This window comes from Mauremys reevesii, linkage group 4, assembly GCF_016161935.1.
Source record: "Mauremys reevesii isolate NIE-2019 linkage group 4, ASM1616193v1, whole genome shotgun sequence".
In the NCBI taxonomy this organism is placed as follows: domain Eukaryota; kingdom Metazoa; phylum Chordata; order Testudines; family Geoemydidae; genus Mauremys; species Mauremys reevesii.
Window position 1 is genome coordinate 126,292,443 of NC_052626.1, and position 72,089 is coordinate 126,364,531.

Consider the following 72,089-nt stretch of genomic DNA (forward strand, 5'->3'; position numbering starts at 1 on the left):
TTCCACTGAGGACAATGTATTTCTGCCTTTCCAAAGTCCCCTGTGCTTACAATTGGAAATAGGATTCTTCTTCACTTCCTGTCCTAAACTGTTACTGTACTTGTAAGAGCTTTTTCCCTTATTTAAAATGGTTTGTGAGCTCCAATACCTCCAGGAGGAGTGTGGTGAAAGAGGTTCTTGATTTCATCAGAGCCACTTTGTCCTTTTGCTGAAGACTTGTCAGCAACATTGGAGATGGGCGAGCTGTGGTCCAAAAATTATCTGTGGCTGATTCTTATGGAAAAGGTAGAATTGAGGCCAGTTTTGGAAAAGGAAAATGGAGCAGGATTTGTAACTATTAGTCAGCTCCATTTCTAAGGTTTTGCAAAACCACCCTCCTTTTTTGATGGTCTCTATATAAAGGGCCAGAACCTCAGCTAGCGCAAATGGATGCAGATTGAAGTGAATGAGGCTATGCTGATTTACACCAGCCGAGGATCTGGCAGCAAATATTTTCCTGAATGATTAGGGCTCTTCACAGTCGCAGAATTAGCTACCCTTTTCTGTTTTGCAAGGTATTTACGTCCCAGATGCACTAAGGATTCAAATGTCCCTTCATGCTTCAACCACCATTCCAGGGGACATGCATCCATGCTGATGGCGAGTTCTGCTCAATAACAATCCAAAGCAGTGTGGACCGACACATGTTCATTTTCATTATCTGAGTCAGATGCCACCAGCAGAAGGTTGATTTTCTGTTTTGGTGGTTTGTGTTCTGTAGTTTCTGCATCGGAGTGTTGCTCTTTTAAGACTTCTGCAAGCATGCTGCACACCTTGACCCTATCGGATTTTGGAAGGCACTTCAGATTCTTAAACCTTGATTCAAGTGCTGTAGCTATCTTTAGAAATCTCACATTGGTACCTTCTTTGCGTTTTTGTCAAATCTGCAGTGAAAGTGTTCTTAAAATGAACATGTGCTGTGTCATCATCCAAAACTGCTATAACATGAAATATATGGCAGAATGCAGGTAAAACAAAGCAGGACACATACTGTTCTCCCCCAAGGAGTTCAGTCACAAATTTAATTAACACATTATTTTTTTAACGAGCATCATCAGCATGGAAGCCTGTCCTCTGGAATGGTGGCCGAAGCATGAATGGGCATATGAATTGTCAGTGTTCCTTCCCCACTCTGAACTCTGAGGTACAGATGTGGTGACCCGCATGAAAGACTCCCTAAGCTTATTTTTACCAGCTTAGGTTAAAATTTTCCCAAGACACAAGATCCACCTTGTTCTTGAACAGTATGTTGCTACCACCAAGTGATTTAGACAAAGAATCAGAGAAAGGACCACTTGAAGTCCTATTCCCCCCCAAATATTCCCCCAATCCATGCACCTCCTTTCCTGGGGAAGGCTTGAGAACAATATCCTCACCAATTGGTACAAAGTGAGCACAGATCAACGCCCCCCCTGGGTCTTTAGGACACTGAAAAACAATCAGGTTCTTAAAAGAAGTTTTATTTTATATATATATATATATAAAAGAATCGCCTCTATAAAATCAGGATGGAAGATAACTTTACAGGGTAACAAAAAGATTCCAAACACAGAGGATTTCCCCTCTAGGCAAAACTTTAAAGTTACAAAAACAGGGACAAACCTCCCTCTTAGCACAGGGAAAATTCACAAGCTAAAACAAAAGATAATCTAACGCGTTTCTTTGCTATTACAGTGGAACCCCGCTATGACACACCCCGCAATAACGCAAATTCGGTTATAACATGGGGCGAGTCTGGCCCCGGCAGCTGTTGCAGGCGCGGGGCAAGTCTGGCAAGCGCGGGGCGTTTGGTATCCATGCCCCGGCAGCTGCAGCAGGAGCAACTCTCCTTGCAGCCCCAGCACGCCCCCGGGGTTCTCACCTCTGTCCCCGCTGGGCCGGCTCCAGCCCGCAGCCCACGTCCTTCCCTCCCCGCTGACCGATGACTTTGAGTGCGCCACTGTAGGGGAGCGCCCTGCTGGGAGCGGGCTGTGTGCTCTGCCTGCCCCAGCCGGTGCCAGGTCTGCAGCATGCCCGGCAGCCCGCATCCTTCCCTCCCCGCCGACCTGCAGGCGGGAGCGGCGCGGAGCCCTCCAGGCAGGTGGCGCGATGGGAGGGACCGAGTGGTGAGCGCCCCGGCTGAAGGAAGCCATGGCCACTCCCCTTCTCTTCCCCTCCCTTTTCCCTCCTGCTAGCCGGGGCACACATTCTGCTGCCTGGGACATGTCTGCAGCGCAGGGAGTCCCGCTAGCCAGAGTGCAGCCGCCGCCTGCCCAGAGGCTCGTGAGGGCAGCCGGGGGAGGCAGCCGCGAGCCGCCAAGTAAGTGGCACCAAAAGTTTGTGCCCTGGTGTTTTTGGGTTTTTTTGCTTCGCCGCTCCAGCTGCCCTTCATTTTTTTTTCTCACCGTCCTGCTCCTCCTGCCTTGGACAAAACGTCTTTAATGGCTGTAAGTTGAAACTGGAAGCTGAACACAAGTACAGTGGAACCCTGCTATAACGTGACCCTGCATTTACCCCGATCGAATTTTTTGGACCCCAATTATCGCGTTATAGTGGGGTTCCACTGTACTTACTATTTCTGCAATACTAGATGCTCAATCCAGATATGGCTTAGGGGGATGTATTTACCCTGCCCTGGTTCCTTTGCTGACTCTGAGAGAACAAAACAAAGACACAAACAAGAACCTTCCCCCCACAGATTTTAAAGTATCTTCTCCCCTTATTGGTCCTTTGGTCAGGTGCCAACCAGGTTATCTGAGCTTCTTAACCCTTTACAGGTAAAAGAGGAATTAACCTTTACAGGGTAAAGAGGGATTTTATGCTGCCCTTAGCTGTATGTTTATAACACGAATGTTTAGCATATCTGGCACGTAAATACCTTGCAATGCCAGCTACAACAGTGCCATGCAAACGCCTGTTCTCACTTTCAGGTGATGCTGTAAACAAGAAACGGACAGCAGTATCTCCTGTAAATGTAAACAAACTTGTTTGTCTGAGCGATTGGCTGAACAAGAAGTAGGACTGAGTGGACTTGTAGGCTCTAAAGTTTTACATTATTTTGTTTTTGAGTGCAGTTATGTAACCCAAAAAATGACATTTGTAAGTTGTACTTTAACAACAAAGAGATTGCATGACAGAACTTGTATGAGGTGAATTGAAAAATGCTATTTCTTTTGTTTATCATTTTTACAGTGCAAATATTTGAAATAAAAAATAATATACCCTTTGTATTCTGTGTTGTAATTGAAATCAATATATATGGAAATGTAGAGAGACATCCAAAACTATTTAATAAATTTCAATTGGTACTCTGTTGTTTAACAGTGCAATTAAAACTGCGATTAATCACGATGAATTTTTTTAATTGCGATTAATTTTTTGAGTTAATTGTGATTAATTGACAGCCCAAATTAAAATATATGGAGCCAGTTCTTTGGACCAGATCAATCCACTTTGGGCTGTGCCTGTGGCACAAAGCGATCTTAAAATTACCTACCTAGGGCAACTGGGGATTCCCTTGTCATAGGGAAAGTTCTGAGTGCCCATCTCTCCCTCTTAAATGAAAAGATTTAAACCAAAGACACTGGGCTTAGACCCAAGAAACGTGGTTTTAATTCCTAGCTCTGCCACAGACTTCTTGTGTGATCTTGGGCAAGTCACTTAAATTAATATGTTCAAAAGGGGCCTAAGGGAGTTAGGTGCCCAGTTCCCATTGAAACTGAATGAGGTTTGGGTGCCCTAGCCCCTTAAGCAGCTATAAAAACTCCCAGGACACTTATGACTTGATTTTCCCAGAAGGACTGAACACAGATATACCCCCCAGGAAGCTAAAGGGGACTGAGGTGTGATCCTGCCCCTGTGCGGGCGCTGAGTGTCAGCGCAAAGCAAAGAGCTGAATAGGGAGTGCAGGGGACCTCAGTCCTGCATGAATGGATGCGGCTGCACAGCTGCCAAAGTACTCCAGCCTCAGCCAGAAATGCGGCCTGAGCGGGGGTGAGGAGCTGACCACCTTGTTAGCATCACAAGGGTCTCACTCAAGCCCCTGTCCCCTCAGCTATTCCCATTCCAGGCTCCCTTTTTATCTACTGTCCTTGCACATCAAGGAATGAGTGCACAAGGGATCTCCTGCCTGGGGGACAGGACTTAGGGATGCATCCTGCAAGGTGCTGCGCACTCTGGTCCCGATCCAACAAAGCACGTCGGCCCCGTACTTAACCTCAAGCCTGTGAGCAGCCCCAGGGAAGTCAATGGCCATTTTGCGGCTGACTCCCATGAAAGCAGAGTTAGGCTAACGCTGAGCACGTGTGAAAATCCCACCTGTAGGGACCAATTTCCCAGTGCTCAGTGCCCACGTCCGAGGTCAGGCTCACCACCCACCATGAGCCCAACGCGCTGGGCTCTGCTGAAACTGTAGCTGGCTACTCAGGTGCCTGAAGGGGAACCGAGCTCTTCCTAGTTGAAACAGGACTCATGGTATCAAAGCAGATAAGCTACGTTCACAGATTCTCCATCCCCTCCTCATTCCGGGCTCACATCCCTCCCCACCACATGCTTCTTGGAGTATGGTTGGCACGTGGGTTAGCCTAGCCCAGGCTAAGCAACCAGTGCAATGCCTGACCCATGTTACTGATGCTAAACACCCCCTTGCGTGTCGCTAGGTCTTTAGGGGGCACATCCCAGGGCTGCAGTAATCTGAGCTGCTCTTTCCCTGGGAATTTGTGGGAGAACTTTTCTGTCTGGGCCCATGCGGAGAATTGTGAGAGACACTGGAGGACTATCAGTGCTCGAGTGATTTATCCTGCAGTTTACCAGCTTCACTGAAAGCAGCACCTGGGCTTTAACCCACATCCTCAGCTGGGCCAGCAACCCTGGGTTGAAAGCGCCACTAAACTCAGGTCTGTAGGGTTTGAGTGTGGATGGGAGGGTGGGTAGGCACAACACCTGAGTTGAGTTAACTCTGCAGTGAAGACCTGATCCTGTGTTTGCTTAAAGCTGGGAGTTAGGTACCCACATCTCTTTTAAATTCAATGGGAATTGGTGCCTCATTCTCTTCGGCGCCTTTGACAATCTCAGCCTAAACCCCTTAGTCACACTCTGAGGGAAACTCCTGGAGGTGCTCCAGCTCTTGGCATGCATAGCACATGCTAAGGAAGAGCAAATTGGCCAGTTGGGTTTGCTCCTCAGTTTGGGCCAGTGAGTTAGTGAGCCAGCTGCAGCAGTTTGGGGTACTTGGGCCTCATTTAATTTTAGCAGCTGTGACAAAATATAAAGCACATGACATGGGTAGTGAGTCACCTTGAGAAAAAAATCGTCTGAGTACCCACCCTCAAACCAGAGCATTAAATGTGTCAGTGGAAGGAGCTTGTGCCTATAGCTATTTTGAATATTCTCGGTGCTAACGCTTGCGTTTCTGTTTAGAGAAGCAGGATGCCAAACTGCACCCAAATGTTGTTACTGATGCTCTGTCCTAGCCTCTAAATAATGAGGAAAACAGATGCAGAGAACTAATTGACCGAAACACTGTGACACCTCATGGGGGCCAGCCTGGCCTGTTGTTCATTTATGATCCTTAAAACTTTGATCTTCTACAGCACTTGCCATCTGAGGATCCCAAACCACTTTTGTGGGGTAAGTCAGAATGATTATCCCCATTTTACAGTTAGGAAAACTGAGGCACAGAGTGATTAAGTGACTTGCCCAAGGTTACCCAGTGGCAGAGCCAGGAAAGGAATCTAGGAGTTCTGAGTCTATCTGTCTGAGGTATTTATCTGGCCCCATCAGCATCATATCTGAGGTACCTTCCACTCTTTAATGCATTTACCCTCACAACCCTCTGTGAGGTAGGTGGGTGGTATTATGCCCAGTTTACAGATGGAAAACTGAGGCAAAGAGAGGCTAAGTAACTTGTCCAAGGTCTTATAGGAAGCCTGTGTTAAAGGAGAGAATTGAACCAAAGTTCCCCAGGTCCTAGACTCGTGCCCTAACCACTGAACCCTCCTTCCTCTCCCAGGCCTCTGTTCCCCTGTCTTTCCTGGCTGATCCATTGATTTGCTTCTCTTGCCCACTTGCCACCATAATCCATCTCAACGGCATCCTATCCTGTCATCATCAGCTTCTTATCTTCCTTTTGTTGAATTACAGCTAGAAATAAAGTTGGGCACAAGCCATGAAGTTCAAATCTGAATCTCCCCGGTGTTGGGTGGTGCCCAGATCTGGGGTTCCGGTTCTGATCCATCTCTAGTTCTCAGTGCCAGCAGAGGCTCTTTTCTCCTCGCCATGACACACCAATCCAGAGGTGACTGTACCACTTCCACTCTGGGGCCGTGGGAAAATAGCAATTGTTTTCTTTGCAAGATTAAATAAAATTAAATGCAGTCTCATGACATATTTTTCAATACTGATTTTCAAATTAACATGTTGTGGGGTTTTGTTTTGGGGGTTTTTTTGTTTTGGTTTTTTAAAACTTCATGTGTTCTGATGTGAGTCTTAATTTGCATCTGGACAAAAATGCTGAATGCCAAAGTTGGCACTCAACGGATTGGGATCCTTGCGCCATCCGTCTGTATTTTTCATCTGAAAAAATTCCTCAACCTCTTCCATGTTTCCAGTGAAACTGGAAGGAACTTTGCTCAGTCAAAATGAAATCAGAGAACTTCAGTTTTGGAGGGGTTTGAAATTCCTTGATTGGGAATATTTCATACCGTCCTGCGGTTCACTATAGAAAAGTTAATGGACCTGCTGCCTTTTAACTATCCCCTCCACTAGGCACTCTGTTAACAGTGTGGTGAGTGCATTATGAAAGCTTTACACTGATACTAACCAAGGAAATAAGACTTTTCCTATAGGGCTTATTAGATTGGATTTCTGTAGCCATTTTTTTCAAAAAGGACCCAAATTTCCAGAGCCCAAATGGAGACACCTTAAAGGGGCTTGGTTTTTCAGAGAGTGGGTGCTCAGTACTTTCTGAAAATATGGCCCTTTAAAATGTCTCAAGTTTGACATCTAAACGCTAAGGTGTCCAAATCACTGGTCACTTTTGAAAAGCTTGGCCCGTGTTTATAACCTAAAGCATCATGGGTGTTGTTAGCCAGTCAGAAGACTTTGGTATATGAATACTGTTGTGTTCCTGGGCTGTCACAGATTGCCGCCAGCTGTTAGCTTGAACTAACATGAACTTTTGATACTATGAGCTTGAGGACAATCTATGTGTTATTAACTTGGAGTGGAATATAAGGCACTGGCTTGAGTGTATGGTATAGTGACCACTGCCCTCTAGTGGAATATTGAGGCCTGTTCGTGTAAATCACTCGCTGATTTTTTTCTCTTAATCTCCACATACTGTACAGCTGGCTGGTTGGCTCGAGGAAGTGGGAGATATTTTCAGTTTTCTGTAGGCAGCCCATTCATCTGATTTTCAGCCAGACAGTCCTCTTTTCCTATGGTTTTGTCCCCTGTCTGGGACTGAGACAAAACTAGATGTGGTTTTGTGTGCATCATGGCCGGCAGACACCGTTTGGACCTCCACACTGCGTGTGAAGTCATCCAGTAGGGGCAGGGCCATGCTAGTGGGGGTGGGCCCACACCAGAAGTACTGGAATGTCTGGTATTCTGGAGGTGTGGCACTAGCCACCTTAACTCTGTTACCTTAACTCTGTCACTGTCCAGCTCAGGCAGCAGCGAAAGTCATTGTTTGAAGACGCTTTGGTAGCCATGGGAGTGGCCTGGCTGGATCAGCTTCAAGTTCCATCTACTCCAGTCTCCTGTCTTTGACAGCGGTCAGCTACTGAGGAAGGTTGTAAGACCCCGCAGTAAGCAGATGTGGGCTAATCTGTCCCCCACCCTGATCTCTTCCCAGTCCCCAACAGTTAGAGATTGGCTAAAGCCCTGATGCATGAGGCTTTACATCCTTTCCAGAAATTTTCTTGTACCCGGGTGAAACAGACTGGCGATCTCCCTCTCGTTCTTAGTGGGCAAGTATCTCAATGACCAAACCTCCATCCTGTGGTTGGCACTCTGGGTGCTGGTCCCAGCAGAGATGATACGGTTGCCTGATACTCAGAGCTGATGGACACTGTGGAGGATTCTTGTGCTGCAAATAGAGGCCTTCGATTGCCGAGGCTGGTCCAATTTACTAGCATTACATTCCTTCTTAAAAGCTCATTTGCAGGTCGTATTGACTCCCAATCCCGTGCTCTCCATCCATGCCTGGTGCTGAAGATGCCTATAAGACAATTCTTCACCCAGCAATGACATGCTTTTTCTAGCTCCCTTCTCAGGGAGGTTGCTCAGCACTTGACCCCGCCTCTTGCTGGCAGCTGAAGCTGTACGAAGGCTGGTGGTGGCTGGATGGTGTTGTCCATCTGACAGTGACACGAGGGCGAAGGGAGAGAGGTTGCAATGTTTTAGGCTCAACAGGGGCTTTGACAGAGCAGGAGTGTGTATCTGCCTCTTCCCTGGGAGCACCCTCCTTGGCAGCTCTGTGTCTGGCAGCAGACTTGCTGTCTTCTAGGGATTTTTCCCCAGCCTTCCTGGGGCCGTACCTTTAAATCTGGCAGAGCCAACCAACTGCAGCCCTAAAGCAACTTGTGTGCTACCTCTCCTCCTCTTCCAGCAGGTAACTACACTTCTCCCAGCTTCCCCTTTCTTGTTCTGAGGACAAAGCGCAGCCTCTCTTTTGGGTTGATCCAGCTCTAGTGAGATGAAAATCCCCCCCTTTTGTATTGGTGACTACGGTTTTGATGTTTGTGATCACTAGATCTGGTGGGGCTTTCTAAATGACAGTGATGACAGGACTTAGCCCCTGAGCATCTTTAGATCCAAACGTGTTTTACAAAGTGGAGAACATACCAATCTCCATTTTGGAGATGGGGAAACTGAGGCACAGAGAGGGGAAGTGAGTGACTTGCCCAAAGTGCTCTTATTATGAGACCTCCTGTCTCCTCGATAATGATACTTTGTTATATGGAGGTTTTTCTCTACAGAATGCTTTATTAAACACTTTAGAGATGGGTATTTGAATGCCAGTTTGTTACTCATGGGGAAGCAGAGGCAGATCCCTGCCTAACAGATCTGTGACAGGAACATGGGAGTTCCTGGCTCCACCCACTAATCCACATGCACCCTCTCCAACTTTTTTAAGCTATTGCAACTTTCTGATTTCCCTAAACACAAGTGCTAGGAAGCAATGCCAGGACTAGGATGAGCTCTTTACGGTATATGTAAGGATTAAATTGATCATAAGGTTTGGGAGGCAGGAAGAAATTCCCCATGATGTATTAGCAGGGTTTTTCTTCCCATTATTATTTGAATTATATTACAGTATTTACCATCAACCAAGATCAGGGGATAGGTGCTAGACTGACACCTAGTGAGGGAAGTTGTCCTGGAGAACTGACGCTTTACGAGGCAAGACGGACAGGGGAGATGATTATTACAGGGTCACAGCAGAGCCAGATTCGAACTGTGGTCTCGGAAGTCACAAGAAGCTGCCAAGTCACTGGACTGCCTTCTTTCCCAGTCAGGCAAAGGCATGATACCCTCGCATCTCTTCTTCACATCCCCGTGTGCATTGGGCAGGGGTCACCCATTCGGATCTGGTAGATACATCCTATGGGAGCCGTTTCCCTTCAGTTTCAGGAGGGGTGCCAGAGGTGGATCTGAGCCAGCACAAAAGGCATGTGTTGCACGGGACACTGCTTTCATCACTATCTTGTACTATATGGCTCATCTTCACATAAAGTGATTCTCCGGTCAACAAAGGCGGACGCACAGCGCTGAGATGGCGTGAAGTGCTGCAGGCTGTTGGACATCCCAGTGGAAGTGGTGTGTGCTTTTTCATTAAGCTGCCAATCGGGATAATTTGTGAAGCCAGGCTTGCTGAAAAGACATCCGCCTGTCAAGCTGCCATCATACGGATTATAGTTCCAGCCTGTGCGCGGAGAGGGCGTTCCTTGCAAGCGTGGGTCTCTTGTTAGTTTCAGCACACAGCAGATGGCCTGCATGTGAGCATCTCCTCTAATAGTGTTCTGTCAGTCACACAAACAAAGGGCACGAATAGCACAAACGGGATATTTTTAGACTGGAATATGGGTAACCATTCTGCTGTTGGCCTCTTGCTCCAAATGCTGAGCAGCTGTGGTCTGTAGATATGAACTGAAGATCAGGTCAGCAGCACATGGTCCATGTCAGACAGACTGGCAGGGAAAAAAAAATCCATGAATATTTGTTCATTGACCAGGATGGATTTGCTTTCTATGCGCACAGGAATTGCAAGACTGCATCATACCTGGGATCCATGTAGTCCAAGACCATATCTATGACAGTGGCCAGCACCAGATACCTTTAAAGGAGGGTGTGGAAACCCCTGCAGGAGGCAGTGGATGGGTTAACCAGGGTCCTCTTAAACCTCAATACTTAGAGATTGGCTCATGCTCTGAAATAAGGAAGAATTGTGGCCCAGATCCTCAAAGGAATTTAGGTGTTTGCCACTGAAATTTGAGGATCTGGTCCTGTAACCCTTCCAGTATTCTTGGTTTTAGTCCTTATTATTCTAATGCTGCCTATTCTTGTCATCTCTCTTGTCAGTGCAATCCTGCACTGTCTCACTAATATACTGTGTCAGAGAGTTCCACAGGCTATTTATGTGTTATGTAGAAAAAAATAGTTCCTTTTATCACTCTGAAATTTGCTTTCCCTAGACTCGTGTGCAAATTTGACTAATGCAAACATCTGGGAAAGATGAATTTGCACCTCAACGAGTCATCAGGAGAGAATTTCAAACTGTTCAGTATATTGAAGTGTAAAATTCTCTATGAATGCTGTGTTGATTAATTGCAGAAGTCCCATGGTGGTATTGGCTCCTCATTGGATGGCATCTGTAACTAATCAGAGGATGAGAACAGACTTCCATGACGTCTATATCTAGACAAGGCAGTGTGAATAACAAGTGTTTTCAACGAACTCTTTGCAACCAATGTGCTGGAAAAGAATGTCCTGCTACAGGAAATAAGGGCATAATTTGAACAACAAATAAGTAGATTAATTTTGAAATCTATTTCTGGATAACTCACCCATGGAAAAAGAAAGCAAAGCTCTGTAGAATAAATTACGCATTTGGAATCATTTATTCAGTTTTTCTTGATCCCAGTAACATTCAGCAGTACCCAACAAGCCGTATTGCCAAAACCATTCAGAAATCATGAGCCAGCTCCAGAAAGCAGGGAGAGAGAGGATAGAATTCACAATATTTTTGCAGCACAGTTTTCTCATTTTTTTTATTCAAAATTTTTAAATTTGAAATTTCACTAATATTTTGAAGAAAATTTAAGCTGCTAAATTTCTATGCCACTCTTGAAAATTTTATCCAGAGAGATTAAGTGAGTTGCTCAAGATCATAGAGAAAGTCTATGGCAAAGTTGGGAGTTAAACCTAGAGTTCCTGAGACTCATGCCAATGTCTTTGCCACACGATCAGCCTATCTCTTGATGCTTTTTTTTTTTTAAAGTGAGTTGGCTTTATGAGGCTGCACAAATTCAAGTCACTGACGGAATCTCCAAAAATTCTAAAGCGTACTTCGGACAGAGCAGGACCGGAAATTGCTTAGCATATGTCTTCACTGCAGAGTTGACCCAGACCTAGACTGCTGGGTATAGGAACCTGCGTTTGCCATGCCTAGGTGTGAGCGCCCACCCACACTGCTAACCCACACTGGAGTTATATAACTCTGTAGCTGCATTCACAGTAGCACTGCACTAACCTGTCCTAGGCACTAAAATTTCTGTGGGCAAATCCCATGGCTCTTAGCGCTGCATCAAGCTGTGTTACTCTGTGAACTGTTTTGCAATGTATTGTGGGAGAAATTGTCCATCTTTCCTGGCATGGAAGTGTTCTTAACCTCCAACTCAGTAAACCAAAGCACTTCCATCTCAGCCTGCTGCTCACTTCTGCCCACGACCTCTGTTCTGGACAGTCCCAAGGCGTGGGTCCTCTCAGCGCTAGGAGCTGTTCCAGCTGTTGGCATTAATGCACCACCCATTTGCACAATGGGAGGCAGTCAGAGGGTTTGCACCATGGGAAGATGGCAGCAGCATGCCTCGCTAAGGCGATAACAGAGCCTGCATGCAGACATGGAGCTGTGGAGACAGATGATGGAGGCTGTGGATTCCCTTTTTGCTGACCAGTGCTCCTGGAGCAGGACCAAAAACACAGAGTGGTGGCAATCCATCATCCTGCAGACTGGGGATGACCCAGCAGTGGCTGCAGAGCTTCTACTTGAGGACGTGGAGCTGTGTCAGGAACCTGGAACGTCAGTGCCGGGACGTGCAGATGAGAGAGGCCATACTACTGCAGAAGTGGGGTTTTATTACCCTTTTGAAGCTGGCAACCCCTGACAGCTACAGATCAGGGGCTACCGAGATTGGCATTGGCAAAGCAGCTGTTGGTGCTGTAATGATGGAGATTGAGGCACTTATTGCTGCGGTTCACCCAGAGGAGGTGAAGATTGGTGATGTCCCCAGAATAATAGCTGGCTTTTAGGGAATCGGGTTCCCAAACTGTGCAGAGCTGTCAGTGGTTCATATGTGCCCATTATTTGCTGCCTACAAGGTGCACATGAGGGGACGCGTGGGGTGGGGGCATGCAAGGTTGCCCCTTCTCCTTCCCCCTCCCCCAATTTGCAGCTTGGCTTGTACTGAGCATGCTCAGTAACACTGCTGAAGCGGGCTCCCCTAACTTCCCCATCCCCCCACCCCGCCCCCCGCTCCTCCCCTCACTGTGGTCAGGTCAGTCACCCCTTATGCAGTCCTTGGTCGACCATGGAGGGAGTTTCATGAACACCAGGGTGGGATCCCCTGGCAGAGTGCATGATGCCAGAGTATTCCGGAGATCACCCCCAACCACACATCCCCCTTATCAAACTCCTTGTCTCCACTACCAAGGCAATGTACCTTGAAGACAAAGAGCCTGTCCCCGCTTTTTACCATGAGGTGGCAGCATATAGCATGATAGAAATGTGTCGCCTCTACTGCAGAGCACACAGTATTCCAACCCTCTGAAAATGAGGAGCTGAAAAAGAAAACCTTTTCCTGAGATGCAGCGTGCACTAAAATTCCTTCCAAGACTTTTAACATTTCTATTGTGCACGGGATTTGTGTTGTAACTGTGCCCCCAAACCACTTGCATGTGGAAAAGTCCTATGGCACAACAGAGGAAATGATGCGATGATATGCTTTAGAGGAAATTCCATAGAATCCCGCTGGCGGCATGTCTGTTCTTTCTCCTGGGCTTTGTCGTCAGGCTTTATAGAGATGAATAGTATGGTGTTAAATAATAAATACCAAGAGCAGGAGACTGGAAATCGGAAGCATAGTTAACAGGGTTAAGAAGCATTTTCAGCAGAGGTTTGAAAGTGGGAGGAAAATGAATCCTAATGTTCTGTGTCTGTGTACAGCGCCCAGCGCAATGGGGCCTGCGCCCAGGACTGGGGCTCTGAGCTGCTTCTGCGATCATCATCAGAATTGATAATGTCCGTTTTCGGTTCTCTCTATTATTATTGGTGGTAGATATAATGGCAGCCCCCAAATGCCCTGCCAGGATTGGGGCCCCATGGTGCCGAATGCTGTGCATAGGAAAGAGACAATCCTGTGATCATATTACCAAAGCAGGGCCTTAGAATGTGGTTGGAGCGGCTGTCTGGGACTTGCTGCTCTTTCAGTCTTGTTTAAGGTGAAGGTTTAGCCACAAGTCTAAAAGTGGGGTTGTGCTGAAAAGGACGGCGATCTATTGTTCTCCATGCTCACCGAGGGAAAGACCAGAAAGAATCGGCTTAGTTTGCAGCAAGGGAGATTTAGGTTAGATATTAGGTAAAACTGTTTGACTCCGAGGATAGTTACGCACTGGAACAGGTGATCTAGGGAGCTGTGGAATCCCCATCACTAGAGGTTTTAAGAACAGGTTGAACAAACACCTGTCATGGGTGGTCAAAGTATATTTGGTCTTACCTCAGCACAGGGGGATGGACTGGGCCATATCCTGAGGTCCTTACTCACATGGACCAGTACCTGCCCCAAGGAGCTTACATTCACCTCTGACAATTAAGCCATTTATTTAGGTATTTAAATATCGATTTAGAGGCTTCACTTTAGGCACACAAGTCTACATGTTGTTCACATTCATTAGCTAACTAATGCCAATATTTGATATGGGATTGAATAACTCTAGTGTTTCAAATCCCTTCTGGAAACTCACGGCTTTTCATTGCTTCCTTCAACCCTGGCCAAAAATCCTAGCTGGGGGGTTTAGTGGATAGAGGAGGAAAAACAGGGGAAACAGCCTGGCTTACTGGAGAGAGTGCTGGCATTTAGGAGGCTAGGGTTCTATCCCCAGCTCTGCTACTGTCCTGCTGGGTGAGCTTGGCCAAGTCACTTTCTTTCTCCATGCCTCAGTTTCCCCATGTGTAAAATTAGGATGATGCTCTCTGCTTAGAGATCTATGGATGGAGATGAGTAGGAGCTAGCGGTTATTATTATGTTCATTCATTTTTGGAGGGGGGTGGGAAGTAAGAGAGGAACTAAAGCAATGCTTGTGCAACATTAAACTCCACTCTGGGATCTTTCATCCCCTCATACCATTTTCGACCTCCCTTGTTTGTCATTCCTGCCGGTGTTCTGTCTAATTTTGAGCCAGTTCCCTTTGATTCCAATGGAAGCTATGCACCTACATACTTTTGAAGATTGGTCCTTAGGTATTTGACCCAGTCCAGCAACTGCTCACTACAAGCACAGTGCTTAGTTCTGATGAGCCAGATCATGACAGCAAGCACTTGGCAATTACTGTTTTCAGGATGGGGCCCATTCTTTGTAAGTCCCTTCTCTGTCAGGGATCTGCCTGCCAGCGCTGGTCAAAAAAGTTTGGTTGAAACCCTTTTTTGCTAAATACAGCTTTATTTTTTTTAATGAAAATTTTCACAGAAAATTCCTAATTTTCCAGCTGTTCCATGGAAAACCAAACATGTTTTGATTTTTTTAAAACTGGAAACCAATAAAAAATTGTCAGTTTCTCATTTAAAAAAAAAAACAAAAAATGTCTGCAAAAAATGTCAAACTGCCGCTCCCCCCCCCCCTTTTGATTTCTTTTGAAAATTTTTGCTGAAATACCATTTTCCCACCACTTCTGGCCAGATTCTGAGCAACCTCAGATCTAGTTACTTACGGATACATGCGAAGACAGTAAACAGGCGCTAGACATATTTCACTGTATAATCTCCCCCTCTGTTTTGAGGGTTTTCTATAGCACCTAACACTGTATGGATGAATTTCCAAAGGAGCGCCGCTCCACTGGCTGCTTCAGGCGCCTGAATGGAATCTGGGGGGTGCTGAGCTCTTTTGAAAATCTAACCCACAGAGCCTAAGGAAACACTTTGGCATGCTCTGCCATTCACAGCCCAGTAGTCTGCACTGCGGTGGACTGTAGGCAAACCCTTAGGGACCCAGTGGTGCTGGAATATTTTTAATAGTGGGGGTGCTGAAAGCCATCCCCCTGTCCACCCCCCCCCCCGCCCCAAATCTCAGGACGGGAGCAAAGCCCTGGGCATGGGGCAGCAGCAGAGCCCCAGGCGTGGGGCTGGCAGCCAAGACCCTGCACGAGGCCAGCAGCTGGGAGCCCAGGGGTGCTGCAGCCCCCCCCACCCCCCTCACGCCCCTACTTTCCACTCCTATGTAGGGACCTTTCCCTCATCATTAGGTCCCAGACCCTCAAAAGGCCAGATCCACTGAAATAAATAGGAGTTAGACACCTAAATACCTTTGATTTCATTGACTTCAATGGGCACAGGATCAAGGGCTGAGCCTAAATAATAAGCCTGAATGATGATGGCCATGTCACTGAAATGCATGTGCAGAAACGATTTGTGGGTTGGATGAATGTCGGTGCTCAGCTGGCTGAACAGGGGATTGATTTATTTTTATTGTGTGTCTTACACCTCGATGCCCCAACTGAGACCAGGCCCACTTTGCGCTAGGTGTTGTACAGACACATCGTGAGAAACCATCTATGCACCGAAGAGCTTGCGGTCGAAGCAGCCAAGACACGCAAGCAGATGAGGAGATAGAGTTTAAGTTCTTTGCAGAAGGCACCATCTTTCTGTCCTGTCTTTGTACAGCGCCTAGCACAATGGGGAGCTGATCCAGGGCCAGGATGCCTAGGTGCTAAAGTAATACAAATAAGAGAGAGAGAGAAGAAGTCACGTGCCCCTGGTCCCACAAGCAGTAGCAGAACTAGAACTCAGCTCTCCTGTGCTGTATTCATCCAGGCTGCCTGCCAATGATGGACACTATCACTATGTAGCACTAGGAAAGCAAGCTCCCTTCCTTTGTGGTGTCTAACTGCAGCATGTACTGATTTCAGCTGACAGGTCCGGAGCAGATGGTGCCTGGTTTCCAGCTAGCCCTCTTTGTCTTGGTAGCGTTCAGTTTGTAACGCGATAGCATTTCCGCCTTCTTGTCATTTTCTGTCTTATTTACTATTTCTTCATCTTCCCCCCTCTCTTGGGAGCATGAGACTTCCCAGTTGTCATGGAAACCCCCTTTCTTCGTCTCAGCTGTTTTCAGAGGCTTCTTTGTACAACCGACTATTTATAGCCACGTAGCTTCCCCTACACTCCTGTTCTGAGAAGGTGGTTTCCTGTATCAGCAGAATACTAAAGGACTGTCATCTGCTGATCACAAGCCTTGACTGGAAATTGCAGCTTCACATGTTTTCGGTTTGCTCAGAGGCTGGTTGCAAGAACCATGCCATATTTCTGTTCAAGAACAGCATACCTCAGGTTTGAAATGTCTCAGCAGTTCGGAGGGAGGAGAAAGATTGTTTGGAAGAAATACAAGTCAATCTTTCTCGCCTTGCTCTAGGGTGACCAGATAACAAGTGTGAAAAATCAGGATTGGGGTGGAGGGTAATAGGAGCCCATATAAGAAAAAGCCGCAAATATCGGGACTGTCCCTATAAAATCACGACATCTGGTCACCCTACCTTACTCACCTTTCTGAGAGGCAGCGTTATCTAGTGCTCAGATCAGTGGCTTCCTGGGATTTAGGAGCTCTTGGGTTCCACACCCAGCTCTGCCACTGGGCTTAGAAAAGTCACTTAATCACTCTGGGCCTCAGTTTCTCCACCTACAAAGTGGGTGTAAAAATACTTCCCTGCCACATAAAGGGTGCAGTGAGTATTAACTGATGACTGTAAAGCACTCTGAGATGTTCAAATGAAGGGTGGCCTAGAGGGGGAAGGATGGTCTTGTGGTTACGGCACTGGTCTAGGATTAAGGAGATCTGGGTTTTGTCTCTGGCTCTGTGACAAATTCCCTCTGTCACTTAACCTCTCTGTGCCTCAGTTCCCCATCTGCCAAAGGGGAGAATAATTCTGCCTTGACAATTTAGACAAAGGACTGTCTTTGTACAGCATCTAGTGCACAGGGTCTGATCTTGGCTGGAGCATCTAGGTGCTGCAGTTATTTATTCAGTGTATGCAATCTGGTCAAGCCAAACCACAGCCTCTTATCAATGGTGTTCAAGGCATGAAAACCTCCAGGAAGTTGAGTCATTTTGTGGCCATATGTGTCATGGTTTATGGCTGCCCCCACTGACCTAATGGACTGTCTCTAAAATTCCACCCAAATTCTGTTGCAGCACAAGTTCCATGTCCGGTACGAAACCGATTAAGAAGGCTCCATTGGCTTTGTGGTAAATCAAACCCAGGTTGACATTGAGTGGGCTTTGAGATAAGATAATTATTTGTCACTTTCTCTGCAGACCATGAAGCTCGCCATGTGTCCTCTACCATAAATCCCTCACCCTGGTGCTGTTTGCTTGCTGCTTCCACTACCCGCTGTCTATCTGTTTTCATGTGAGCTCCTCAGGGCAGCTATCTTGCCTGCCCACTTAGCCTGGAGTCAATGTACAGCCATACCTAGGATTCTCCTCCCCTCTCATCCTCACATGGCCTCACACCCTGAGATCACCCCCACATGTCATCACTCTTTAGGAACCTCCCTTTCTGCATGTGACATCACATGCAGGGATTTCCTCCCTTTCCTCCATGCTCACATGGCATCACTCACTGCATTCCCTCACACCTTGGAATCCACCCCCCTCCCCCGGGAAATGGATAGGGAGCCAAAAGTGGCCATGCAGAGGAGGGGGTGAGATATCTCCTACTCCTTATCACTGTTGTTTAGAGAAGGGTCTTTGTGATCATTGTAACTGGGTTGTTCTTTCCCTTTGGAGAAGGGGCCTGGTAAACACACCCTCCCCACCCTCCCTTTGGTCTCCTGATGTCTTTGGGCAGCCCCTTTAAACATCACATATCCTAAATACTGGGTGATAGTGTTCTTTAATGGGCCATTCTGCTTGAATAGTTCCTTCACAATGTGCTGGCTAAACACCTTGTTGGTCCTACCCAGAAGCTAACACCTTAGAAATACAGGTACATAGTTAATGTTCCTAACTTCAGCTACAAAAATGAGACATGCATACAAAGAGTATAATCATATTCAGTGAATCATAACCTTTCCATAAATGTCTTACATGCCACATTTTGTATAAGATTTGTTGCAATGATATAACAGTGATCTATATGGTCATAGTTTAATCAGCTAACGTCACAAGGGGTTGTACCACGTTAACCATACTTGTGGTTTGCATAGAGAAACAAGGGTTAAAGCATAGTCCATTCTGGTCACGCCAGAGCAAGCCACCAGCCAAGCTGCAGTGGATTCCATCTCAGGCTCTGTCTCTCTCCAACCTCTTCAGTCAGACCCAGGAGAGAGCAGCCAGCTTTCTCCAGAAGCCCACGCTTTATTTCCTGTCTGTCATGTCTCAGTCCTTTGTTCTCAAGCTGGTCTTTGCTCAGCTTCCCAGTGGAAGGAACCTCCTTCGTCTGGGTCATTGTTTGCTAAGTTTCAATATTCTGGCCCTGGGGGCTTTTTCCATTGCCTCTTTCAGATTCTGCATTGCTGTGGGTCACTTCCAGCCAATTCCTTAATAACCCTATTCACTGTGGCACAGCCAGCAAGATCACACCCACACTTGATGTCCTGGGCTGCCCCCAAGAGCAGACTTAACCCCTTTTCCCTACCCTAAGTAACCATGCAAAGTACAGAGGGAAACTGAGGCACACAGAGGCTTGGTAAACATACTACAGAAAATTCCCAGGTTGTCACAGCATTTTCCTCCAGAAACAGCTGAAGGACAGTCTGTAATTTGTTGCCATTCAGATCACTAATCTGTGTGGAGGAGTTGACCCTGCTCTCACTCATGCAGATGTAATCAGCAATAACTGCATTAAAATCAATGGAGCACAAAATATCGGGAGAGGAAAATCAAGTCCTGTGTCTTGCGTTTGTTTTCCTGGTTGAAATGATCATTTAGGTCCCATTCAGACCCTTATGGCTTATGCGGGACTTAAGTGGTGCATGGGACTTCGTTGTGTTGGAGGGTGAAAAATTGTAACCTCTGAGGATAGGACAAGAAGCAATGGGCTTAAATTGCAGCAAGGGAGGTTTAGATTGGACATTAGGAAAAACTTCTTAACTGTTAACTTGTGGAATCTCTTTCATTGGAGGTTTTTAAGAACAGGTTAGGCCAACACCTGTCAGGAACAATCTAGTTAATACGTCGTCTCACCCTGACTACAGGGGACTGGACTAGACTGGATCTATTGAGGTCCCTTCCAGTCCTACACGTCTATGATTCTGCACAGGGGTGAATTTCAGCCCATCTAAAGCAGAAGAGAGGCTTATTTTCAGTCTTCACAGGGCATTCTCCCCTCCTTCTTCTACAATAGCTCTCAGAACAGGGAGTTGTGTCTGCCTGCCTGTTCACAGTCTCTTCTGCCTTTGGTTAACCCATTCATTTGTATGTTCGCCGATGGTGCCAGTGGATCACAGAACCCTGCCCGAAAGCTGAACAGCAAACATTCCTGGGCTTGTCTCAGAACCTCACCAACGCACACATTTCACTTGATTTGAGACAGCCCAGACCAGTTTTTGCTTAATACTGAGCCCTGGCTCATGACTCCTGGTGGAGTTGGGAGTTCAGAATGAAATACAAGAGCAGGCATGTTTTGTGTGCCAGCATTTCACGCTGCTAGATTAATGGGCTGCTCTAGGAAACTGTGAATGTGGCTTAATGGCATAAGTGAAAATCTTAATTCAGCAGAAGGAATGCACAGTGCAGATCAGGATTTCATATAGCCCCACAATGTTCTGAATGGGTTAGGCTCTTCAGCCTGTCCTGAGCAGGAGGTCAGACTAGATTATCATACTGGTCCCTTCTGGCTTTAAAATCTATGAATTTATTAAACCAGATTTTTAGCTGGGGGCTCCTATCTCTAGTTAATTCATCTTTTTTTTATCCAGCTTGTCTGTCACAGCTTCTGAAAGTAGTGTGTGTGTTTGACTTACATTCTTTTAACAATCAGATTATTCACCTGGGTCTCACATCTTTGCATCCTGAGCCTCTTGCTGTTACTGGGTTTAAAGACTATGGGAGGGTGTGATGCCTTGTAAACCCACCCCCCACTGGCACTGAAAGGGTAAAGGGGAACAGAAGTGCTCCATTGGGACACCTGGAGGCAGCTACTTGGTGTGTCAGACTCAATTAAAGATGAGACCCAGGTGTGGAGGAGCTGGGTGGATAATACCAAGGAAGGGGTTCAGTGCAGGAAGAAGTGGAGGACTACGTGTCTGCTGCCCTGTAATGTGGGAAGGGAACTGTTACAATAGGCCAGGAGATGCCCTAAGAAGCCATGGCAGCTCCTTCAGTGAGCACTGATAAAAGAGCAGGAACCAGACCTCCAGGGAGAAAACCCTGGAAGGTGTTGCCTGCTATCAGAGTACGGAAGAACTTTGCAAAGCCTAGAAAGGAGCTGGGGCAAAGGACCTAGAGGCCAGGCATGGTAGGAAGGAGTCTAGGTAAGCCACAAGGACTCTGAGCTAGTCTTGGCTGCTTGCTATGGGGTCCTTGGACTGGATGAGGTGTAAACAGAGGACCTGGGTTCCCCTCCCCACCACTGGAGAAAGTGGCACCAAACCCCTGACAGAAGAGGGTAAGGACTTGCTCTGAGGCAAGAGGATGTAAGGACTGCTTGGCCCAGAATCGGGGGCTGAAGACCTGAGAGAAGGTCATCGGACTACTGAGTGGTGAGACTGCTGTTACCCTGGCAGGGCTGGGAGTGACTGGCAGCTGGCTGGAGGGCTGAGTCACAAGAAGATGCGGACCACTGCTGGACCCAGTGGGGGGCCACAAGAGGAGAGCCTGCTATGCTGTACCCAGCTGCCTGGTAAGTCACCCCTTTCCGGTGCAGTTTTCAAAAGCTCCTAAAGCCCAGATTCTCCAAGGTATTTAGGTGCTTAGCTCCCATTGAAACTAAAGGCTATTAGGCACCTAAACATCTATGAGAGCCTAAGTGACTTAAGAGAACATACTCCATTGACATGCAATAGGACTTGTGCTCCAAACTCATAGTCCCCTCTGAAAAGTCCGCCTTCCACGACAGAGCATTTCTGATGGAGAGACCTCCTCAGCTGTGGCATTCAAGCCTCGTAGACACCCAGAGGTTGTTGCTTTTCTTTCTTGACAAAAGGAAAGGGGTTTAACTGAACCCACTCTTATTGCAGAGATGTGTCCAACCTGCAAAAGCCTGGATCCGGACCCAAACTTTACAGTGTGCTGAATTCTGGGATTTGGTTCCAGCTGATCACTCTAACGTTGGGCCAGATCCTCAGCTGGTGTAAAGCAGTGTAGCTCTGTTGACTTCAATGACTACACCCAATGAAGATCTCGCCTTTGGCTTTTAAATGAGATCTGTAAAGAATTACCTAGAGCAGGGGTTCTCAAACTGGGGGTCAGGACCCTGCAGGGGGTTGTGAGGCTATTATACGGGGGGTCGCGAGCTGTCAACCTCCATCCCAAATCTCGCTTTGCCTCCAGCATTTATAGTGGTGTTAAATTAAAAATACTTTTTTATATATTTATAATGGGAGGTGGCACTCAGAGGCTTGCTATGTGTAAGGGGTCACCAGTACAAAAGTTTGAGAGCCACTGACCTAGAGGATGTTGTGCCAGGTGCTTTAAAAAAGATAGAAAGGAATTGCCTGACTAATCTTTACAAACTCTCCAATTCTGCAGTGGTGTTGGAAATTCTTTTTAGGGCTGTGTTGCCTCCTTGATTGCTTGATCAGATAAGTGTGACTGGTTACAGCTGTTGGAGGTTAAATGGGGCTCATTAAATCATTGGGGATTTAGATGGGGATTTGGGACATAAGTATGTGCTGATCTTCCATGTTTATGGAAGTTTGAGTCTTTATTTGACCATGATGAATATTCAGAGGCCAACATTTATTTGTGGCTGATATTCACCCATGTGCAGAAGGGACAGCACCAAGGTTATGAAGCACCAAGGACCAGATTTCCAAAGGCTCAACACCCACAGTCAGTGCTAGGTTTTCAGAATGGCTCCACTCCAATTTAGGCACTTAAATAAGCACCAGACTTTCAGAAGTGCTCAGCACCCAACAGCTCCTGTTGGGACACTAATTGACCAGATTTTCAGACGTGCTCAGATTCCAGCATGCACCCATTGTGGGGCACTCTCTCGAAGATCTTGCCACTTATTTAAGTGCTTAAAGAGAGTGGAGTGCTCTCGAAAATCTGTCCCGGACGGCTTAAGTGGGACTCAAATGATGCTTAGGCCTCTCTGTATAGAGGCAAACATCACCCCAATGAACTTCAAGGTTCTCAGCTTCTCATCCTTCAGACATAAATAAACTGAGTCAGTCCAGGGGATGTAATTATCTGTTTCCAGGGGACTAGGTATTTCAAATTTGATGCTTATACCATGGATTGTAACCATGCTGTTCTGCCTCCTCCTGCAACCATCACATATTTTTACAGCAAAGTTGGTCATGAGAGACAGTGAGTCAACAGGGTACATGTTTTAGACATTTTATTGAACTTTGCATATGAAATAATTTAATATTTGTAAGTTCTAATGCAAAACATTAAAAAAATAAATTCAACATTAGGTAAAAAAATCACACAACCAAAAAAATCACTTGTGTTTACTGGTAACTTAACACAAGGCCCCATACTACAATGGCATTTACATTTTAGAACATTGTATGTAACAGCTTGGTTTAGTTTGGTATCAAAGGAACAACTTTAACATGACTTACTGTCAAAATTGGAATTAAAAACAACAACAACCTGAAACAAAAGACCAGGTTTTGAATCACATTGTTTCTATAAGGTTCTCGTGGCACCTATTCATGAATGGTCAACTTGTTTTTAAGAGACGCATGTTTGGTTTTATCTACCTTAACTACAGAATTTCAAAAGGCAGTGCTTCAAGACAAGCTTGAAAGTTCTGCTGAAATGCATCCAGATGTGTTCTGATACAGATAGAAATAGATGTTGCAGTACTACTCAGTGTGTGTATTTCACAGAGCTGTTAGGTCTAGCTAGGGAAAGCAAAGACAAAAATATATCCAGTCGTCTTTAGTCATAGGAGAACACAATGGAAATGTCATGTATGATGAAGGGACGAGAGAACTTAACTATTTCAGTGGTAGAAGATGGTGGCTTAGTATTTGCTGGCTGGGTTTCAGTCTCAGACATGCAACGTCTTATTGCAAAGATCTCCAAGTGGAATTTTCAAAAGCACGTGAGTTAGGTACCTTGTGTCCATTGAAAAGAGTTGAACACTTAGGCCCAGATCCTCAAAGGTATTTAGGTGTCAACGAGAGTTAAACCCCTAAATATCTTTTGGGGATCTGGGCTCTAACTAATTCACTCAGATGCTTTTCTGAAAAATCTCACCCTCAACAATTAAGGCCAGATTCTGCCACCTTCCTCTCACTGAGTAGCACCTTACTGAGCGCATAGTCCCCACTATTACAGTGGACCACACAAGGAGTAAGGTACTATTGCACAATGCCAGAGTGGCCCACTCAATTTGAACCTAGCTCTCTGGAATGAGTAGTAAATCAGATTGTTATTGTGAAGCATGTTGGATGTTGTGAACACCATTTTGCAGCCCATTCTCTATGGATACAGTGGACTTGAGTTGTCATTGATAACTGGCCACCTAAAACAAGGTGGCCTTAAAGCAAGAGTCCAAACAAGCTGTCCTAGAAACTATGGGTGAGAGTCTGCGCTGTGGGTCTAAGAGGTGCAGCACACAGCTTGCAGTCTGAGGGAGGCTGCTTTTAACCACCTTTATGCCCCGCTGGACCTGGGCTGCCTTGTGGCTGCAACGTAATTTGTACAGTCCCAGATGTCTGGGTTTGCAAGGGGTTCCTCACAAGGTAGCTTTATGGTTGCCTTCCCCAATTCCTGCACTGGAGGAATTTCCTTCCCCCACCTCCCAGTCAGAACAGAGGCATGTCCAGCCTTTCATCTAGCAGGAATGGGCTGGAGTGGGGGTGTGAGACTCTCCCCCTTTAGATGGATCGTTCAAAGTGGTTGCTTTTTGGAGGCTCGGCCATGGGGACTGTTACCATTTTGTTGTGCTTTTGCTTTAGCCTGAAAGCTTCATATACCAGTAAAATACTCCCTGCTGTGTCCACCAGGCTGTAGAACTAATAATTGCCTTTAATGCAGCTCTAACCCAGGTAGGGAATAGCCTAAGGTGTTCTCTAAGTGTTGGGGTGACATCAGTAATAGTGGGAAGAATGGGCGACTGAGCTAGCAGTTCTTATGCTGGATTGCAAAGGACACGGATGTGCTTCTATCAGAGGACTCAGTGTGGGCTAGGGGTTAGACTGGGAGTTAGGAGCCCAGGGTTCTGACCTTGCTCTTATGCTAAGTCTTCAAGCCTGGGCAAATCAGTTAGGCCATAATTTTTCAAACATGGGCACCTAAATGAAAATGGCCTTCCCCTCCCCACCCCCCGAGCCTGCCTCTCCCATTTCGCACCAATCTCTTTGTGGAAAATGGGAGAATCAGGTGCCTGGCAGTCCTGAAAATCAGGTCACTTTCATTTCAGTATCTAAATATGCTCGTAGACGCCTAAGGGCCTGTATATGGAGGGGGGAGAGAGGCTTGGAATAGGTATTGTGCACTAGCTCTCCATGTGGATTTTCTTATTCTGCCCTAAAAGTGCCTTTGTAGGGCTTAGCTTAATCCATGCTCTTAAAATAAATCTATGCTGCAATGAGGGGGAGGGAGGATCATTTGCAGCTCATGTAGATGTATCCTCACTTGGTTTTAATCTAGCTAGCCCATGACAAGCAGCAATGGGGACACAGCAGCGTGGGCTTCAGTACAGGCTAGAAATGCAAATATATACCCAAGCGGGCCAGACAGGTACATGCAGCCCTGACACTGATGCCATCCCCTCTCTACTTGTAGCAAACTAGCTGGATTGAAGCCTGCTTGGGTATGTCCACATGAGCTGCAAATGACACCCTGGTTGCAGAGCAGATGTAGCCTTAGTGCAGAATAAGAGTGTGCACATGGGGACAGCGATGGCAGTTTCCTGGGGAAACACTAGTTTAGGACCGGACACTGTACCTGCTGGCTTAAACTGGGGAAAATAACATGATTATTATTAGAATAGACTAATGCAAATTACTGAAACATTCAGCAACTTGATGAGTTTTCTGTACATGTAATATTTAGATAATATTGAAAACTGAAATGAGTCATGACACATATAACTTCCTTGAGAAAATTCCAAACCAAAATGAATGCAGACATTCCAATGTTCAGTACTAGAATACATCTATGAATATGAGACCTACTGCAGTTTTACTTTATTAGGGTTGTACAGATCAAATCTCCAAACCTACTAGCTTACGGAACCAGTTTTAGTTGCACATTCAAATTAAGTGGAATGTGGTGTGCATTAATGAAACTGTTTTTAAAATTGAAAATACCTTGAACTGGGACTGATTTTTGCTTGGGGCAGTAAACCCCATGAGGTTGCCTGGTAAAAACCCACCTCTGGTAAATACCATGTCATCCCTGCATGGGGAGCTAGTGCAGCATAGTGCACTTTAAATTCATACTCTAGCTTAGTTTGCAATAGCCTCCTTATGTACCTGATCCCCAACTTTAGGAACATAAGCTTGAAAATGTTACTGTAAGCAGGTATCGCATAAACATAATCTGCCAAAGCGGATAAAATGGTTTTGGGTTGATTATTTTTTTAAAGTCACACAACTGTGTTTCTCTAAGGGGGGAGGGGGGAGAAATAACCATGACAAATTGTACATTACCATCTTCACCTGTATCAAAGGCTGGCAGGTCAGAACATCAGATTTAAAGAGTAATTCACCTAGGACCACTGCTCTAATCTTCTAAGCTATATGGATCTCTTTCTGGATAAATATACTACTGCAATGAAGACAGCAGAAGTAGAAGATTCAGAATGTGTTGGCTTCAAAAACTTTTTGGGATGTGGGGGGGGGAGTTTGACTTCCTGTGAAGTTTCTCAATTTTCGAAGAAAGATATTGATTTCAATATAAAATCTAGACTGTAAAAACTGACGCTTTTATACACTGAACATTTTTTCTCCAAGGATGTTAACATCAAGCTCATTAAGTTTTAATTAACATTTGTACACTGCCTCTCAATGCTTTGCATGTTGCCTATTAGAGAGGAAAGGATCACACCTCATACCAACCAATGTAGGGTTGCCAGATAAGCCCCTTCATACATGTTTTCTCAAGGGAGCACTTACTACAACCTGTGTAGGATGATTGACAAAACATACTAAGAATAAAGCAAGACATTTCTAAGAACACTATGAACAAGACCCTCAACTGCTGCAAATCAACATAGCTCAAGCGACTTAATAGCCATATAAGGATTTGGCCCCATAGCTTTGAGTCTGACAGAAAGGGCAGCGAGAGTCTTCCTGTACTCAGACGAGCAGCCTTATTGAAGTCCATAGCTCAGGGCTGGAGGATTGAACCCTATGTTTATTAATAGTCTAGACCACTATGGGCTGTGATACTTTGGTTTAACATTGGTTGTTGGGTTTAGTGTGTGGGTGCTGGCAGGTGTAGGTGGCCTGTGATGTAGAGGAAGTCAAACTAGATAATCTGATGGTCCCTTCTGGCCTTAAACTCCATGAAGACAACAGTTATGTTGGGCTCAAAGGAGAGGCTCAAAGCCTGCGTCAGATTGTGAGAATGAAGATGCTCTATTTTCCTGCTCTTTTGCAGATATCAGCCATAATTAAATCGCCTTTAGAAGGCATGACTGGGTGCACTTTTACTTTGCCTTCACTTGCAAAATGCAATACAGCCTTTGTCTTCCAAATCATGTATTCTCTCAAAACGCACACTATATATTCAGCATTATCCACGTAGTACATTGCACTGAAGAGTTAAGAGTATCAAGTCGTCTTGATGAGTTAGAAAAGCACACCAACTAGCTTGTAATACAACCCAACGAAACATCATAGAACACACCTTGAAAACATTTACCGAATGTTAGTTTCACTGTTAACTCTATGTACAGTAATGAAAATAGTATGAAATTTGGCAAGTTTTTATCAGCTGTTGATGTCTGTCACCAGGTGAATTTGCTACTTGACAGAGACCATCACGGCATTACACACGTGGGATTGCAATTTATTCTTGGAATGGAACGTTTTTAATGGAACGTTCTCTCTCAACAAACCCAAACACAACAGGCAAAGCGAGTTTCGTTTTGAATCACCTCGCTAGTCAAAATATGCACTTCAAACTATGCCAGAGAGACACTTCCACAAAATGGTCTGCTACTGCAAATGTATGAGGTATAGTGTTACACATACACGCCAGATAAAAATTACTCCATAACACCACTGAAAAATAAAAACGAGTACAGGTCCATTAAAAATGGATTTCCTCTCTGTATTTTAAGGACTACTTTCCAATGTTCCAAAAGAAACCCTTTTAAGACTCATTTAACCCCTTTGGGACTGGTAGCCACAGTGCTTCCCAAGGCTGGTGATGAGATGCACTCTAGGAAATTAATTTTTCCTGCTGCCAGTGTGTGGCTCCAGTCTGTCCCCTTACTCCTGTAAGTAATCTTACTGAAGTCAGTAGGATTATTGGTGTGAGCAAGGGCTACCCACATGACTTGAGTGGTGCTGGATCAGACTCTAGACTGGTACTCAGCTTGTTTTGCAATCCAATCGATTCCTGAATGTTCACGGGGGTGGAAAAGTGCTTTCTGAGCTAGTTACAAGTGCCTCTAGGCTCACTTCAAACCTGCTGAAGCCTTTGATCATCTCATTTGGAGACTCAAGAGTCCAACCCCACAAGCATATTAAGCAGCAGGAAACACTGTAAACGAACATTTTAGCACATCTACTTAATATTTGAGAGCAAGACTGTAAATTACACCAAATCAAGAGTCTCAGCTACATCAGAAGCAGATCCACCGAAGAGAGTGGAATTGCTCTAGTTTATGCCGGTGGAAATGAGATCAGAATCTGGCCCCCCATGCCTCAGATCCTTTGATTTAAATGTTGGCCGGGTGCAGAGTAAGACAATCTCTGTGTTGGACACAAATCCTTTTAGTCAAATTGTGGCAGGTGCTTTGAAGTATTTCCTCTTACTGTTGCCTTTTGGCAGCCTAAGGGAGTTAGGCATCTAGCGCTCATTGAATTTCAATGGGGTTTGGGTGCCTAGCTCACTTAGGCCCCTTTGAAAAATTTCCAGCTGTAATCCTTCGACTACTGATTTTCTTTCAATGACGTGTTAGCCACCAAGTGACTTAGACCTTTCTGAGAATCCCGCCCACTGTGCACAGAAGCTACATCCTTTCAGTCTCAATCATCCTACACGCAAGAAGCAGAGACTCCTGTGATTCTTCACAGCAAGTGAGACACTCAGAGGGGGTGTTCCCTACCAGGCTCAGGCCACATAACTCGGCTTTGTTTTCAAGGACTCATTGACAGGTCAGGAAGCTGATGCACAAATAGCTCTGATAGGAGGGAGCTGGCCTTGAGAGAAGGCCAGTGGGAATCTACAGATCTGAAGAAAAAATATACAGAGCAAATTAGAGAGATGGGCTTAGTTTAAGATTCATAGATTCTAGGACTGGAAGGGACCTTGAGAGGTCATCGAGTCCAGTCCCCTGCCCTTAAGGGCCAGAGCCTCACCTGGTGTAAATCAGCCCAGCTCCAGTGAAGTTAAATTTGCTGAGGATCTGGCCCAATGTCTTTTTATTTATTTTTTAAATGTACTTATCTGTGTTACTTTGCCAGGCCGCAATCCGTAAAGCAGAGTTTCCGGGATTGGGCACCTCCGGGGATTGGTAATGGAAAACAGAACCTTTCACCTCTAGGCCGTGCTGGTCTGTGGACAAGCAGGACTTCAGTCTCTAGAGGGAGATTTTTTTTTCCCCCCCAAAAGCCGCTAAGAGATTTGGGAGCACGTGTTATGCTGAAAGTCAATGGGACTTGTGCTCCTAAATCACTCGGTGCTTTTGAAACTCCCTCCGTGAGCTCTTTTCACACACATTTAAAAGGTGCTAAGGGCTCTAACTCCTATTAAAATTAATAGCAATCAAGTGGGTTCAGGACTGAGCTCTTAATTGACCCCCAAAATGTCTTTCATAAACTGAAAAGGGTTCAGTTTGGCACCCTCCATTTATACAACACACCCCTTTTCTTGCGACTCTGGGTGAAAATGCAGGATTCAGCCTGACTCTGTTCTCATGCAGGTGTGACTCAGGAGCGGTTCCATTAAACCCAGTGGAGTAGCCCTGGGGTAAAGGTTGTGTGAGTGAGAGGAGGCCTGGGCCTGGTGTGTTTGCCTGACTCGCATGGACCAGCGTGGTGACCTCATTCCTGGACACTCCAACACACTCATTCTCTTCTCCTTACACAACCCGAGGGCCTGGGGAGTCTACTCCCTTCTGCTTTGTGGAGCAACTTGTACAATGGCAATGGGGGTTCTAACATCCTGCCATTCTGACTTTGAACTGGTGCCAGCAACTCCACAAGCTGCAGGGCCCATCGTTTTCTAAAAGCTTCCTCCTTCCCTTTCCATCTTACTATGTCCCGGCTTTATACCCAAGAAACGGTCCCCTCCTGTTCAGCCACCTCTTCCCTTCCATTGCTACCACCAGGCCTCTAGCTCAATCCAAAGTCCTGACCTCTCAACCCCAGGGCTCTATCTTAATCTACAAAACAGGAGGATTTCACTTGGAGAAGCCCATTCAGCCACCAATGATCAAGGGTTCTGCTCATTCTCTGAGCCTTCTCTGTCCTTCACGTCCCTGATGGGCCATGTGTGCTGAACAAACTCTCTGCCAGGTTCCCCCTTACACAGACTCCCAACTCCAGTTACCACTGTTTTCAGGAACCAGAAGACCTGCCTTAATGAATGATGGTCACAGTATATGGGCATTCAGCCTCGTGGCCTCTGGTCTGCTGACACTAGCAGAAATGTTTCTTTAGTTTGTGGGAGGGAAGAGAAGAATTCAAGAAAAGGATTTGGGGGGGGATTGTTTTTAAAGGCATGAACAATTTTCAGATAAGTTTTGAGGCCTAAACAAGGTTAGCAGTGTCCCTTCAAGGAAGTCATTCCCTGCTCCCAACTGCTAATTTTATAAATTGAGCACCAGTTGTGCTTTGGGGGATCTTACAACAGCCAGGCCTCACAATCAGACCAGGGTGGCAGTTGTGAACTACAAACAGACCCCTGTCGATCCAGCCCAAACCCAAGGTTTTGAAGAAGTTAACTTTAGTTTGATTCCGATTCGTAGCTCTAGTGCAAAGTGAAACACAGGTCAATCGGTTGACTTCGTAGCCCAATTTTTTTTTTTGATTTCTAGAGCCAGGGGGAGGGGGAGAATGATGTTTATTTTTAAAAAATGTTTTTCTTGACTTAGAGTCCCATTCAGAAGCATTTCTCTAGCCCAGGGATGTTCTACATGGCCTGATTGCCTGGTATCCTGATTTGAAATGCAAGTGAACATAGAGTATGTGTAAGCTTCCGCTCCAAGCACACTTTACCGTTAGTTACAAAGCTGGGAAAGATGGATGTTCTAGCCAACTGTACAACAGACCATGGTCTTTACTCTGTTTCCTGTATTGTATATACATTGAAAATGCTCTTGGAATACTGACCCAAAAGAGAATAACGGCCCCAACAGAGAGTCTCCACTCCTCGTGTTTTCACTGCCTCTGCTCATGCTATTTCTTCTTCACGTGTTGGTGGCTCTGCTGTTGCTTCTGCATCCTGCACAGCAGACAGAATCAACTCCGTCTCAGCCAGTCCAATCGGGGTTGACAAGCAGCCTCTGTGAAAACAGCTGCCGTGATGTGGTTAAAAATAAACAATGCGGTTTTTGGGTTTTTTTTAAAGTAATACCATGCAGAGCCTCATCCGAAGCCCATCGGCTTCAACAGGCTTTGGCTCAGGCCCTATCTGTATTTGCTTTTGTACAAGACTCTAAACCCATTGCAGTCATAACCCTTCTACTGCGAAATACTTGTCAGTGTTTGGTACAGCTTTGAGCGGATGTAGGCAGGGTGTCAGATGGAGCGATGCAGGGGTATGAATGTCCAAAAGCAAAATGTGGGCAGGAGAGAGCCTTTTAGAGCAACGCGTTGGGGCTTGTCTGCCTCTTCACAGTTTGGCTTTGCTTAAGTCCTATCATTGAAAGTACAGAGAGCTGCTATTTTGCTGTACTGTCCCAGGAAAAACATAGGCACAGCAGATAAGCTAGCGCGCCTCACAACCACGCATCTGATCTCCCTGGTGGCTACGCTTCTGGACGAGAAGAATCATTTTGCTTAGAATGCAACTGGGCGCTATATAAATGAGTGGGGGAGAAGGGGAAAGCCTATTGCTAGTTTTCCCATCAAGCAGTGATTACAATTGTACCTCGCTGATCTGCACACCTTAAGATTCATACCCCAACGTGGCATCTTCCCACACTTCTGAGCAAAGATTTCAGAGCAGAGGATGCTGTACTGAAGTCCCATGTGCCTGAGCAGGGTTTGGACAAGCGTCTTAGCCGTGGTGTGCCGCTGCTGACACAAGAGCCAGTGCTGGTGTAACCAGTGTAGGGGATACTCTGGTAGCACAGAGACAGTCAACAGCACCTAAGCCACCCCGCTTCCTGCTGCCAGTGGTGTGGGAGGTGTTCTCAGGACTTCCCTGCATTCCTCAATCCCTAGCTGCTACTTTGCCCAAACATTTACACAGTGGTTTTGCAGCCAGAGTGAGTCAGCTTATCCAGGCCAGCCAGTGATGTTTGTTTGCTGTGTAGATGCACCCTAAGTCCTTTGCAGCCAGCATAACTTCTACCACGGGACCCGACTAGCGTACAGGTAGCCTGGGATGGGGCAGGAGTGTAAAGGTGAGCTTTACACTATCTTTTCACACCCATTCCCCGATTGATGCTGTAGGCTCATCGGCCATACGCTAAGATCTGGGCCTTATTTAATACACTAGTGTTACTAGCAAAAACAACCAAGTGTCATAATGATAAGTAAACAAACAACGGATTCTTTGTGATGCACTCTCCTTCCCTCTGCAATTGCTCACCTACTTGCTGACAACATGGTCATTGGCAGTGTGTCTCCTAGACATCACCCCAAACGCGAGAGGAGCCGCTTTCTCAGCGGCTTTGCTGCTTCTCTCTTTAACCCCGGTGCATTGGATGTCAGTGGGAAAATAACAAATAGATGTAAAATAAAACAGCAGTTGTTAAATGAATAACGGACTCCTTTTTTATTATAGTATTATAAACCAATACTATAATATGCACTCCTGATAAAGTTCAACATACTGTAGAAAAGGGAGCATTGACGTCTGTGAAATGAGGAGTGAGTTATGGTGATGCTAGAGTCACTATTAGTCACACATAGTCCCACAGCTATCTGCCTGGACACTTCAGTTTTCTTTTAAACTGAATTGCTTTTTAAAGCCAGGCACAACTTGTTAGCTGACACCTCAACACCTTCCTCTTCGGCGTCAGTGGATGATGTTACCCTTTTCTCCTAGTGTAATTAGGGCTAGAGTAAACTGGAAATCCTTTGGTGCAGAACATACCTAGTTATAACCAACATTTCACAGAAAAATAGCACACTGACTCATTCATTTCTCATGGCTGGACACAGCCTGTGATAAAGTCATTTGAAATAAAACAGCAAGAGCAGTTGAATTGTTACAAACAAAACATCTGGATTGTTTATTAGCTGCTCTGTTTAACATTTCCGTTCTGGTTGTTTAATCTTTCATGAGTATGTGGGGGTTTTTTTGTTGATTTTTTTTTTTTTAAGGCTGAAATAAGGTCCAAATGATTTTCCACCTCCTGCTTTTTCCTGGCTTTGTTCGGTCTCGTTATTATATTGCACGTGGTTTGAAGATAATCTTCGGGCTGAAAAGATGTTCCCTTCTACATAATGCACTTGTTAGAAAACACAGAGAACACGTAGAACTCTTTATGCCACTAGAAGTTAAAGTACTGCATACATAAGAGGGTAGGCCATCCATCCGTTCAGTCCATGATATACAGAATATAACTAGTCACTGCATTCTCAATGTGTCTGATTCTTTTAAGAAATATTTTACTGGCCAGCTACAGTTTTTGTAGCTCTTACTTTGAGACGACTTCTGTTATCTGTTGGGCAGGGGAAATAACAGCTTTGAAAGAAAAACAAGGTGTTTGGATTTTTTTTTTTAAGGCAAAGTGGAACACATCTTGCGCACGGATCCCCTTTAAGAACCTCTGAAATCTTCGTGCCCTAAAAATGAAAAGTACAAAATAGCTAATTAAAGCAGTTTAATGGTCTAAATGCAGCACAGTCTAAATAACAAAGTTCGCTATTCTAAAGACAGGAAAAGATCCAAAAATATGCTCAAATTATTGACTATTATCTCCCATTAACGTTGAGTCTCAAATCCTACCCAGGGTAATTAGCATGACATTGCTTTCTCTCATCAGGTTTATCTCAATCAAGCTGGTTTTGTTAAGGCCTGATATCATCTGAATTATGTTTAGCAACTGATTGGTCTTGTAAATCTGGCTCAAAATTAGTGTGAACTGATGATGGCAAATGTATGTGAATGATTACAGAGAGGTGAGGCCAGGTTCCGATCTCATTTGTACCCAGTGGAAACGCAGAGTAACGCCAGAGCAGGCAGTCTTGATTTGCACCACTGAACTTAGAACAGAATTTGACCCTAAGTATTTGCCACATTTGAAAGGGTAAAGACATGGGTAGATTTGCCAGTGTAGTAAAAGGGGGGAAAATCCAATCCTCTCTAATGACTGAAAATATTGCATATTGTCACTACCCCAGAGAAACTTTACCTGATCCATTTAGATAAGATCTAAATATTTCAGACATTTAACTAGGACAAAGCAAATATAAAGAGACATTTTATAGAGGGGAAGTCCTACTGTTTCTTTGAGATACAAACCAGAGAGAGTTTTGGAAATCTATCACTCTACAAAATTAATGGTCCTGCTTTTTTTTTATTATTATTATTATTTTATGTTTAAATGCAACCAAAACTCCTGCTGAGACTATGTAGCTAGGGTAACATTTTCAAATCCACCTGAGTGACTTAGACTTGTCTACAGCAGGGAGCTATTGCACTTTAAATGCATACCTTTGGGCCTTGTCTACACTGCCACTTTCCAGTGCTGAAACTTTCTCGCTCAGAGGGGTGAAAAAACACACCCCAGAGCGATGCAAGTTTCAGTGCTGGAAAGTGGCAACGTAGATAGTGTACCAGCACTGGCAGCTACTCCCCTCATGGGGTCAGGGTTTTTTACAGCGCTGGGAAAGCTCTCTCCCAGCGCTGCTGCCGCGACTACACAGCCACGTTAAAGCATTGCCTCTGGTAGTGAAGACACACTTAGATTATATTTCAAAAACTATTGCGGAATAGAGCTTGTGTGGACAATCTTACTCCACGCTAAAGAGCTTCTTTGTACAGCTGAGCTTTAATGGATGAATCTACTTACAAAATGGATTTATCTAAACTGCACAAAGGTTCTCATGTGGAATAAACGTGTCCACACAGAAACTATTCTGCAATATCTATTTCCCCATGTAGACAAGCCCTAAGTACTACTGACTTTCACTACTATTTAGGCTCTTAAATCACATAGGTGCTTGTGAAAATGTTTCTGTAGAGTATAAATTGCTCTGGTCTTCCATGTGCTCTTCCAATCCACTGTAGTCATGTGGAGCCAGATTTTCAGATGCTCAACACACACAATCAGGGTCAGATATTTAAAAGAGCTCAGCTCCCACGCAGACGTCTAACCATACAATTTTCAAAAGAGATTGGCACCCAATGTGCCCCAACATGCGATTCTTTTAAAAACCTGCCTTATTAAATATGTCCATATTTGGATCTTATGATGACTAGGATATACAATGGCTACAGGATTGCAATCTAAATGGATAAAGTAGGAGGTGCTAATCCATAGGCCCCTTTAGCACACAATGCTGCAAACTGACTGACTGCAAGTACACCCTGCACCTACCAGAGAGTCCTACTGACTTTACCGGTTCTCTGCTCACCTGCCCAGAGTCTCAGTAGGTTCCCTGGTGCAGATCATGTTCCAGAATCAAGGCCATGCACCAGATTTTTAAAGATATTTAGGCACCCAAGTTGCAATCCACAAAGGGACTTAAATGTTGCAACACTGAGTGTCACGGCGCTTAACTTCTAGGCACCTAGAAAAACATAGGAACTCCACTGTGACCCACAAAGCCGAGTTAGATGCCAAGGTTCCCTATACAATGAGTAGGGAGAAGCAGGTACCTAAAAATGCAATTCACAAAACCCAGCCTGCCAGGCTCATCTCCCCCTTCCTTCCAGAGGTGGAGAGAGGATTTGAACAGGGGTCTCCCACCTCTGAGTGCTATAACCACTGAACTATGGGATATTTAGATGGAGGGCTCCCGCAAGCTCTGCTGTTGAAGCTGTTCCATTGTCGGTAAATAAAGAGTGATTGAACCAGAGAGAGTAGGAAAGATGCTGTAGTCCAGTGGTTAGGGCCCCCCAGGAGCAGGAGAGAGTAGGTCAAGTCCCCCTGCTCCGAGCAGGCAGGTAGAACAGTAGAGCTATACTGAGTATGCAGAGAAGCCCGTGCTGAATGGAGAAAGAGCTGCCAGTGGCTGCAGCCTGGCCCCCAACTTGCAGTCCTGCACCTCGGCTGGCTCACCAAATTAAGTCCCTCCTGAAAACTGACCCTCTTTCTCCAGTCCCAATTATCATACAACAACAGACATATTTTATTCTTTCCAACACAGGGCACAAATGTTCATGAGCCATATCACTGCTTTTCCTCTAAATAATTATACATTTTAAATTTGCTTCTAATTAATATTCCAAAAAAACTACTTCATACAGATAAATCAATGATTCAAAGGCTTTTGGGGTGGGAGGGGAGCTGAATTACATTTGGCAAATATGCAGTCAGTGTATCAAAGGCAATTTTGCCTTTTTCCCCCAAACTTTTTAGTTTACTAAGAGGGATTTTTCATGTGAATTATAATGGGTTTTCACCACTCATAGGACTCTACAGTGGCTACCCAGAGAAGTAAAATGCATTTTCCTGTACTACTCAAACATCCTGTTACCACTAGGTTTGCTTATTGCAATCCTAAGTATCCCCAAATGGCCATTATCTAATATACTTATGACAACTATATGGCTGTCAGTTTCAAACATTCTTAAATTCATTTGCAGCTCACATTTCCAGATTCATCTCCGGGAGAAACCTTGCATTCGTCATTAAAAGAATACTAAGCTCGAGTTGCCTCTCAGACCTGTTTCGCACCAGTCTAACTTCAGTGACTTCAACTGAATCGCTCTCGATTTAAACTGGAGTAGCTGAGAGTTAAGCATCAGGACTCAGGGCTGCCCAGAGGGGGGGGCAAGTGGGGCAATTTGCCCCAGGCCCCGGGCTCCGCAGGGGCCCCCACGAGAGTTTTTTGGGGCCCCTGGAGCGGGGTCCTTCACTCACTTCAGGGGCCCCGGAGCTTCTTCCACTCCGGGTCTTGGGCGGCAATTCGGTGGCGGGGGGTCCTTCCGAGGGTAATTTGGCGGCGGGGGGGCCCCGCCGTGGGTCTTCGGGGCACTTCGGCAGCGGGTCCCAGAGCGGAAGGACTCTCCCCCCCGCCGCCGAATTACCGCCGAAGTGAGGGCCCCCCTGAATCCTCTGGGAGGCCCTGCCAGGACTATCTGAGCATGGACCATTCCCCTCATTGGGAAGGGAGGGTCAACCACCTCTGTGGAGCCTGTCACAGTTCTGGGGCAATTGCACCTTTGACCCCCTCCGTGGTCAGCTCCAGGAATGTCCATTCAGGTCTGAGGCCTCTAGCCTTCATTTCTCTATGGGCAGGGACCCACACCCCTTCTCCTATTCCCCAGGGGGTCAGGCTCCCAAGGCTGTGTCGCAGGGAGCCAGTCCTGCCCCAGAGAGGTAACGGCTCGAGGCCTTAGACCTGAACGGGCATTCCTAGAACAGACCCCGGCAGCGGGAAGGTCAAAGGTGCAGTTCCTCTGAAATTGTGACCTATGGGGGGGATTTTGCATTAATCACCCACTAGTGACTCCAAATTCTGCAGGAAACGCACCTCCCCACAGTGAACCAGGAACACATAAATACCTGTCATCTGTATTGATACAAAGCAGTGCGAATGGGCCTGTCTCAAGATAATGATTTTTGAGGTGTTCCATACTTTAAACATAAAATACAATATGACCTCCCACCCCATCCCCCCAAAAAATAGATACGTCATGTAGTTGCAATATCTGTCACAACACCATTCACACTTTCCTCTGGCAGTGCTGAAGGAGAGGATGGAAACAGGCCAGCCTAGGGGGATTCCTGCAGAGCATAAAAGTGCGCAATTTAAAAACAAGTATGCAGCACCCAGCAATTTGGAAGTGTGTGTGTGTGTGTAAGAATCTCAGCCGAATTTCAGCCCTTTTCTGTGCTCGGCAAATAATTCACTCTCAGGTGGAAGCCGACTGTGCTAAATTTCAGCTCCGAAGAAATGTTTGTTCTGAAGTTATAAAGAGACTAATTAAAAAGGCAGATGAACAAGACACAGAACTAGGTATAATGAGTCTCCATAAACCAAACAGGAAGCATCTGTTCTCTGTAGAGCTGAGGACAAAACCTGAGCCCTGCATGAAGCTACCATAAGTACATTTTGCTGAGTGGGCACCACAGGGCAACATCAAAACCAGAGCCCTTTCTTGAAGCAAGGGACTAAGGGGAGGGAGTTTGTCCCCAACTCTGCCCCCTCTCCCCTGCAAGCTGGGGGCTGTTCAAAACTGAAATAGGAGAGGTGAAAAAAGAGAACCCCTTGTGGTCCTGGGGTAACGATTCCAACCATCCCTCCTGGGGTCTGCAGAAAGAGAACCCCGTGGCCTTTGGTATCAAAAGCTGCTTGCCGAGGCATGGTCACTATGTGCATCCAGTGCCAGGAGCGGCTCCCAGCCTAACATAACCAGGTGCAGGTTCTGCTCGTAGCCGGGTTTAAATCGTGACTGACCAGGCTCAGTAAAGTCTGGGGTTTTCAGAAACTGCCATTACACGGGTTCTCGGGGCAAACTTTTTGGTGGCCTCAGAGTGCAGCCACCAGCTCTTGCTGGTGGCCGCTCTCTCACGTTTTCCTTAAAAACTTAATTAGCTTTATGAAAAACAAATAAATATGCACAGATGCACGTCCAAATCATTGTAATTCACTTACTGCTAGCTAGTAAGTCTGTTGTGAAAAGCGATATTAACAAACATACAAGTATCACTTTTCACAGCAGATTTACTCAGCCCTGGCAAGCCTGGGGACAAATGAAGCCCTGGGGGAGGGCCAGAGGAGATGGAGGTGGGGGCTGGGGGAGGCAACAAGGGCTGGAGCCTGAAGCCCTGTGACCAGAGCCCAAAGTCCCGTGGCTGGAGGATGGGGAGGATGGAGCCTGAAGCTATGTGGCCGGCCCCTCGGGCCTGCTGCCACGCAGCCAGCACCCAGGGCTGGAGCCCGAAGCTCCCCAGTGAGAGCCTGCTGCCCTGCCATAGCTGGAGCCCAAAGCCTGAGCCCCACCACCCCTGGAAAGGTGGGGAACTCACTGGCTGCCTGCTCCTACAGCCTTATGCCCCAGGTGACTCCAGAGGGGGGCAGGGCCCAACCCCTGCTGGGGGACCGAGCAACCAACACCAAGGCAGTGCATCCAGGAGCAACAGGGAGGGGGACGGGAAGGAGGAACCACTTTGCCCTTCCCACCCCATCTCCCTACTTCTGCAAGGACCGGGCAACCCAGCTGAGCGAATGAGCAATGACCCAACCTGCAGCTAGGCAGGAGTAAGGCATGGGCGAGGAAGGATCATTGACTTATTTACTGTCTGTTTTTGGTGCCTTCAGATAACGCTGCCTTTCTCGGGATTACTCAGATTTAGAACTACGGATGAGCACAATACTGGTTGGAAAGTTTAGTCCTATTGAAAGCAGAGCGAGAAGATAAAATCCAATGCCTAATTCAGGTCAATCTGAAATGAGATTTGATTTCCTGTACAGGACAGGAGCCAAATTCATCCCATTGACTTCATTTAGACTCATTCAATTAAAAATGAAAAGGGTGAGGGAGGAGATGATTATGAAAGCCAGAGGGGATTTTTTTTTTTTTAAAGCAGAATGCTTAGCAATCTGTGACTCGAGGCCTTATTAAAAAAAACCTAAAGTTCAAAGACTATGCGTTGGCATACACGACACATACTTAAAAAGCATTTCCTTCCATAGCGTGTTGTGCTATGCACGCAACGCCAAACTAGCTTCCTTTCGCACCTTTCAGTACAGATTATATTTCAAAGTGAATTGAGCGTGGTCGAGAGATGCCAGCTTGACAGCCCCGGAGATGTGTACGCTAGTTTCAAGTTAGGGATGGACAAAGTTGTTTTGTCTCATTGCAAACCTGCTCCAGCACTGTGGGTTTGGGAACTTAACTTGAGCTCAAATGCTAGGTTTGAGCTCTGTTTTGGAGGGAGAGTGATAAAATAAGTGCGGGAAGGGGGGGGGAATTAGGATGAAAAATAGATATAGACACTTGAGAAATGGAGCAAAGGCTGGAGGAGGAAAAGCAAACACAAAGAGACACAGGAGGAAATGAGCAGAGAAAACAAGAGAGAAAAATTCTAATAAAAACAGATACGTTGGGCTAGATCCTCAGCTGGCGTAAACTGGTATAACTCCGCTGGATGTCAAGGGAGCTACTCCAAAGAACAGCAGTGAGGATGTGGTCAAGTGAGCTAAAATCTGCCCTGTTACATCCCCGTCAACTTGAATGGAACTGCACGAATAATCTGGCCCAATTTAACCCCAGTGCCGTTAACAAGTCAAAGCAATTGCCGCAGCCTGGCTTTACTCGGTGTGCAGGGAGTTTGGGGGCAGTCTTCTGTACCTAATACAAAGCACAGGCTCCCTTTCAGCTTGGAAAATATTTTTGAATGAATTTCCCTTGTGATGAAAAACAAACATAAGAACAGCCCTACTGGATCAGACCAAGGGTCCATCTAGCCCAGTATCCTGTCCCCCGACAGTGGCCAGTGCCAGGTGCCCCAGAGGGAATGAACAGAACAGAGAATCATCAAGTGATCCATCCACTGTCGCTCATTCCCGGCTTCTGGCAAACTAAACATAAGTTTAAATTACAGGGGAGGAAAAAAGGTTCATGAACCTTAAATCAGCTTTGCAAATACCCTCAAAGAATAGGCAAGTTTAATAAAAGCTCCAGCTTCCATGTGGTTCACCAACCCATAGGTTTAAAATAAATAATAATAATACTGTGCTCAGGGTCTAACTGATGGCCATATGTGGGGCAGGAAAGGAATGTCCCCACAGGTCATATTGGCAGTGACACTGGGGGTATTTTTTCACCTTCCTTTACAGCATTGGGTGTGGGTCACTTGCCAAATTATCAGGGTATTTCCCACTTAACCAGTTCCCTGCCACTGCAGGGCCTCGGGCACTGGTGCACTTCAGTCCCTCATGTTCTCTGCCTGTGTCACATAAATAATTTAGCCTCCTGTGGGCTGCAATACTTGGTCTAACTAGGGTCATTGGGTTTCGTGTGCAGGTGCTGGGGCAGGCGGTCAGACCAGATGATCTGGTGGTCCCTTTTGGCCTTAAACTCTACAATTCGTATATTTTGCTTTTCATCTGTAGCTCTCAAAGCACCTTATGAAGATGGTCAGTATCATTATCCCCCTCTTGCATATAGGGAAACTGAGTTGGGATGTGACTTGCCCAAGGTCAGCAAGCAGGCCAGTGTCAGAGAAAATAGAATCGAAATGTCCTGAGTCCCAACCCAGTGCTCTATCCACAGGACCATACTATGGCAATAACCCTGGGCCCTGTTATGCTCCTGTTTGTTCTTCTGAATAGCAGCAAATACATTGCCTTGTTTAATTTCCATTCTCTAATTCTGCTGAATGGTACAGCCCCTGGGGGGTCCAGTCGCTAAATCTGCCTGAATCCTTTGCGGGCTCTTTGTTACAATCTTCTGGGTCCCGACTCTGAACCTGACTGTATGTGGATGCGCTGCTCCATGGAGCCCCACTCCCATACACAGTCAGCTGCAGAACGGCGCTTTCACATCCATCCATCAACGCTGATTGAATTTGTTCCCTTCTTCCTAAACGACAGAGTCAAAACTTCCGGTGTTCAATCTGTTGAGAGATTAGAACCGTGAGCTGGCTCACTAATGATCGATCCATTATATATTCATAATTATCAGCTTAAAAGGATCAGTCTGAAGCACACTGTTTTAGCTTGTGTTTCAGTCCTTTGAAAAATGGCATTTGGGGAAATCAGCAGAGGTTTCATTCAAACTCTATCTGGCCCAGAGAGCGATTTGCTAACTCTCCACTATGGGGTTTCTTGCACTTCCTCTGCAGCATTTGTTACTGGCCACTGTCAGAGATAACTTAGATAATGTTTTCACCCCTCACATGAGTGCCTGATCTGGTCTGACAACTCCTAACACTTGTGTAATCAAGCAGATGCACTTGTATTGTTTTGTATTCACAAAAAAATCCCAAATCTGTATAAAATCCTTAATACCAAATATTAACTTACGGACAAACCAGCTAAAACATCAGGTGCACTAAATGCAGAAACAACGAGGAGTCCTTGTAGCACCTTAGAGACTAAGGAATGTATTTGGGCATAAGCTTTCATGGGCTAAAATCCACTTCATCAGATGCATGGAGTGGAAAATACAGTAGAGAGGTATAAATACACAGCACATGAAAAGATGGGAGTTGCCTTACCAAGTGCAGGGTCAGTGTTAGCTTATGCGCAAATAACTTTGTTAGTCTCTAAGGTGCCACAAGGACCCCTCATTGTTTTTGCTAATACAGACTAACACGGCTACCACTCTGAAACCTAAATGTAGGACTACAGCATACTCCCATGTCGATCAATATAAACAGACACACACACGCATCTCTCTGCATACGCTGTCCATGTGCAGACTCACAGAAAAAACATTGAACAATGTCTGAATGGCAGTGCCTTCAGAAAAATGATCTATTTTTAAAAATCAACCATATATATCAAGCTTTGTGCATTTCAGTTTGTTTGGATTTTCATTTACAAATGGGGTCATCTCACCAGGATTACTCGGACTGTGACCTGGGATGAAAGCAGTAGTGGGTGAAAAACTTAGCCACACCGAACCAGACTGACAAGCTAAAAGCCCAAGCTTGCTTCATCTCAGCCTATATATATATATATAATTTTTATATGGAGATATACCTATCTCATAGAGCTAGAAGGGAACCCTGAAAAGTCATGGAGTCCAGCCCCCACCCTTCACTAGCAGGACCAAGTACTGATTTTGTCCCAGATCCCTAAGTGGACCCCTCAAGAATTGAACTGACAATGCTGGATAGCTCAAACCACTGAGCTATCCCTCCCCCAGACCAGTTTTAATTTACTTGAACATGTCTTGATCATTTTTTAAAAAGTGGGGAGGGGCAGGGGGAGAATGATGGAGCCCCGAGGGGATTTTCATGCAGGAATGTTTATCAATGTGTTATTGCAGGCAGGGTTTACTCAGAATGAAAATCTAAGGTCTGTGCATTGATATGACACACAGATGGATTCATGAAACTTGTGGAGCTTGTAAAACAGCATTTTGCTCACAGAAGGTCTAATCAAATAGTCACAGTGGAATTAATGAGCAGTATTTTTCAGCAAAGCACTGTTGGTTGCATTTTGCCCTGTACTGCCAGCCGCAGTGTTAAAATGGCTTCAATAAAAAGGACAAGCCCAGGTATATATTCCTTGGCTGCAAGAGGGAATGTTTTCTTAATGGGCAAAAACATAATTTCATTCAACCAAGTGACAAAAAACAGGAGTTTGTATTAAAGTCCTGATGCATTCAAAATGAAAACCAATGAACGTGTGTCCCCGTGACATAGGATGAATATGCTGTTCACGTAGATGTTGTGAGCGTGTTTCCGTTCTCCCTGTTCAGTAAGCATAGTACAAAATGTGAAATCTGGATACGTCTACTGTGACCCATCCCGAAAGATTGGAACGGTTGCAAAAAGGAGAGCAAAGAGCAGCTACTTAGGGCAGGTCTACACTAAGGGCGGGGGTCGAACTAGGGTGCGCAAGTTCAGCTACGTGAATAGCGTAGCTGAACTCAAAGTACCCTAGTTCGAACTACTTACCCGTCCAGACGCCGCGGGATTGAAGGCCGCGGCTCCAAGGTCGACTCCGCCACCGCCGTTTGCAGTGGTGGAGTACCGGAGTCGACCGGAGCGCGCGGGGAGTTCGAACTATCGCGTCTAGATTAGATGCGATAGTTCGAACTCCGAGAAGTCGAACTCACCGCGTCGACCTGGCAGGTAAGTGTAGACTAGCCCTTAGAGTCCATGGCTTCAGGGCCAAATTCTGGTCTCAGATGCACCTATAACTGAGTAGCTCTGTTGACTTGAGTAGTGACTGCAGGCTTATTATACTGGTATAACTGAGAGCAGTGGAATGAAGCCCGCAGTATGTAACGTATGTGTATGGAGTGCATTCTCTCCCCGCTTTGGGCCACAAAACTACCTGATCTCCTCCAGCAGGAAAGGCATCAGTGGTTTCTACACTCCCCCTTTACTCCCATACAGCCCCTGGTGCAGGGGGTGTGCCAGGGAGGAAAGAGAGCATGGCCAGACCACTCTTGCTGTCCATCAGCCAGGGACTGCTGATTGGGAGCCATAAGCAGCTCAAAGCAGCCCTGAGGCTGTTCTAATCTAAACTACACCGGGGCTTGGGGCAGTGTAGAACCAGCCCTTGGATCCGGGAGCCACAGCCTGTGTTGTGATTCCCCTTGCATCCCAGGGAAATATCACCCCAAAGGGCAGGCGAACTATCAAAACTGCCCTCCCTCATGTTCTTCTGGGGGTGGGGGGAGGGCATCCAGTGTTTTGTGACTGGTGCCCTGCCAGTGTAGGCCTCCGGAGAGGCAGTTGCGGGTAGTTCCCAGTGACACACCCTCCCCCGGTAGATTTTCTGCCCAGGCATTCGTGTGCCTGGGTTGATGCCAGCAGAAACTACTTCTGAATACGGTACGCATGAACGCACATGCCAGGGCAGGCAGGGTCAGTGCTGCTCTGTCCTCTCTCCCCGTTCTCTGAACCCAGCTCCTCTACCTCCACCGTCACTGCTCTCTGCAGAAACCTCATTGCTGGGTGGCAGGATTGGGATGTCCTGTGATATCAAAATGAAATAAACCAGTCACCCTCCGCATCTCCTAAGCCCAACCATTCCTGCCTTCCTCCTGCTGATCTTCCTCCTTATGCCGCTTCCCGACGGCAATGCTATGAATTAGAATTCTTTAAATCTCGGGGAGGGGAGGGGGTTTAAACGAAAAACAAGCTTTTGAGCCCATGTCCGCAGACAGAAATGACAGCCGTAGCTGAAGGTGGGTGTCCATCTGCATGTGCAGGAATGCATTGCAAGCTTCTGATCTCATCCGGACAAGTGAGGTGTCAATCAAATTTTATTAGGCTGCGGATGCTCACGCCATCAGAAAAATTTAATTGAGAGCCAGATCCCCAGACGGTATAAATCAAGCTCTATTCAAGTCAATGGAGCTACACAGATACACGCTACTAGAGGATCTGGCCCTATAATTTGTAAGGAATTGTAGCTGGTTACAGGACGCAACTGATTTAAGAGGGACGACAGAGGGTAAAGAGGGAAAGGATGTTGTGTGGCTGATTTCACTTTAATGCATGCATGCGCAACGTTAGGTATATTAGGGGTAAAGATGTCAAAAATCCACAGTGTAGGTTGTCTGAGTCCCCACTACCCTGAGTAAGGAGCTAGTCTTCCTTGAAACAGAAAGGGGAAGCGTGCCACCAACACCTTCCCCATAAAACTCCTGCTGTCATTGGAGATCAAGGAACAGGTTGGGGAGGGCTCGCAACCAGCTTCCCCATGATTGCTGAACCAATTGTTGTTTTTTCAGGTCTGTGACTGGACTGGCAGCTCCGGGGGGAAGAAGGGAAAGGTGAGTTTTGTTTGATTAGAAACAAAACTGATTTTTTTTTCTTCTGCAAAACAAAAAACCACAACCACTTAGTTTGGGTGGAACGAAATGTGTTCAACAGTGGTTTTGTTTTGAAAATCTAGTTTTGAAAGGGAATGTCAGAACAAATCATTGACATTTCTGAGTTGGTTTTCCAATTGTTTTCGATGAATTTGCAAATAGTGTTGGTGCATTTTTTCAGTGAATTTCATATTTGCCAAAAAAAAAAAAAAAGTCACCCAGCTCTATTCCTCCCCAATAGCTCTGCAGCTGCCCCTAGGATTATGTGCCACCTTATGTGTATCTTGGTTTCAGATTCATTTGGTATCAATAATCATGCTAACTTTATTTAAGAGATTCAAGCAAAAATAATCATCTCACTAGAGATTTCAAGGCCTGTAACCATCTAGTCCAGTGGTCTCCAAGCTTTTTTACACCCAAGATCACTTTTTGAATCCAAGGGCAACCCAGGATCTACCCCACCCCTTCCGCAAAGCCCCGCCCCACTCACTTCATTCCCACCCCCCGTCACTTGCACTCCCCCACCCTCACTCACTTTCACTGGGCTGGGGCAGGGGCTTGGCATTCGGGAGGGAGTGCGGGCTCTGGGCCAAGGGGTTTGCAGTGTGAGAGAAGGCTCTGGGCTGAGCCTGGAGCAGGGGTTTGGGGTGCAGGTGGGGATGAGGGGTGCAGGCTCTAGGTGGGAGTTTGGGTACATGAGGGTCCTCCGGGCTGTGGCAGAATGTTGGGGTGCAGGAGGGCGTACAGGGTGCTGGCTCTGGGAGGGGGGTCAAGGCTGGGACTTGGGGTGCAGGAGGGGGGATGGGGTGCTGGCTCTATGAGGGGGCTCAGGGCGGGGGTACAGGTGGGGGTTTAGGGTGCTGGCTCTGGGAGGGGGGTCAGGGCTGGGGCTTGGGGTGCAGGAGGGGGTTCGGGGTGCAGGCTCTGCGAGGGGGCTCAGGGCTGGGGTGCAGGAGGGGGTTTGGGGTGCTGGCTCCGGGAAGGGGGATCAGGGTGGGGTTTGGGGTGCAGGAGCAGGTTCGAGGTGCAGGAGTGGGTATGGCGTGCTGGCTCCCAGTCAGCAGCGGGCACAGCGAGGTTAAGTCAGGCTTCCTGCCTACTCCGGCCCCACACCACTCCCAGAAGAGGTCAACACGCCCCTGCGGCCCCTGGGGTAGGTGGGGGGCACGTGGCTCCGCATGCTGCCCCTCTCTGCAAGCACCCCCTCTGCAGCTCTCCCGGCCAATGGGAGCTGTGAGGGCAGCGCTTGCAGGCAGGAGCAGCACGCGGAAGGAGACCCCTGCCCCACGCCCCCGGGGCCGCAGGGCTGTGCTAGCCACTTCTGGAAGCAGCGTGGGACTGGGACAGGGAGTCTGCCTTAGCAGCAGCCCCCTGCACCACCAGAGATCACGATCAACTGGGAGATCCTCTAGGATCAACCAGTCGATTGTGACCAACCAGTTGGTGACCGCTGATCTAGTCTAACCTCCTATATAACATGGCCACAGAACTTCCCCAAAATAATTCCTAAAGCTGATCTGGGGGCGGGGGAGCGCAATACACTCTTGATTTAAAAATTGGTTCGGACTAATTTCCCCACCTCCAATGAACAAACCCACCAGTCCAAATTTAATTCCTAAAAAACTTTTCGTTTACTAACTGGTATTCCAGCCGGGCTATTTTCTTTTCACAGGTTCACACAAAGAAAAGCTACCCAACTACGTTATTGTGTATTTATTTGTGCATCCGATGCACACGCTCACCACCAAAGAGTCTGCCCATCAAAGCCAAGACAGACAGTCCCAACCTACAGCTGTTTCCAAGGTAACCACTGCCTAGGAAATAAGCAGGACACAGTGGAAAGAAATTAAAAAAAAACAAAAAAAAAACCTCATTGTTTCACTTTAAAATTTCTCACTTTAAAAACTCTTTAAATTAGAAAAATGAGTCTAAAATACTGCAACAGAAATACAATGGCCCAGATTCTCAGCAGCACCCAGCAAGCGTCTTGCAGCTCCTGAGGGCCAGGAGAGGTTCTAGGCTTGCTCAATCTCCAGAAAGGGTTGGTATACCAGCTGGGACATCACTGACGTACAGCAGCACCCTGAGCACAACCCGTCCCCTTGGCTACATCCTTAATATGCCTCCTTTGCCAGGGCACAAAAGCCAGCTCTCTCTGCGCTATATCCGGAGAATGTCCAGAAGGCCAGATATGATGCCTTTATGGTCCCATAGTGTGGGAAAGAATCTGGCGCAATACCAAATGGACAGTAATATATTTGTACTTTCCTTCTTATTGGCTCTGGTGACAGGAAGGAGTATGTAATTTACAAGAGGATGTGTCTTGCATGTAGTAGCATGTTCCAGCAGATACTCACTGGAACATGCTACTACATGCAGTGGGACTCAGGAAACCTCGGTACTACTCCTGGCTCTGCCACTGCCCTGCTAGGTGACCCAGTGAGAGTCACCGCCTCATTCCGTGTCTCAGTTTGCCCATCTGTAAACTGGGAAGAATAATACTGACCTCCTTTGTAGAGCGTTTTGAGATCTACTGGTGAAAAGTGCTATGTCGGAGCTCAGTATTATTAAAACGATTTCCCAGGGAGAAATTTTACCTCTTCTGGAGGAAGCTGACCAGCTATGCATTCCAGGCCTGATTGAAACATACACATGGGGGGTTATGCAGTGTTGTTCTTACCATCAATTATTTGTATGGGGATTGTGCCCAATGGGCCTAAATCAAAATCTACTGTGCGAGGACCTGTACAAACATACAGAGAGAGTCCCTGCTCCAAAGAACTTACAAAAGAAAAAGACGGAACTAGACACAAAGTAGAGCACTCAGGAGGATGCCAGGCACAAGACAGGTCAGAGAAAAAGATGTGGAACTCTGTTGTTTCCAATTTGTTACCAAAACTTAGTTGTATATCTGTTGGGTGGGGCACTTGGGTTTGAAAAGAGGGAGAGGAAGGAATTCTGGGAGGAAGATAGCAGGGTGCGTAAAGGGAGAAGGAACTTGAGGACGAGGGCAGCGAAATGTGGAAAGGAGAAAGAGACCATCTCAGATTTCCCATAGGGGAACAGCATTACTAATTCAGTGTTACCTTCTGGACCAGTACTGGGTGTCTTCATGAAACATTTAGCAGTCATGGCAACAACCCTACACAGAATGAGACTGCTGCTCATCCCTCCCTCAAGAATTGGCTAATTAAGGGTACTGCTTTGGAGAGAATCAAAGGATCTGCCGGTTCAGCCACGGTGGCACTGGAGTCTTAAGATAATTACTTGAAACTTCAACTTGTCCCTGATCAGAATAGATGGGAGCCTTGCTAGATTCAGCCCCTTTCCTCCTCCTGCAAGGATCCAGGATACCTGGTAAGAAGAATTCACCAGGGCCACCAGGTATCAACAAGGCCCTTGCTGTGAAGGCTGGAATCTGCTGTTTGTGGTACCCATTGCATGCCATCCTAGAGGAAATTTAGGGCATGTCTACACTAGAACTGGAAGGTATAAAGTGAAGTTCCCTTAAGAGCCCTTATCAGTGGTTGCAGTCCCTCCCCCCCCCACACACACACACTTGCACCCCATCTTGGTAACAGACTCCCTCTGATATGCAGCCCAGGGACAGTTTATCATGTGGAAAGGACTTCTAAATTTCCTCTGTATCACTGATACATTCTCTCCATGATGGGAAACCCTTGAAGGGACTCTTTTGAGTTTGGGACCTGCACACTGAGGTCACCAGAAAAGTTCCCATTGACTTCAATGTGCATTGGATCACACCCTTCATTATGGGGTCTAGGAAATAAGCAGCACACAACTGCAATGAAACCAAAAGAATTTGGGAATGCCAAGAATTACAATGGCTCATTAATGTCCTGAAGATACGTGGTGGCCCTACATGAACTCTGAATTTGAAGAAAGAAAGAAAAAAGTATTTGGGAGACCAGGTCTGTGAAAGCCCAGACAACCACGCCACAAGGGGTTATAAATAGCAAGGAGATACAGGGTTTTGTTTCTTGTGGCGGGAACGGTCTTTTTTGTCCTCTCTGTCCTTCAACGCAGGGAGTGAATGTCACCCCTGCTGCCAAATGAGAGGTGTGAAAGACAGGGATGCGGCAACGAAACACAGAAGCTAGAAAATTCAGTTACGGGTCCCACCGCAATGCTAACCATGCCATTAGGCACATGCATTTTATAGCCACTCAAGTTAACACCATGTAAAGCAATCAAAAGTACTACCGATGATCCAAGTTACAGCTGCTGCATGAATCCTAGCTTTGAACTGCTTGACATCTGTACACATACAGTGTCAACTGGGATGTTTCATTAATGTTTCCTCCATTAAATATAATGGTGTATAACACTAGACAACCCCCACTAGGGAAGGTTTGTCCATAAACTGCCAGACAATTTACATGCAGCAGAAGAGATAATACTAATCTTCTAATGCTGCCCCTTCTAAGCACATTAAAAACATTCTAGTCCGACGTGCTGCAAACTGCCGATCTTTATCTCAGAAATGACTGTCAGAGTCCTGAGAGATCCACTAGGCACATGGCAAGATGGGAGATAAAATGCATTACAGAGTGCTAGCAGGCTGCAAAGAGAACAGTCCTTCATCACTGGGAGCAACAGTCTCCCCGATCTCTACAGGAAAGGTCTCGAGATTCTCTGTCTGGAAAAGCTAACGAAAGCGTAACCTTCAGACTGCACAACTGTGCAGAGATACGGTACCCGATCCTGACCGAGCTAAACTCACTGCTATGAAGTGGAGACAAGAGCAGGTAGCCAGCGATGGAATTTCCACATTTCCCCATTCTCCTCCCACCTCTCTGCTTTCAATGTTTTGTCTACATGGTTTACATTTGTAAAGAAGAGAGCAGCGATTTTTGGTGGCTGTCAGACATGCTTTGTCAGCTGTACCATATGCTATATTTGAGGAATGGGCTCTTACTGCAGCCTATTCACTGGATTTTTTTTCAGGCTCTCTTATGGGCATCACCTTTTATGGACAAAAACATCATTTTTTCCAATTATTTGGTCACCTTCCACCCCCAATATATGGTAAGAAGTGGTCGTGCAAATCCAAAATTATTAGTTAAGCCTCGCTGCACATTATATGCACACATGTATGTTTTTTTTTCTAATGATTCCAAAGTGCCATATTTGTGCTTATAAAATGTCTCCCCCGCATATACAAACACGTTGACACAAGAAGAATTCAAACACAGAATTCATCTGGAAATCTATTGTGCTCTGAGTGGAAGTCAAGCGGACAGTATTTCCATTGCTTTCCCACTGTAATCCAGGCAAATAAAATCCTTAATTGTGATTAAAATTTCAAAAACACATCCAAAAAAGTCTTATATCCTCAGTAGAAAATGAGGAACACTGAATGGTCTCCCTCTGTGAGAAAATTTGCATGTCGTTTTATCAACGTGAGGATTTGCTATCTTTGAAATCACACTTAAGTACAGGTACACAAATGTAAAAGGCATGTTAAGGAGTCATATAGGCAACAGATGGACAAACAACTTGTGCTTGGATGAATGACAAAAGTGTTCATGAAAGTATGGAAAGAAAAATATGGAGGATCAAGTTTCTGTATATCATCCTCCCACCCCTAAAACAAAACTGGCAAGAAAGGGGCACTCACATCTATCCAGCTACAACTATGGCTCCCCTCACCTTAATATCTGACCATTGCATAATCATTAATTGTCCAGATTCTGAGCTGCTGTAAAGTGATGGAGCTCTAGTGAAGTTATGTCAATTTACACTATCTGATCTGGCCTAATGAATTTTCTCAAAGGTTTTATTAATTGAAAGAGGGGAGGGCTAAAAAGAGGATGAAGGCAAAGGGGTAAATTTAAATAAGATCAGAACAGAAGATACCACGTGTAAATCATGAATGAAATTCTGGCTCCTCTGAAGTCAACGGTGAAACTCTGTTGAGTTCAATAGAGCCAAGAATTTTATAAAGAATAAAACCGTATTATAAATTTAGGAACACTCTGAGCTTATAATTAAAATAGATAATTATTTGCCTATAATAACCTGCCCAGTCCCATTCCTTTCTACATTATTTTGCTGTAAATAAGACAAATTCCTCCAATTCAGCAAAACACTTAAGCATGTGCTTAAACCCATCCATATTCAGCAAAGCCCTTAATTTCAATGGGTCTTAAGCGCATCTTAATCGGGCCCTTACTGCTGACACTTCAAGCTTGCATCTTTACAGGGAGGAATGGGTGGTCATTGGATTTTCTTTTTAAAAGGGATCTGAGACCAAGGGAACTAAACTATTGTGGAAATCATAATTTTAGCATAATATTGGTGAAAAAAGCCACAAACAGTATTGATGCTTCGCTGCAGAATGAGTATGTGTAGTGCTATTTAAACTGAATACATATTATTTAAACCAAATGATATGAAAAATCAAAATTAAATAAGACCATACAGTTTAGCTGAGGGGGGGAAGTCAGGGGACTCTTATGGAAAAGATTATTGCACTTTAGCTCATGTGCATGTTCATAAAGGGAGGGCTGGATGCTGTGGTTGGTACAAAGAGATTAGGTCTATATCTGAAAGCACAAAAGTCTTAGGATGCATAATCTGTTCTCTCCACAGCTCATAACTCACCTGTTTCTGTCTGATGTTCTGCAGCTGCTGACTTGGATGAGACGAGGCAGGCATATTTTCCCTCAGGATTTTGGTTACTTTGCACCTCTGCGCTTTATAGATCTCTGCTTACTCCCCCTCCACACACTCCAATGTCAAAAGATTGATATCCTTTTGCATTATAACGTTTCCTGTCTGGTTGTTCAGTTCCGTATACGCTTGAAAGTGGAATTGCTGTTTGGAGTTGGAGGGAGGTTTTTGAAAAATCTAGGTCACGTACCACAAGTTTAAGCATGGTTTATTCTGTCAGGAATGAGATCGCCTTTCTAGAACTTCTGAGCAGATGTATAGATTTGCATATAGGGAATCAATTTTCAATTTCACTGCCCAGATATTAACTTGATAGTGAGGGTAATTTGGAGGTTTGTTGCGTTTATTGCCTATGAACAGGTGTTTTATTCAGCACATGTGCGTAGCAGCATTCCACGGATGATCATCTTGCTTCTTGATTTGGTAGGTACCAGGGCTTCAGGAATGTTTCAGATCTAAAGAACCATGCATCTAGGATAATGACTAGTTTCTACTCCTAAATCTCTCTGGGATTAACTCTCTGTATGTGTGTGTGCAGTTTACCAGGGCAGTGGCTTTTCCGTGGAATCACAGAAGTTGGAACCATCTGGAAGGGTTACTGTGGAAACAGCACAGGATGAAGGGGGATGGGGCGAAGGGATACCATGACAACCTTTTGGGGTTTCCCAGGAAACCAGGGTTGCTATGGAAACTGCATCACTCAGGTCCGAATTAGTAACTTCCACTGGAAGGCGTTTGTCACTTTAATCTTCTTGTGATAGATGCAGACGCTTATCTCAGATGCATTGGAAATGGACAAAAATACCACCACCACCCCCCATTTGTTTCTAGGCTCTTGGTAGGTTTTGTCTGAGGCTGGAGTCACTTCAAAAAGCCCATTACTGGTTTAATGGGAGCTTAACTATCCCCAATCTGCATTGGCATCATAGGATGTTCAAACGCTCAGGATGCTGTTCGGTTAGTCAATTGTTAATCCTTTCCATGTGGGAAGAACATTTCCCCATACATACCATGCAGCCAGGAATTTTGGGTTGGATGAAACAATTCCATACAGTTGTGGGAGAAGGGAATTAGGAATAGAGAAGGGGGGCATTTTTCTGATTAAATCAAAACTGATTACACTTGGGTCTCTGAACAGATTAGAATTTCATAGACGATCTGGCTGGGGAAGAAAAGAAATATGCCCATAAAGGACATATACCACACTTTCAATATTAAGCATCATTTAACAATGTGGTAGCAGAGATGCTTTGCAAAATTAAATGGTTATTCCCTCCCCTTGCCTGCCAACAGGCTCTGCAATATAATTTTAGTTTCTTCCCTTCCAACTCATGGTTTTCAGTCCAACAAGTGCATGTGTGTGTGTGATCGAAAAAGAAACCGGCTACACAACGACTCTTTGCGAAAACAAGAAAAGAGGCCAGCTGCCCACAACCCCTCCCCTACAAAGCAGCCCTGAAACGTGTTGCAGAAAAAAACACCTGTTTCAACGGGGAGCGTGTTCTTCTTTTTTGTCCTCTGATCTTCCTTTCTGCAAACACCCCCATCCTCTTATCTTCTGATTCTTTTGTAATCCTCTTCTTTGTTCTTTCAAAGGAATGATCTAAAAAATATAGGTGTTGGACAAGGGCGCACACAGACCAATGATGATGCATGTTCCAGACAATACTGATTACATGGTCACTTTGCATTATTATTATTATTTCAACATTTCCTCAGAGGCTTTTTTTTTTTAAACATCAGTGAAGATCTTTTTGATGTTCACACAATTGGGATTGTTTGTAGCTGTGCAGTTGCCCGTCTTAAAGGCAGCCTGTTTGAATGCAGTGTTGTTGATTCCCCCCTCCTCTATCACCATGTACTCCGACTTGCTCAGCGTGGAATTGCTACGCGCCTTCCTCAACTCCTCCGTAGAGGAGAGGTGCTGGCAGCTCCCTACGTGCAGATATTGGGCTTGCTCCTCGCCTTCGGTCTCCCGGTGGTAGAAGTAGTTGAAATTGGAGACTATCACAGGCACGGGAAGGGCAATGGTCAACACCCCGGCAATGGCACAGAGGGACCCCACAATTTTGCCCCCAATGGTGATTGGGTGCATGTCCCCATAGCCCACTGTGGTCATGGTCACCACCGCCCACCAGAAGGCATCGGGGATGCTGCTGAAGCCTGAGGTGGGGTCATCCGCCTCTGCGAAGTAGACAGCGCTGGAGAAGAGGATGACTCCGATGAAGAGGAAGAAGATGAGCAAACCCAGCTCCCTCATGCTGGCCTTGAGGGTCTGCCCCAGGATCTGCAGCCCTTTCGAGTGTCGTGAGAGCTTGAAGATACGAAAGACCCTGACCAGCCGAATGACCCTGAGGATGGCCAGGGACATGGCTTGCTGGCCGTTCCCCTGCCTCTCAGCCAGTTCCGTGCCCAAGGTGATGAAGTAGGGGATGATGGCCACAATATCGATGATGTTCATGATGTTCTTGGAGAAAGTGGCCTTGCTGGGGCAGGCAAAGAAGCGGACAAGCAACTCAAAAGAGAACCAGATGATGCACAGCGTCTCCACCACAAAGAAGGGGTCGGTGAAGGACGAGACCATCGAGACAGCCACGGAGGAGGAGTTGGTGAAGGTGTCTGTCTCCAAGGGGCCGCTGCTCGTGCCGAAGGTCCCCCCCGTCCCCTCATAGTCACGATCGTCCCTGAACTCAGGCAGGGTCTCCAGGCAGAAAATGACAATAGAGATGAGGATGACGAGGACCGAGACAATGGCGATGCCTCTGGCCGGCCCGGAGCTCTCCGGGTATTCGAAGAGGAGCCACACCTGGCGCTGGAACTCCTTGTCGGGCAGGGGCCTCTGCTCCTCGCGGATGAAGCCCTCGTCCTCCCGGAACTTCTCCATGGCGTCCTCGCCCAGCTGATAGAAGCGGATCTCCTCTGAAAAGATGTCGATGGGCACGTTGACCGGGCGCCGGATGCGGCCCCCGGACTGGTAGTAGTAGAGGATGGCGTCGAAGCTGGGCCGGTTGCGGTCGAAGAAGTACTCGTTGCGCAGGGGGTCAAAGTAGCGCATCCGCTTGCGGGGGTCGCCCAGCAGGGTCTGGGGGAACTGGGCCAGGGTCTTGAGCTGGGTCTCGAAGCGCAGGCCCGAGATGTTGATCACCACCCGCTCGCAGCACTCGTGTTCCCCGCCGCCCGCCGGGTGGTGGCCGGGGGGCAGCGGGACATGGGCCGGGGGGTGGTCGTAGCGTTCCCCCGCCAGCAGCGGGTGGGGGTGCTGGGGCTCCTCCAGCAGGGGGTCCCCCCCACCCAGCACCACGGTCATGCCGCCCTCCTCTTCCTCTGCTTCCTCCCCCTCCTCCTGCTCGGGGCCGGGCTGGGGGGCTTCGGGGGGCGGCGGCTCGGTGTAGCCCGGGTTGTGGTGGCTGCTGCTGCTGCCGCCGCCCCGCGGGTGCCTGCTGGAGGAGGAGGATGCCGGCGAGCGCAGCAGGCTCCGGTGCTCGTCCATGCAGCAGAGCGGGGCAGGGCAGCGGGGGGGCGCCGCCGCCTCGCCCGGCCGGAGAGGGAGAGAGACCCGCCCGCCGCCGCCGCCTCCAGCCGCCGCTCTAGCGGGGAGCGCCGGGGCTCGGCTCAAAAAATCCGCCCCCAGCCCGGGCGCCGCCCAGCGCCAGTCACTCCGCGCCGGGGCCGCCCACGGACCGCCCCGCGCCGGGGAGGGAGGGGGGTGTTGAGCCGGGACAGCCCGCGGGGAGCCCAGGTGGCACCCCGGGGGGAGGTGTCCATGCAGCCCAGAAGCCCCAGTGCTGCTCCGGAGACGGAGCCCAGATGCCTCCCAGGTGGAGGGCAGAGGCGCGTAAAGAGATGTGCATGGAGAGGGGCAGCTTGCCTCGCCCCAGGCAGGGCACAGCCCGGGGAAGGGGAAGCCTAGGGAGATGCCTGCTCCACAGAGGGGCTCAATCCAGGGGATGGTGAAGCTTAAAGACATGCCCATCCCTGGGGAGGCACAAAACCCTCCCGCCCAGGCTTGGGGGAGCCCACAAGGATGCTCAGGAAGATGCCCACCATGGCAGGAGGAGGAACACACCCAGCTCTTCCGGGGGACACGCTTACTGATAATATTCACTGGCGTTGTCCCGAAAACATTAATTTTTCCTGCAAGAAATTTTGAATGCAAAATTTATTTCCCCCCCCCCCCCATGGGGAATTTGGAGATATAACATTTTTGTTTTAAATCAACATCTGGAAACACAATGCATTTTGGTTTGTTCTTGAGGAACAAAGATTATAAAGAAATGAAAGGCACATCTTTGTTTTGTGCTGGCATTTTGAGTCTTTTGTTGTTGGCTTTTATTTTACTTAAACTGGACGAAAACAAAAGGAAATAACATTTTACGTCGCAACAAAATAAAAATGTTTTATTTCATTGAGAAATGTTTATTCAAATAGAAAGTGTGTGTTTCGCAGTTTCCTGCGGGGAAAACCAAGCTCTTTCATCAGAATGGATTTTTTTTTCCCCTTGAAAAGTTTTCAGTTTTGATTAAACACGATATTTTTGGCGGGAAAACACTCTGCACAAAAAATGTTGACCAGCTTTAATAGTCACCTCCACCCACTTGCCCACCTCAGCACACATGCTCACCAAGACGATATTTGCCACATAGCTACTGCATGAAACTTGCCCACAGCTGGGGAGCACACCCAGTGATAATTAAGTTACCCCGGGTCCAGGGCTGAAAGTAACTTAAGGGACTTACCAGTTACGCAGGGCCGGTGTTCTGAGCAAGGTGGGGGGTGAGGCCTCAGGCAGAAGGGGCGAGCATTTAAATCCCTGGGTCCTTTAAATCACCGCCGGAGCCTGAGGGCTCCCAGCCGCTGCTGCTACCCCAGGACTCCAGCGGTGGTTTAAAGGGCCCAGGGCTCAGTCTGCAGTAGCAGGAGCCCAGGGGCCCTTTAAATTGCCATCAGAGCCCCAGGGCTCCCGGCCACTGCCACTACCCCAGGGGGCAGCTTCCCCAGGCCAGAAATTTAAAAGGACCCTGGGCTCCCAGCAGTGACCAGAGTCCCTGGCCCTTTAAATCGCCGCCAGAGCCCCACTGCCAGAGCCCCAGGGTAGCGGTGGCAGCCAGGAGCCCCAGGGCTCTGGTGGTGATTTAAAAGGCCCAGAGCTCTCAGCCCCTGCCGGGAGCCCAGGGCCCTTTTAAATTGCTGGCCTGGGGAAGCTGTCCCCAGGGTCGCAGCAGCAGCCAGGAGCCCCAGGGCTCTGGCGGTGATTTAAGGGGCCCGGGGCTCCTGGCCACTGCTACCACAGCCAGAGCCCCAGGCCCTTTAAAATGCCACCACTACCCCAGGACCCTTTTAAATTGTCAGCTTGGGGAAGCTTCCGGCTATGGACCGGACCGGACTGGACCGGCTTATTTTCACCTGTGCCCTGGTCCCTAAACTAGTGAGTTGTGCAACACAATGTGGTAGATTTTTTTCAATAAAAGCCACACAATTCCTCATTTTCCTGAGCCTAGTGTTGTCTCCCATCCTGGGTAAATACTGGGTAGAATTCTCTATATAGGATTCACTGCCCTTCTCGTATTGCTACATGGGAGAGGGAGTCCAGGCCGGATCCTGGATAAATAGCAATGCGTTCCTGAGGGAGCAGGGTACCAAGATGGAAAATGTAGGGCACCATTGTTCTAGATTCTACTCCCCATTTTGATTTATTGCTATGGTTATTTTTAAACAAAACAGCCTCCAGAAGGTAGGGGAGAAACCGATAAAAAGATCAAATTTATTTACACTTAATAACGAGCTGTATAAAATACACAAATATATAAAAGGAGCCAAGCATGAGATGATAACTACAAACAAAATGACAAAAAGAGCCAATGCTGACTTATCAACAGGAAAATTGTGGCATATTGCAAACGATACCCATTAGGGGTCGTCAAACTAGGATTCCCTTTGCCACTCTCTCTGCCTTGAGAAATGGAGATGCTACCATATCCCGGTGTAGCCTCAGCATTCTAACCCACAGCCTGATCAGCCTGGGACTTCACATCCATTCCAAGCAAGGCCTCCTCCCAAACTACTATGTGCATCCCATGTGTTTCCTTGATACCTAGCTGGCAGCCAGTATAACATTCTTCGGCACATGTCCATTATACTTCAAGATGGTCACCTCAGAAAATGTGTGCACCTGAAGACACTCACCTGGGTGACTGTCTCAGTGGCACTCACCTGCAACTTGTGTATGCAACCAGTCAAGGCAACTGTCTGTTCCTATCACTGTTATTCTTATCCTTCCTTCGTCTGCTCGCTAGTACCACTTACTGTGTCTCATCTTAACTTGAGGCAGGGGCTGTTCCTTACTATCCACTTGTACAGCATCCAGCACAATGGGTCCCCAAGCTGGCTGGCACCTCTGGGTACTACCGTAATTAGTAATAATGTTAATAATTAATAAATAGTATCCTTCCTTCAGAGTTTCCCCATCATAGACCCAGCACAGGCAGAATCATATTCTCTCCCGCCAACCTTCAGGATTCCCCTGTGGATCTGCAATATTAGATGGTGCATGTAGTAAGATGCAGTGTAAATCTAGTACCGTCATCACCTATTATTAGTCCAACAGTGTAGGACAGGAAGCCAAGGAAATTCTCAACTCTAAATAGATAATAACTTCTGAGCCAGGAGATCTATTTTTCTGTGGTTTGCATGTTCCTGCTCTAACTATGTCATGTTACACTCATTATATAGGTGTAGTGCATGAAGACTTTAGTGTGGTTTACCTCTTCCCCCTGCTGGAAATGTTGCCAATAAATCAGTGTTTTCTGGTCTCTAGGACACAAACAAAAATGCTGTAGACCATAAACAGCTTTTGTGGATGAGGAAAGGCTCAAGAGGAGAAGGCATAATGTATATAAATGCAACAGTTTGATGTGGAATTTTTCAGTCAGGAGAACAACATAGCTCCACAAAAAAATGAGTGCCAAACACTTCTTATAGACAACTCTGGCTTCCCACAAGCTGTTGCTGAAGAAAATAGCACTATTTTAGGGGAATGAGGTTGATTGTCCAGTTGATAGGATAGTTTTATTAGTAGCATGATGGGGGTTACATGAATCTGTCAAGGGAACTATGAATCTATTGACATTACAGGGGACAAAGAAATATGGCAAAATGTAGAATATTTGTATGCATGTTCTCCTGAGACCCTGTACTAGATCTCAGCTGGTGTGAGTCAGCCTAAGTCCATCAAATCAATTGAGCTACACTGACTTACTCTAGTTAGGTGTCTGGCCCCTTCTGTCTTTGTGCCAAGCATCCTCTCAGCAATGCAAACATAAACGTTGTACAATGGAACCTTTTTCTAGCAAAGAGATTTTTTTTTCACAATAGAAACTTCATTCTAAGCAGAGTTTCAGTTCCTGGAGAGGACCTGCCTTGATTTTGCTCTGTGAGTGGTGGCAAGAACTTTATTCACCCAGTGCAATTGCATGGAGAAAGTTTTCCAGTAGCCACTCTATGGCCAAGATTTAAAAACAAAATTAAAAAAACAGTGCCTAAAACCAGGTTCCTAAATCCTTCCTTGAGGGTTTCTTTCTCTGTGCTTTTTTCATCTAGTTTTTTTATGCAGCTGATAAGAACATAACACTGGCCATACTGGGTCAGACCAAAGGTCCATCTAGCCCAGTATCCTGTCTTCCAACAGTGGCCAATGCCAGGTGTCCCAAAGGGAATGAAGAGAACAGGCAATCATCAAGTGATCCATCCCCTGTCATTCATTCCCAGCTTCTGGCAAACAGAGGCTAGGGACACTATTCCTGCCCATCCTGGCTAATAGCCATTGATGGGCCTATCCTCCATGAATTTTTTGAACCTTGTTATAGCCTTCACAACATCCTCTGGCAAGGAGTTCCACAGGTTGACTGTGTGTTGTGTGAAGAAATACTTCCTTTTGTTTGTTTTAAACCTGCTGCCTATTAATTTCATTTGGTGGCCACTAGTTCTTGTGATCTCAACAAATGGAATTAAATTTTTAACTGGCATTTATGAAATTGTGTGAGTGTGTGTGTGCGCGCGCGTGCACATGCGGGGTGGTCTGCAGTGCTAACCTGTACAAGAAAAGAAAGCTTGTGATAAAATATAGCAAACTTCTACCCTCATTTTTCTTCAATGGTCCTGTCAGGGGGAGATTTTCAAAGGCACAAAGCACGCTTAGGTGCCCAACTCTCACTAAATGTCAATGAGAGTTGGGCACATAACTCCCATTTGTGCTTTTGAAAATCTCCTCCCTTTTCCATGCTTAGAAGATTCTTTTCATGGATGAAGTGATTAGTGGCACTTTCCAGTGAGGGCTGTAACATTTCCATTGACTACTTGCCTCTGCCAATATCTTGGGCTAAGCCTGACCACCAACAATATTACTTCTAGCTGAGGTTTTCATTCTTACTGCGGTTTACATTGTTCAGCCGGCATCCTAGCATGTGAACTCTTTGGTATTGCTACCTTTAGACAAAAGTAAACAATTGTTCTTTGATGGCAGTTCCGTTTTTCTACCGGGATAAGGGGAAACATCTGCTTTATGATTCTGGTCAACCAGAAAAGGGATATTGCATAACAATTGTTCACATTTAAATCCCTTTTAAAGACCCCCTTCCACTGTGCATCAAGCTAACTTGTCAATACGTTGCCTAGTGTTAGTCCCTTTCTCCTGAAGCCTGGCTATTTGTCTGCCCTGAGACAGTGAGCTCCTCAGAGCACTGAGCCTCCTTCTTAAGTGTTTGCATAGTGTCAAATAAATATTAACAACATTAACCAGAACAGGGTCCTTCCTTTGTTTTTCTCTCTCTTTTGCAATAACGAGAAGGTCATCTAAGAAAAAGACGGTCGACTTCCGCTTGAAACACGGCTTATCCTGTGCTGGTGACAACTTCCCCCATCTCATTCCTTTACCACCCAGCTGCCTAACTTGCCCACCCATCCCCCTTCCTGTGTTATGTGCCTCCACCCAAGAGTCAAAAGCCTCCCAACTGCTGTACCTGCTTAGACAAGTCCATCGACTCAACTACCTCAACCACCCAGCTGCTCAAGGTGTCCCACAAGGATCTCCTTGTACGGCTGACACTCCACAATCTTTCCCCCTAGACTTGGTGTTCATGTGTGACAGCCACCATTTTAGACAACATACCAGGGATTGAACCAGGGATCTCCAACACTAAAAAGCATGAGCTGCCACAGCTTGAACTAAAAAGCCAAGTGTTAGTAGGTGGGGGGCTGTAACAACTCATATCGACTGTGGATTGGCACAGTGGGGTACCTGTAACACACACTCACCAGTAGGTTACACACACATGATGGGGGCGAAGCTATTTCTTCTTCCCCCCACTTTGCATTTGTGCAATAGTCCAACTGATGCAACAAGCAATGGTATCTCATTGCAGATGGAGATGGGAGGTTTTGTCCTATACTGGATTTAAATCAGAGCCATTCCTCCTTTTATTGTGGAGTTGTTTTGAGCCAATTTCCTATTCTTTCTTTTTTTTTTAAGGCTAAGAAACCTTGCAGCCCTGGTATATTCCCGTGATGTCTTAATGTGCTGTAAGTGTATTGGAATTCTCCCTATGGCACAGAACTCACTATGCTTCAGTTGTTACATCAAGATAGCAGTACCTCATTCCGAACAGCTATCGTGTCACCTCAGATCTGTGAAATACCTTGCTGTGCTGTATTTTCTCCGCTGAAATCAATAGAGTTCAATCTTCATTTGAGAAAACATTGCAAATGTTGCTTGCTTGTTTCTCTGTCCATCCTTAGCAATGTAGCCAGTGCTTCTGAAATGTTTACAGACTCCCCCTCTACACTGAGACCTTTGTCATCCAAGAAGCCAGTTGATACCGTTGCTTAGTTGAATACTATCATTTTTTTTGCAGATCTCTATGTCTGTGGAGATCTCTCTCTCTCTCTCTCTCTTTGGGCCTGATTCTCAGTGACTATATTCCTGCACTTGGGACAGTGATAGGGAAGGAGGTTTTAAACCATCTTTACAGTCCTCATAATCCAGGACTATGCAGCTGCTCTAATTTAGGTTTAGCTTCCCAATGCTGGCACGGTGCACTCTGGCCACATGCCCAACATGCACCTGATCTGCCCTCGCTGCTGAAGCCAGTTTAGAACCCTTGCACCAGTTTTGTACTGGCTGGGAATGTCCTTGTAGAAGGGTACACTCAGGGGCTGTTTCTGCCCATTTTAAGGTGCCTTTGTGCTGTCAGAGTGGTGTAAAAGGTTTTTACCCTAACTGAAAATCAGGCCCCTCATGTCTAGAACTGGGCAAATACTGCCAAAAAAGTCCTGCTGCTATTCATTCGCTGTTTTAAGCAAACACGCTTCAGCCATGTTCACTTGTGTTTTGCATTTGCTTTCTACAGCTTTTTCCAGTGGGCAAATTTCCTGGGAAGGATGAGCACAGAGACAGTACATTTATTATGAAGGTTGCACAATATTTGCAGGACGTGACTTTTCAATTCATAACTGCAAATATTTGCACTAGTCGTCTGATTCTGAGGTTTAGGATCCGGCAGTCAGGGAACAGAAATAATACAATGCAACTTCTGTGCCCAGCCAGAACAGCTCACATTTCAACTAGCTAGGGTTTGCCCCTTTTGTATCCCCTCTTCAGAGCAGTGCATGGTGGTGTTCATGCAACATCAGATCCACTGTTTAGACTCTTCCTGTTGGTATGCATACTTCCACCTTTTCATGTTCTCTGTATGTATAAATATCCCCTGTCTGTGTGTTCCATTCTATGCATCCGAAGAAGTGAGCTGTAGCTCACGAAAGCTCATGCTTAAATAAATTTGTTAGTCTTTAAGGTGCCACAAGTACTCCTGTTTTTTTTACTGTTTCCAAAGATACCCTGAGAGAAGGGATTGTCTAGTGCTATGACTTAGAGATTGGGGAGTATCTGTGTAGCATAGGCCCCTTTAGTGTAGTATCTGAGTGTCTCACAGATTTTAATGTGTTTATCCTCACACCAATCCCATGAAGTGGGAAATTGCTGTGATCCCCTATCTTACACATGGGGAACCGAGAGGCCAAATGACGTGTCCTCATCACACAGGAAGACTATGCCAGAGCAGAGACTTGAACCCATGTCACCAGAAGTTAGTGCTTTAACCACTAGGAAACCCTTCCTCTCCTCCTATTTCTGGCTGTGTCATGGGCTCCCTGTGTGACCTTGGAAAAGTCAATGCATCTCTCTGTCTCCAATCTGCAAAGGCATTTAGGCATTGCAACCCCCTCAGAATAGCTTATAGCTCACTAGTTAGAGCATGCGCCTTGGAGGTAGGAGACCACTATTCAAATCTTTTCCCTGCCTCAGGCAGAGGGGGGGAACTGAACCTGTGCCCTGGTCTACACTAGTGGTGGGGGATCAATCTGAGTTACACAACTTCAGCTATGTGAATAATGTGGCTGAAGTCGACGTTCTTAGACCTACTCACCACGGTGTCTTCGCTGTGGTGAGTCGACTGCTGCCGCTCTCCCATCGGCTCTGCCTGCGCCTCTCGTGGTGCTTGAGTATGGGAGTCGACAGGAGAGAGCTCGGGGGTCAATTTATCATGTCAAGACTGGACACGATAAATCGATTACCGCTGGATCAATCGCTGCCCGCAGATCTGGCGGGTAGTATAGATGTACCCTATGTCTGCCATGTCCTAGGTGAGCACTCTAATTGTTATAAGGGAGTGGCTACCATCACCTCTTTCTCCCACTGGATTTTGCATGGGGCCTATCCAGGGGTGCTGGAACCATTTGTACGGGGGTGCTGAGAGCCACTGAACCAAACTGTAAACCCTGTATATGATGGAAACCACTTCAAGCCAGGGGTGCAGCATCACCCCTAATTTCAGCACCTATGGGCTATCATCCCTTGATATGTGGTTCTCACTGGGGCTTACATGGGAGATAATTGCCCAGCTGCTCACCATCAGGCTCCAGAGTGCGTGCTAAGTGGCAGAAACCTAGATGCCTACGGAGCTTTCACTGTGAAAATTTAGGCACTGAGTAAGCTGAGGCAGCGACGGAGATTGGCAGCACCAAGGAGGGGTTTTGTGGATTGCAGTGGTGCCTAAAACTGGAACTTAGGCACCTAAATCTCAGATCCCTTTGTGGATCTGGTCCTTTGGACCTAGCTCCCCATTTGTAAAATGAGGACAATAGTATTCGTTTTCTCTCACCTGTTTTATATTTAGATTCTAAGATCTTCAGGGCAGGCACTCCCTTTGACTCTGGGTTTGTACAGCCCCTGGCGTAATGGGGCCCTTACATCATTTGGGTCTTTTAGTCAATACTGTACTACAGAATAATATAATAGAATAATAAATACACTCTGTGCCCCAGTGCAGGATTAGCACAAGCTGTCCCTATCTATTGGAGGCAGAAAGTTGTTCAAGTGGAGCCATTCCTTTCAATAGAGTAAAGAAAACTGAACTGAAAGTGCTAACCGTACAACCAAGTTATTGAGCATGTACAGTAGCTATTTTTCATAATATTTCTGTCATGATGCTATGGATTTAGCAATAATATTACTTTGCTTTGTCATTGAAGAACAAGATTTGGTGGCTAAACAAGCTCAGCTAAATTTCTCGGCATTGCAGAGAGTTATTTGACGAGATGACTTCATCGGCTTTAATTGGAGCTGTCTAACTAAATCCCACCCAACTCTTTGGAAATCCAGGGGTTACAACTCAGAATATAACGAGATCTACTTTAAGACCATAAAAATGTGAACACAGAGTGGGATTATGCTGGTCAAACAATGTTAATGCAAATTTCACTCTAATGGAGATCATGTTATGAGGCCATTACAATGACAGCAAAATGATATCCAGTGAGTTCTTAGGGAGTGCCTGTTCCAGGCCATTAGGTTTTTTGTTAAGATATAAAATTACATTGGCAAAGCAATTTAATCACAAATCCAGGGAGATAGCATGGCAATGTTATTGTGTTTTCATTACCATGGTCAAAATGCCCATACAAGTGTGAGAAGACCACACAATAACACAATTACCGGGGAAAGTTATGATGGAACATAATATCAAAGCAAGTCTTTGGAGACTTTATCATGAGCCATTACAACTTGTTCAGTCCAAAGTAAAACAAGACTATGTGACTTCGGGGGAGGGATAGCTCAGTGGTTTGCAGCTTGGCCTACTAAACCTAGAGCTGTGAGTTCAATCCATGAGAGGGTCACCCAGCAATCTGGGGCAAAAATCTGTCTGCAGATTGGCCTTGCTTTAAGCAGGGGGTTGGACTAGCTGACTTCTTGAGGTCCTTTCCAATCCTGATATTCTCTTATGCTACAATTTCAGTATAAAGACTGGAATACCAAAAGCACAGTCAATGGAATTGACTGACTGTATATTTTGCTCACTGAAACATGTTGTGAAGATCAGAACTGGGGGAAAAATTCACAGCAAATAATTGATTCTGTGAATGTTATCTCTCGGACATCTGCACCAGTGCAGAGGCCGACGTAAGCAAGCCAAACCACAACTCCACATGAAGCCAATGAGATCTGTGGAGCCCGAGCACATCTGAAAACCAAGCCCAACCATTTACTGTAAATCCATGGATCTGCACTACTGCTGTCACTATTGGAAATAACAGAGACTATGCGATAGTTTGTGTTAACGCAAGAGCTTTGTCTCGTGATGCTCATGCTTTAGTCTGGGATTTTCAGAGGATCATAAAGATTTCCAAAGTGTTTGGGTGCCTAACTCCTATAGGCTGCTTTAAAAAATCCAGATTAATGAAGTGTTTCCTTTACATAGTAATTTTCACCAAGGTTCTCCACACAAGTAACAACTGAGCCCCACAATACACCTGGGATGTCTTCTAGTCTCATCTGTTCTCTCTAGGTTCTTGCACCTTTCCCATCGTTGTGGAATCTATTTTTCTCATTATACAGGTGAGTCAACCAAGTCAGGTGAATCAAACCAAGTCCCCTTCCCTAGTTCATGTGTTGATTAGTGGGGAACGGAACCCCAGAGTCCTAAGCCCTACATCCACTGCCCTATTCACTAGGAAACCTTGCCTTCACAGCAAATAGTTCAGTGTTGCTTGAGCAAGCTGTGTTCCAGGAAGGATTTTTTTCAAGGGTGTTCAGGTGTCTTCCCAGAGTACAGCATGTCTGTGAGCTATAATTGCCCTTTGCAAAGCAGGCAAGGACTTTTGAACTGTGTTTGTCTCTTGGATTTATTTTTTTTCAGTACTCAAAATCTTTTTATATCCTTTCATTTACTAGTTCAATGAACATTGTAATGGAGGGATATATCATCCAATCCTGGCTTGCAGAAACTTGATCAAAAAAGCTCTGAAGCCAATGGTGAATAGCAATGTGTCAACTAACATAGTTCTTTTTAGCAGGGGCAGCAAGTGACAGGATGACTCCCTTGAACCAGGGACTTTTGAAATTGCTGGTAAAGGCCCATATTTTAGCAGCTTTGCTGATGTTGCTCCAGGGACAGTGTGGGGAACAGAGTATAATGTAACGGTCAGTGCATTTTGCTCGATGACAAGCCAGTCTGCAATTCATGCAACCAATATGCCTAGCAAATCAATCTTGTATTAATTCACCCCCGTGCCAAGGGACAGGACAAGGTCTGTGTCTGTTAGAGCTGGGGGGACTTTTGGTTCTGTGAAAAACTCTCTGATTTGGAAGGGAGATTCCTTGGGATCCCCAGCTCTGTGTCAGCCCACATAGCAGGCTTTGAAACCTGCCTGGCAGAAAGGGTTTGGTCGGAAACCTGCCTGGTTTCTGTTGGAATTTCATAGACACCATGGAGTGTTTCCCTTCTGATGTATCAGCCTTGTCTGATGGGAAAACATTAACTGGAAAATTTCTGATCAGCAGTAGTGTCTCTATATATCCAAGTACTGTTGTTATCGTTAGTATTTATTTGTATTGTGGTAACAGTTCGGAGCCTCAGTCATGGAGCAGAACCCCATGGCACCTGGTACTGTACAAACCCAGAACAAAACCATGGTCCATGCCCCAAGGAGTTTAAAATCTAAATACAGACCTTGTCACCATAAAAGCCTCACAATCAGCAATGGATTTTATCCTTGCAACATCCCTGTGTGGCAAGAAAACATTATCCCTGTTTTACAGGTGGGGAACTGAGACATGAGGTAGTTTAAATGACTTGCCCAAGGTCACGCGGGAAGTTTGTTGTTGAGCCAAGGAGCAAATACAGGGCTTTTAAGTCCCAGTCTAGTACCCTGTTCTCTTAACCTACCGTTGCACCACATAAGATCCAGTTTGAGGCCCTAAATATGATTTTTACATGGTGGACTGGCCCGTTGTTGTCCCTTTGCACAAGTGTGAATTACACCCCCTATGAATCTTCACCAAGGTTTGCTATTTATATAAATATTACACACACACACACACACACACACACACACACACACACACACAATTATAAAGTCAAGCCCTCAAAAGTTAGGAAATCCCAGAATTATGGTTGCCTGTGCAATCTTAATGGAGCCCATCCATGTGTATGCAGGTTGCAGGCTTTAGTTACGAGATCACATCTGATTTTTTTTCCCACAGGCCCTCCTTCTTTGGAGATTTTATCTGCTAAAAGCCAAATAAGTCTCTACTGAGCGTGTGCAAACTGCTGTTTTTCAAAGGCTTAGAACTTGGCTACATTTGGGTGCATTTTCACGGGGATGGCAAAAGGCAAATGTCTGACACAAAGGCCTCCCCCATGCCAAATTTCAAGTTCCTGCTCCAAGCCTGAGTCTCTCAAAGCAAAGGTTGCCAGCCTTGTTTCAATATGGCAAAACAATGTCTTTTCCTCTGGCCTCATTCTCCGAAATGGCTAAACTATTTTGGCTGAAACTTTCCCAAAAACGTAGCCTGAGGCAGACACCTGGCATGGAAAATGTCCACCCAAATAGTTAAAGTTTAGCAAAGTTACATTCAATTAAGAACAGGGTCTTATAATGGGAAGTGTCAGGCAATCTTACTAATAGGCAATGGTCGCAGCCCAGCCTATAACACAGGGCCAAATTCTTCAATCTGTATTAAAAGCTCTGTTATGCCCGCATTGAAACCAAAGGCTAAATTCCAATTGCCTTCTATGGAGAAGGATGAGGCCCATAGTCCATGCTGAAGTAAACTCTCACTGAGTAATGGCGATGAAGCTCGGCCCTATAGATGTACATATATTTAAAGCAGACTCATTTCTCATTCCCCCAGAGTCTCAGTCTCCAGACAAGCCAGGACTAAGAGAGGCACCATAATCAGTCCCTGGTGGTGGAAGGTTAAGATGGCCTCTCATTGTAAAGCAGTGATGTAACTGGTTGGTCAACTCCAAAGGGAATTCCAGTCAGGTCCTCACTGGAACTGGAACCTCAAAGGTGAGTGGACAGTGGGGACATTATGAGGAACATGATGGACTCATGAGACATGAATGAATCCTTCCCTTCACCCCTAGCTGACTTCTGTGCATCTTCTAACAAACAAGGGCCACGTTCGCTCCTGACGTAACTCCACCAGAACCAAAGGACTTGCACAAAGGATGGTTTTGGTGCAAGGCGTTAAACATTGGATTCACAGTAAAGCAAGTCTGCACTGAAATGCTACATGGAAGCAAGTAGGCAGGGATGCCAGGCAAAGGCAGGGAGCTGTGGGGTCCACAGATTCCCCCTGTGACTCTCATCTGGTTTTAATTCTCAAAGGAGATGGCTAAATAGGAAATTAAAACTTGTACACCACTGTGCTAGAATCATTATTGCAGACCTGTCTTCCTGCCTCTGCACTTTCAGATTAATTAGTTCATGTTTGTACAGCTCTGCGAAGCTGCAAAGCCCCATAAAAGTGCTAAGTATTATCATTATTCACTTTCTAGCTGGCAGTCTGTGTACAAAACTCTTCTGCTTGAAGGACCATTTGACTATTCTTCACATCGTCATGCTGCACCTTCAGGCACGTAACCTGGTGATCACTGATGCTGAGAACTAGGGCTAAAACGTGCCTGTTATTCAAATGACTTTTCCACCCATAATGCTTGGCCAAGGTAGGTGTTATTCTCCCCCATTTGACTGCTGCAGAAGTTAAGGGGCATATTTTCAAAAGTGGCCATTAATTTAGAGTGCCTGCACTCCTGGGTACCCCTCTGAGCCACCTTGGTCCTGATTTTCAAAGGTGCTGAGCACCTGCAGCTCCCTTTGACTTCAGTTGGAGTTGTGGGTGCTCAGCACTTCTGAAAATCAGGCCCTAAGTGTCCCCAGAATCATCCATAATTACTAGACACTTCTGAAAATGTGGACCCGAGACCAAGTGATTTGCCCACTTAAGAAGATGGTGGTAGAACCTGGAACAGAGCATGGCTCTGCTAATGCACAGCTCCGTGGCTTAATCCCAAGACATCCTTCCTTCCTTTTAATGATCTAAATTCTGCTCTTGGGTCCCCGCTGCAGAGCTCCATTGCTTACTGCACTCTCACAGCCTGCAAAGAAATTCCGTTAACATCAGGGGAAGTTTGTCTGGGAAGAATACATCTAAATCTAAGGGATATTATAAATTACTCCTGATGGGTGGGGACATGGTCAGCATTTCATAAGAATCTCATCCCTTATCATCCTGCCTCTTACTATTGAGTGGTTTGTGATGACGTACCTCTGGCAGTACTGGCATCCTCAACCTAGATATTATTATTTAACAAGTTTATTATGGCAGTGCCCAAGGGATGGCCAAGAGTGGGGGCCATTGTGCAAGGTGCTGTACAAACACAGTAGTAGATGGTGCCTGCTTACAATTTCAATAGACAAGACAGATGCAGGGGGAGATATAACACGCAAGTAGAGTGGTGGGACATTGACGGCACAGGTCTCATTGGCTGATGATGTCTTTCTGGTGGTGGATAAAGCTCAGGTGCCCATACCAATTTTATTTCAGATCTACCTGTATCAGCAACCTCTGATGCTGTTGGCCACATGGCAGCAGGCCCGGGCAAGGATAGAGTGGTATTGGAGAGGTTCTGTCCTGTGAAAGGACCCAGAGGGTAGTATTGGGTGACAGTTCATCTAATCCAAATGCTGTTCTCTGGGGAGTGCTGCAGAGTTCTCTGCTGTCCCCCTTCCTGTTCAGTGTGTACAGGAGACTTGGGGAGGTAGTGAGATGTTTTTGGTACTCAGCAATGAGTATACGGATGACACTCTGCCCTGCATCTTCATTTCATCAGAGCTGGATAATTCAGTTGCTTTACGTCCCCAGAGTCTGACTTAGGCTGTATCTTCACTGAAAACAAGGTGATGTTGGGGGGCGGGGGCAGGGTTTGGATAACTAAAGCACATTAGAGATCCCACTGTAGAGCCCCAGTGGAGACAAGGCACTGTAGTTTATACCAGAGGTAGCAAGGCCATGTGAGCCATGAACGGGACCAGAGTGCCTTGTTACCTCATGGTAAAAACGATAATGCCCTCCCTCCGCTAGGGTTTTACAGCTGGATAGCTATTGCTCATTGGTTATCCTATACTAACAACAGACCTATTTTGGCAATGAAGCCAAAGCCAGAGACTTGAGCTTGGAAGCGAGCAAACTGGAGGAAGCTCAATGTGGATAACACAGAAATGGAGGAGTTGCATTGGCAGAAACATCCAGATTAGAGGGGGGAGATTATACCTCTCCCTTTCATTGAGGGGGGACATCTGTCTTTTCTTACTCACATCCAAATCCAGGAATCCTACTGGATCTTCAGCAACTTCTAAATACTCAAGTAGCTGCATTAGCTTGTGTTTTTCTTGTTTTGTTTTTTAATGTTGTGCGGCGTTATTGCTTGCAAACATTTATTAACTTTGGTACTGCCAAGCTGATAAGAGTTCATCCCTACACATGCAGAACTGCCATGGATTTCAATGAGACTTTTGCCTGCATTGTGACTTCAGTATCAGGACCTTATTGCTATCATTGGAAGCACCATGAGGCTTGGGGGAGCTGTTCTATAGGGATGGAATCCTGTAAACACTGGTACACATCTTGACTTGAAATACTAGAGCTGGCCAAAGAACAATTCCACTTCACAACAACTTTTGAGGTTTCGAAATTTGTTTTCGTTCCACATTGGAAAGAGAACAAAACCGTGAGAACATTTTTCGAAAATGGAATTCTGCCAAAAGGCCCATCTTTGAACAGAAAAAGTCAGGTTTCCAATTCTTCTCTCCCTCTGGAAATGACTGGAGAGCCTACCCTGGACCTCAGCAACCTTCTCAAGGAAAACTTGGTTGAAATCAATATACTGCTGCAATAGCTTTCAGCTTTGAGGCAAGAACGTATTTCGACAAAAATAAATTAATAAAAATTTTCCAACCAGTTCTATTAAACACATAAATAGTTCGCAGGATCAAATACACCTTTGCAAGATGGGCGCCTAAATCAATAAATATTACAAAATCTATATAGTAATGTAGGACCCAACCTTGCTCTCCTTAAAGTTACACTTGACAATGGATAGGCAACTGATGTGATACCATTGCCTATCATGCTGATCAGTATTGTTTCCTTCTGCTCTCCGTCCGTCTGTTGTATCCACCTGGTGTCTCTCATCTTATACTTAGACTGTGAGCTCTTTCAGATGGGGTGCATCTTTTTGTTACGTATAAAACACTTAACACAATGGGGCCACGACTGGAGCACAAGACACTATCATCATCATCATCATCATCATCAAAGAAGTCTTCTAACAGTTATGGATTCTCTTAACCCAGTGCTTAGTTAAAGGTGAGATGCAAACCAAAAACTAAATC

The 72,089-nt window shown here is 46.1% G+C and overlaps 1 protein-coding gene and 1 long non-coding RNA gene across 2 annotated transcripts; one reads left to right on the forward strand and one right to left on the reverse strand.

Moving 5' to 3' along the window:
* The first annotated feature begins 20,652 nt into the window (after nt 1-20,652).
* LOC120404349 lies at nt 20,653-52,350 on the forward strand. The gene is made up of 4 exons (XR_005597946.1): nt 20,653-21,348; nt 45,525-45,566; nt 47,278-47,408; nt 52,221-52,350. It is a non-coding gene; the product is annotated as an uncharacterized LOC120404349 (long non-coding RNA).
* Nucleotides 52,351-52,450: 100 nt separating this feature from the next.
* Nucleotides 52,451-55,798, reverse strand: LOC120404347 (potassium voltage-gated channel subfamily A member 3-like). Its single transcript, XM_039536679.1, has one exon. The coding sequence runs from the start codon at nt 55,789-55,791 to the stop codon at nt 54,034-54,036; it is 1,758 nt and encodes a 585-aa protein (XP_039392613.1). The 5' UTR covers nt 55,792-55,798; the 3' UTR covers nt 52,451-54,033.
* Between the last annotated feature and the right edge of the window lie 16,291 nt (nt 55,799-72,089).

What these genes read in the sequence shown, in the direction of transcription:
- LOC120404347 (XM_039536679.1), bottom strand. Translation starts at nt 55,791, where the DNA reads ATGGACGAGCACCGGAGCCTGCTGCGCTCGCCGGCATCCTCCTCCTCC.